General features: G+C 36.9%; 3 protein-coding genes across 4 annotated transcripts in view; 1 reads left to right on the forward strand and 2 right to left on the reverse strand.

The window, feature by feature from the left end:
* The first annotated feature begins 4,954 nt into the window (after nucleotides 1-4,954).
* LOC140159415 (uncharacterized) lies at nucleotides 4,955-6,697 on the forward strand. Its single transcript, XM_072182886.1, has 2 exons — nucleotides 4,955-5,472; nucleotides 5,961-6,697. Exons 1-2 carry the CDS (start codon nucleotides 4,971-4,973, stop codon nucleotides 6,695-6,697), a joined length of 1,239 nt encoding a protein of 412 aa, XP_072038987.1. The 5' UTR covers nucleotides 4,955-4,970.
* An 11,423-nt stretch (nucleotides 6,698-18,120) lies between these two features.
* Nucleotides 18,121-48,779, reverse strand: LOC140158629 (uncharacterized). Of its 2 annotated transcripts, none has more exons than XM_072181791.1 (3): nucleotides 48,626-48,779; nucleotides 27,920-28,187; nucleotides 18,121-18,544 (listed from the first exon to the last, which is right to left on the reverse strand). In XM_072181791.1, exons 1-3 carry the CDS (start codon nucleotides 48,696-48,698, stop codon nucleotides 18,478-18,480), a joined length of 408 nt encoding a protein of 135 aa, XP_072037892.1. In that variant the 5' UTR covers nucleotides 48,699-48,779; the 3' UTR covers nucleotides 18,121-18,477. The 2 variants fall into 2 exon arrangements, with proteins under 2 accessions (XP_072037892.1, XP_072037893.1); XM_072181792.1 differs by lacking the exon at nucleotides 48,626-48,779 and adding an exon at nucleotides 36,502-36,666.
* A 17,182-nt stretch (nucleotides 48,780-65,961) lies between these two features.
* LOC140158357 (fibroblast growth factor receptor 3-like) overlaps nucleotides 65,962-72,089 on the reverse strand; it is a 6,776-nt gene continuing 648 nt past the window's right edge. The window contains exons 2-7 of the mRNA XM_072181449.1: nucleotides 71,866-72,029; nucleotides 70,045-70,217; nucleotides 69,113-69,220; nucleotides 68,272-68,351; nucleotides 67,052-67,092; nucleotides 65,962-66,077 (exon numbers count right to left, since the gene is read on the reverse strand). Of these exons, the coding sequence (XP_072037550.1) occupies nucleotides 65,962-66,077; nucleotides 67,052-67,092; nucleotides 68,272-68,351; nucleotides 69,113-69,220; nucleotides 70,045-70,217; nucleotides 71,866-72,029 (682 nt within the window). The remainder of the gene's footprint in view (nucleotides 66,078-67,051; nucleotides 67,093-68,271; nucleotides 68,352-69,112; nucleotides 69,221-70,044; nucleotides 70,218-71,865; nucleotides 72,030-72,089) is intronic.

Here is a 72,089-nt window from a genome sequence, read left to right on the forward strand (position 1 = left end):
AATTCATGCGCATTTGCTATCTACCGATGATAACTTAACTTTAATGCATGTTGTTATTATTATCACTTGAAAAAAGATGACAACATATGCCTGCCTTTCGTTTCAGCGATATTCAGCAAATAAAAAAATAAAAAGGGTTTGGAATAAGAAGAAAATAATGTTTACATTTGCTGAATAGATATTTGAAGGTTTCTTTGTACAAATCCAAAAATTTGGGTTGATGCTACGTACCTCAATGACAGTTTCGTGCTAAGTCTCAGTACTTTCTCAAATTGACTGACCAATTCCTGGAAATCGTCGGCTGCTTGTCACTGAGGTTGGTAACATCAATCCAAATTTTTGGATTTGTACAAAGAAACCTTCAAATATCTATTTTACCGACAATCCTGATGAACTTATTTGTGGATCATTTGTTGAATAATTTTATAATTTCGAATCTGGCAATAACTGACTGCTCAATGCTCACTATCTTCTTTCGAATGACCTACAACTTATACAGCAAAACCATGAACAATGTTTTAATTGGACTAGTTTTCACCGAGAGTTTTGGTGATAGTCCGCCTAAGACCAAGTGCACAATTACGACAATTATTGTACCAGAAATGACGTTCGAAAGTGAAAAAAAAAATCACATTTTGTTCTATTATTTTAAAATCAAAAATTAGAAAAATAATTATACCACTTTGGAGACTTGAAGAAGTGAATTTGATATCAAAGCCGGACTAGATAAGACTTTTGCAAAATGATATCCTAGTCAATTTTTTGATTTGTTAATAATTATACCCTTAGTGGGGTAGCGCTTGATTCGCTTTTCCCCGATCGAGCATGTGGATACCGGGCCAGAATCTAAGCTATTGAGATATAATAAACAACACGGTAATAAATCACATTATTTCAACTACAAATCTTTTGAGCATGTTTAAGCCTACTTTATACTTTCATCAAATAATTCCTGATTTGGATTAGTAAAAAAATTAATTAATTGATTGATTAAAAAGAAATGGCATAAGTGGACATCAGTAGGTCCACTTCCTTACGTCATGTATATAAAAAAAGAACATATTATAAAAATTGGTGTTTGCTATAACCTCATTTGTTTAGCGACTTGTCATCACTGTTGCAGGATGAAAGAGCAGTGTAATTATTGTTGTTTTTAATTTACTTACTTTAAAGCGTAGTAGCAGCTGTGGGTGAATATATTTATCTATTTATTTCCGAGTACCTATATGACGGTAGCAGCTTGTCGCTTGTTGTGTTCATATAATTGATTGAGTGGGCCAACACAAAATAAAAATACACAATAACACAATTGTTTTTTTCATTTGGATTGTTAAACATAGGTCTTAGGTCTAAATAATTTCGATAATTACATAATTACTCAACCTTGTACGTTATAACTAGCAATCTGTGTTTGAAATTGTAGGTCATTCGGAAACAAATAGTGGACAATGAGCAATCAGTTATTGCCGGATTTGAAATTATAAAATTATCAAGCAAATGTCAACATTTCTTCTTATTAAGAAAGTAGGCCTACTATGTTGTGTCGAAATAAATTACCTAAAATTTGAGTTAGCATTTCCGGTAATGCGAGTTTTGCAGCGAGGTAATCCAGAGACCGTAAAACAACGTCGTGTGATGAGTAGGCTTACGTACGTCCAGGACGCAACTTCTGCAGTGAGGAATTGCGGATCATAGTGAAATGATATCGTCATTATTTTCATCTGTTGGCATATTTAGTAGTTGGTAGAACTAAGTTTCTCATCCACTGCAGGACATCTTTCAACGCATCAAGCTCTATGAGATTTCAACAAAGTACATAGATGACGAGGAAACACACATTTTGATTCTTCTGCGCGAATACAACTATACCCTAGTACGTAGTTCAATGGACAAACTAAGAGTCAGTTTGCCTATTGCGGGAATGCGGGATATTACCAATACATCGACGTTTTACAAAGAGGTAGTGCGAGACCATGAATACTGAAGCACGAGTTTTAGGAATTCTGAACATAATTAATATACTACAGTTCTGCAAAGTTGTAGTGCCAAGAAAAGGAAAGTTGCTAATCAAAGTGTTATAGTTTTGGATTACGCATAATAACACTTTCATACTTAGACATTATGAAAAGATCATCAGAGTTGGTATAATTTACATTACAAGTTATGTGGAAATTCGATAAAATGGTAGTGCAAAAAATTACATTGCTTGTCCGATAGTGTTAGGAAAGAAGAAGAAAACAAACATAGAGACCCAATTTACACTTGCGTCTTAGAGCGTTATTGTGCATCATTTAATAAAAAAGATTAAAAGATCGAACTAACTGACTTGGAAAAAAGAACAGGAAGATGAGCAGAATGTACTGGTCTATAGCCATTCTATTGTATCTTGGATATGGAAGTTGCTTTTCATTGGAAAAGCTAAGCAGGATTCCGTCGAGAGAGTCATCTTTTGCTGAAGCAGTGAACGAGGCCGGCTTCGGAGAGCATAGTTCTATTGAAATGTTTGAAAGATATCGTCGAGGAAGGTTTTGTGAGTATTATGCAACTTTATTACCAACCTATTATTTATTATTTATTATCATCAAGGGCTCGGTATTTTGCACAGTATTTTTGTGGGAGCTGAGAGCACATGGGACACACCAAATTGCATTCTAAATAAGAGTCCTCATAATCAAATAATCTTGATATTTTGAAATTCGCGATATGATACAAATTTGTATGGCAAATTATTAAAATTGACATTTTTGACATTTAACCTTCATCGAAGTAAACTTTATAAATCCAATGATATGTACTTTACGTGTATGTAGCTGGGATGAAAAGCCGACCATCATTTGAAAATGTTGACCTTTCGTATTGAAGATATACATTGTACATAAAGTTTCCCAAAATGTTTATGAAATTTTATGTCTATCTTCAATACGAAATTTCAAAAGTTTCATAATTATGATGGTCGACTTTTCCTCCCAGCTGCGTACACTTTAAGTACATTATCATTAGATTTATAAACATGATAAAGTTTACCTCGAGGACTGTTGAATGTCAAAAATATCAGTTTTTAATAATTTGCCATAAAATTTGTATTATATCGCGAATTACAAAAACAAATCTAAGTTATTTGATATCAGAAGGACATTCCATCAAAATGCAATTTGGTGTGTCTGATGTGCTCTCAGGTCCCACAAAAATACTGTGCAAAGATGGGTGACCGAGCCCTTAAACTAACATCTTCGAATGAATAGATTCTTTGAAATCAGTTGATCTGTTCTCAAATCTCAATCTTCTTCGATCATAACGATCTTTCGGTGTGTTCCCGTGCAACATCTACAATGATGAGTACGGTCGGTGTTACCAGCGTCAAATTGTTGTGAATAGAGAGATTGCGATTTCTAAACGTACGTATCAAACGTACGTGGAATCTATTTAAAATCACTCTCCTGTGACGGGTTTTTGAATAGATTCTACGTACGTTCGATACTACGTTTGGAAATCGCAATCTTTCTATAATCTCGTGATTATCGTAACCATGAAGTACGCAATATCATGATATAGAAAGAACAAACTAGCAAGCAAGCAAAACGAAAGGAAAAGTGCGACACAAAAGAGTATGAATTATTTTCAGACTCGACAACCATAAGCATACCGAATTATGTAAAAATAAGTTATAAATCGGCATATTCATACTGTCTGCCCTGTAGCCTACATTATTAATACATATTCAGATAAGAATTCTTTTTTATATGTTCATGCAGCTACCGAATGTAAGAAAATTATTAAATGCTACAATGGTGGTAAATGTGTAAGACATCGATACGGATTCGCTTATTGCATATGCCAGCCTGGATTTAAAGGAACGTTTTGTAATCAAGGTGAGGTCTTGTCTTTTCTCATTTGCGGGGAAACTCATATAGTCGACAGGATGTAATTCTATCATAAATACAGTTTTTCATCTTTTAGGAGAATAAATGTTGTGTTTTCTCAAAAGCGTGACCAGTCACTATACAGCCTGTCTAAAAAAAAATTGTGCAAGTAAAAAGCGCCCTCTGTGGCAATTAGGGCGTAGTCTTAGCTCTCAAATGCCGTTTGTTCTGTTCAATTTGCTTGTTTTAATCTCGAGATATGCTTACTTAACAACGAAAGGGTGAAATCACAATTGTGCCACTTTTACTAGGGAAGAGGGCTGTACATGTAAATCAATGATAGCATCAAGTTTATCAAGAGTTCCTTCGTGAAATCAAAAGAATGCATCAACTACACAACAATACCCAATTGTTTTTACTGTTTTATCATGATACAGGTATAATGATGCTCTTTTTCCACTTACGACAAATTAAAAGATAAATATTTCACATTCTGCTGTAAAATTAAATACATGTGCATGCCAATGATTTTATTATGGTATATAGTGTTCTCTTTGTCGAGACTGGTTAAAAGACAAACAAATATTGCACACTTATAGGTTAATGAGCTTAGACAAGTTCATGAAATTTAACAAATTAATGGAATTAGACAAAATAATGGACGCGCGCTGATGTTGATGCGTCTAATGCACGAGCCCCGAATTTACATTTACAGCCCTATTCCCTAGTAAAAGTGGCACAATTGTGATTTTATTGTTTCGTTGTTAACTAAACATATCTCGAGATTTAAAAAAGCAAATTGAACAGAACAAACGGTATTTGAGAGCTAAGACTGTGCCCTTGACGTTGATGTTAGCATCATGTCACAACGGTATTTTCTAATTGCCACAGAGGGCCATTTTCACTTGCACAATTTTTTTTGAGTTTTGAGACAGGCTGTATATTGGTGTGGTTTAAATCGTTCGTATTACATAACGATAGTTTTTGTAAAGGACCTTGAAACTCATATTTGACATATTTTACATGTATGATATAATGTGTGAATTTGTAGTGCTCTGACCTAGTCGTTTGTTTTCATACATTACAGAGGTAGAGCCACCAAAACCAACTATGGAAATCATCAAATCTCAAGAAACCAAAAGTGACCAACGACCAGAGCTTGAAAATGGCATCTCAACAACCACATCAAGAGCAGAAACTGAAGAGAAAACAACTACAGCAAGTGTAAAAACTGAAGAGACAAGTAAATCAGACAAATCCACAAGAACGACAACACCAAAAGATATCACAAAATCAACAACCACAGCAAGTGTAAAAACTGAAGAGACAGGCAAGTCAGACAAAGCTGCAAGAACGACAACACCAAAAGAAATCACAAAATCCATAACCACCCAAGAGGCCACAATGAAAACATCTTCAAATCCTGAGAGTGTTAGTATTACCAAAAGTACATCATCAACAACAACAATAACAGAATCTCCAAAATCCTCTGCAGCCTCCGACTGTGCAAGAATTATTACATGCTACAATGGTGGTCAATGTGTAAGACATCGATATGGATTCGCTTACTGCATATGCCAACCTGGATTTAAAGGAACGTTTTGTAATGAAGGTGAGGTTATAATTGAACAAAATACACCAAGAAATAATTTCAATTCCTTTTTGCTATTTTTTATGGCCATTTTTTCACATTTTCAGGAAAATAAAAATTCCAATAGGTTATCTCATAAACCGAAGGAGCCCTGCTGCCCCATGGTGACGGCCCTGCTTCGAAGTGCAGTTTAAGTAGTTCAATTTTGCTGTTGCGTGCAAGACTATTGTGTTTGTATTTCCTGCCCTAAAACGAGCTTTTATTTGTTTCGTTGCAAATAAAACAATACAATAGCCCTAATAGTACAAGCACAAAACAGAATACAAGCACAGAATAAATACAACACCAGCGGGAGAAACATCTTATTTAATTTGTGCATTTTAAATCGAGTGGACCAAAACTATCATTGATAGAATCAATGGGCTATTCCAGGCAGAACCTATACACCCCACTGAGGCCCCTAACCCGAACACCACTGTGACCTAGTCGTTTATTTTCATACATTACAGAGGTAGAGCCACCAAAACCAACTATGGAAATCATCGAATCTCTAGAAACCCAAAGCGACCAACGACCAGAACTTGCAAATGATGATAAAATCCCAACAACCACATCAAGAGCAAAAACAACTGAAGAGACAAGTAAGTCAGACAAACCCACACGAACGACAACACCAAAAGAAATCACAAAATCAACAACCACAGCAAGTGTAACAACTGAAGAGACAAGCAAGTCAGACAAACCTGCAAGAACGACAGTACGAAAAGAAATCACCAAATCCATAACCACTCAACAGGCCACAATTAAAACATCTTCAATTACCAATAGTACATCAACACCAGCAATAACAGAATCTCCAGAAACCTCTGCAACATCAACATCAGCACAATTCATTTCTTCTAGTAATGCCACTACTACTGCTGCTCAGCTATCAGTTACAGATAGTCTCACCTCTGCCACACAACTTGTGGTTTCTCCAATCGTCAATAAGGAACAAACTACTACCGTCACCGCCAATGATGACACCACTTCAGAAGCACAAACGCCAAGTTATTCACCAAATGGCGATACGTCTACTACAGAGTCTTTGACTTCAGATGACACCACTGTGGCAATAAAGCTTTCGAATTCTTCAATTTCAAATGAGGTAGTACATACAATCATCAGTGAGGGTACCACTGCAACAATACAGACGTCAGTTTCGTCACCTCCTTCAAGACGACCAACCACATACGCTTTCAAATAAAGACACATCAGCTACAGAGTCTTTGATTTCAGATGACATCACTGTTTCAACAGAGCCTTCGAATTCTTTAATTTCTAATCAGGTAGTACATACAACCGTCAGTAAGGGTATCACTGAAACAACACAGACATCAGTTTCGTCACCTCCATCAAGACACACAACCACACAGACGCTTTCAACAAAATACAGTACCAACTCTGTGAAGCAAATGCTAGATGAACTATCCCGGCTAACCACTGTCCGTGATTTGGTCACAAATGGCATCACTTCTACAAAGCAGACATCAATTTCTACCTCAACAGAACCAACAATGAAAATGTCAAATGAAGAATTCCTGACCAATTGGAAACAACCAATCTTAAGTTTTTTGTCAAAACAAAACACCGAGGAAATTAGTTCCAAAGTACGTCCTGTGGCTCAAAATGTCAATGATGTGGCACAGATCAGCTCCATGCACATTGGAAAAACTTTAGAACAGAACTCCGCGGAAATTAGTTCCAAAGCAGATTTACTTCCTGTACCTCAAAATGTCAATGATGTGGCAAAAATCAGCTCCCTACATATTGGACAAACGTTAGAACAGAACACAAATGACAACACCTCTGAGGAAAAATTTGATGCCCTAACATATCAAAGACTAGTTTATTTGTTGAGACTCTTGTACGCAGTCAATAAGATGTTTACTGACAAAACAAGACACTTAGAAGAGGTATACACGGCTGTAGATGAGGGAATTGTTTCCAACATGAATACATTTGAATTTAATATTATTTCATCTCTCCGAATACGGCATCTGTTACGATTAATACACACAGTCGCGGGGAACTTCTTGACGACTCCAGAGATTTATTCTTCTCTGAAGATTTGCGTAAATAAGTTTTCTAAAAGTTACGAAGGACAACTTATTAATAACGCGTTTTATTTGAGCGCCAAATCTTAAGATTCTTTATAGCTGAAATTAAATTTTCAAGACGCCGAGTTCCATTTTCTTTCGACACAACTAACAACAAAAACGGATTCAACAGCGGCAAATTAAATGCTAGATAAACTATCTCGACTTAAACCACTGCTCAAGATTTAGTTATAAACGGCATCCGCTTCTGTAAACACACACCTCAAACTCTACCTTGACAGAACCAGAAAGAGGAAATGTTATAGTCCAATAGACTCCCTTAACCATCGTGCAAAGCATGTTGGCAGAGATACAGTACTAGTTATTGTAGCACTGATCATTATATGATATGGAGGCATTTTCAACTTACGTGTACATCTAGTTAAAAGGATTTTTTTAAAGTATGGTTTGACATCTTTAAGACGTACGGGTATGGAGTTATGCCTAAAAGGGTAACATTGTGACGTAATTTAGGTATAATTCTGGTTCCTCAGGGAGCAAAAATGAAAATGTTTTGAAGGTGTGAATGAAGTTATGGGCTATTAATATAATGGGATATTTTGGTGTTTAGTGTATACGAAAATGTACCTGATTTTTGGCAGATATCAGTACAGTGTTGTTGTGGGCTAGACGTGCTTACACTTACAGTCCATATGCCTAAAGAAAGGTAATTGAGAACCAGTCATGAGAACCAGACATATCTTATGTAGTCAAAGTACTACTATCCAGTAATAACGGAGAAGATCTAGAATACGTCAAAGTGCGTACCTCTTTCAAGAATGGAATATATTCTTCTGTCGAATTACTAAAGTCTGGTTTATGAACAACACATCTGTCAATGTAAGTGGAAACAGGAGGACTGCATGAAAGGCAGGCCTGTTTTCCATTAGAAAGTGTGTGAATGGTAAAAAGAGCACTGGAGATTGTCATCCGTGGCAGGATTTCATGCAAATGATTAAGGTTTTCAGTGGACTTCGCTGAACGGTGATCTTCGCAGGACAAGTGAATCAGGATATGCATCAGATCTTTGTAATCAACAACAAGAAGAAGGCTGCTGGTTAAGTAACATTACTCGCAAAAATATTGTTAACCCGTACTTGACTTTTCATTAAAGATTCAGATATTTGTTAACTTAATCAAACAGTGTGTTTTGTTATGCATTATGAAGGCATAATGGGAGGGCGAGTTAGCGCAGCGGTAATTCCCTCGCTTTGCACCACTGAGGTCCCGGTTCAAGCCCGGCGCGGCCCAAGGACTCATGTGTACTTGGTTTATCCCGATTCCCCGCTCGCTCTCGCAGGTTTTCTCCGGGATCTCCGGTTTCCTCCTGTATCGCAAAAATCGGTGATTAGTTGTTTGGTTATCAAAAACTTCCTTCACCCAACGGAATTTGGGGAGCTGCACAGATAATTGGTGGATGTTACAATCTAAATGCGGATAGGTGTGCGCCGTTCGGCAGCAACCTAGTTGATGCGATCTGATTGTGATGATTCACCATTGCAGCGAAATTACAGCGCTTTGAGTCCTCTAAGATCTGGAGAAAGGCGCTTTATAAATCCAAAATTTATTTATTTATTATTTTATGAAGGGAATTTGGGTAAAAGGTGTTTTTGTCCTGGGGCTCCTGGTTAAGTACCATTACTCGCAAAAATATTGTTAACCCGTACTTGACTTTTCATTAAAGATTCAGATATTGTTAACTTAATCAAACAGTGTGTTTTGTTATGCATTATGAAGGGAATTGGGTAAAAGGTGTTTTTGGCCCTGAGTCTTTGATGGTTGGCTATTACAGAAAGTTCTGTCCAAATGTGTCAGAGATAGCAAGTTCTTTGACTGATTTGTTAAGGAAAATGCAAAATTCATTCGGTCAGAGCAGTGTGAAAATGCTTCTCAAGAGTTCAGCAGTACTCACTGCTACGGAAGCTTCTGAGTGCTACAACGTGACAAGATAAGTATATTGTCATGTCGAATTATTATCAGCATTATGTCGACATGACGATATAAATTATCTCGCCAAGACAACTTACTAAAAATGTAAATCAAAATGGCAAGATAAATTATCATGTCAAGTCGACACCAAAAAATGGATGTCGTCTTGGCGAAATAAATTATATGCCAAGTCAATTTAGCAAAATGTGGATGTCGACATGGCAGGATAATTTGTCACATCAAAATGTAAGTCAACATGGTAAGATAAATTATAATACCAAGGAAGAGCAATTTTTGACACAATAGAATTTGGAAAATAATTAAATTAAAGCAACCACAAACCGCGAAAGACCGCCAACAACCGCCGCTCAATAGGGATATGCAACTAGAGGGCTAAAAAGAATCACAAACCGCGAAATTTGGATATCCAAATAGATTGCCCCGCAGGGTTACAAAGAACCACAAACTGCCAAATCAGCCTCCAATAGAGGGTAGGGCTTGAAGAATGAGGGCAATTAAGGAATAAAAATATTGATATTAAAATTAGAATATACATTCTGTAGTGTCAAATTGCATTAAGGTTAGTGTTGGTTAATGTTACCTTAAGGTTACGCATTGCTTTCTTGCCCTGTGGGGCCCTTCTATATTGGAACTCCTTTAGTAAAGAACTCAACTCTAGGGGTCTCTAAACAGTGTAGGTATTTGATTGATACTGACGATTGTATGTATTCATGTTCAGTCGCAAAATAATTGTTAAATCATACATGACTTTTCAATTAAAGATTCAGATATTGTTAACTTTTCATTAAAGATTAATTTTTCATAATGACTTTTCATTAAAGATTCAGATATTGTTAACTTAATCAAACAGTGTGTTTTGTTGTGCATTCTGAAGTGAATTTGGGTAAAAGGTGTTTTTGGTCTGGAGGCATTAATTTGCTCCGACTTTAGCAAAAATGGTGTTCGTTTGTTTCGTTTAGCTACTGCGAAAGAGTATAAATAAGTCAAGGGCATTTGCCGAGCATAAGCCGCTATTGATCTTGATAAGTCGCTATTGATATGTCTGATGTGCTCTTATGTCCCACAATAAATACTGTCCAAACGTTCATACCCCATCCCTTAAAGAGAACACAAAATGCACACAGTATAGACAATTGAATGGAGCCTGGGACGATTTACTTGTGCTAGGATTTCATTTAATATAACTATTTTTTTATTTTAATATATATACCTCGTACCTTATCAAGAACATAAGAAAATTTTGTAAAGGCCATAAATATACGCACTCATGCATAGGGAGACAAACATGATAAAGTTAATCTGTTCTTTTCTTTCTCGATCATTAACCTTTGGAACATTTCACATGCATGCTGTTTGTCTTAATGCCTTTTCTTTAATCTCGGGCCATTATAGTAAATCGTGAAACCGTAGAAAGATCTGTTGGTCAGCATAGATATTAAATAAAATCGAATCCCATCACATCAATTCAAAGCTACGCCCTTTTTTTTGAAATACTGGTTACCAGCGACTTAAAATGTATGTAGTTTAATCATCGAGCTTGACGTTGATCATCATTGTATGCTCAATTGAAAGACGTTAGAAACATATTTACCAACACACGCTTCTATATATTAATATTATGCCATGTTCCATGCTCAACAGGGATTTATTGTAAGCCTAGTTCTGTAACTAAATCGAGGGCTTAATTAAAACCAGAACCATCTATGTCCATAATTACATGTTACTCATTTGGACGGGTCGGGAATAAATGTAAGTGACTTTGGGTAGGCTTTAATAAAATTTAAAATACATTTTGGATTTATAAAGCGCCTTTCTCCAGATCTTAGAGGACTCAAAGCGCTGTAATTTCGCTGCAATGGTGAATCATCACAATCAGATCGCATCAACTAGGTTGCTGCCGAACGGCGCACACCTATCCGCATTTAGATTGTAACATCCACCAATTATCTGTGCAGCTCCCCAAATTCCATTGGGTGAAGGAAGTTTTGATAACCAAACAACTAATCACCGATTTTTGCGATACAGTTTAAATTAAGTGACCATATACCCCAAAGTCACTTGCATTTATTACGGAGGGCATAATTAATCGTCCATTATTTTGTTGCCGAAATGAGTAACATGTAATTGTGGACTACTTGTATTTCAACACACGACACTGAACTAACAGCCCTGTTGTAAAATTACTGATTTTCAAAGTAAAATGCAAATACCTATTTCAATACGTCCAAACGGTCCAGGAAAATAACGAGGTGTCACTGGAGTTGGAATAGATAATAACACCACAGAATATACTGAGCGTAGATTCCCCACCCCCTCCAGTAAATGGACGTGGTACGTGTACGTGTGACGTCCAATCTTAGAAATCGGCCCTCTTGAATCATACTACATTAGGGACGTACCATTAGATATCAGGTGAGGCCAGCATGGTTAGTTATTTGAAGAAAAAATAATTGTCTCATCATCTGAACAAAAAAATAGCTCCGCCTCAGACCAAAAAACAAACAAATTAAAAAAAAACAATTGGTGTCAACGGTGAAAAAAGGAAAAAAAATTGTCACATACAGTTAGTGAAGAAAATGAACCCCATATTTGACTATTTAGCTTTTAAATTTCCAATTTTCTGGCGCTTCACGCGTATTTAATATTTTAGCTTCGATCTGGTATTTTGAAAGATTATTCTATGAGTGAAAATACTTGATTCACTCTACTTCACAGATTTTCACCAAATTCCACCCCAATGTCAAAAAGAAATCTATGCCACACTGATGGGAGCCATATGTCATGTATGTGGAGATTGATGTTTTTTCGTGAGAAATCCTTACACATGAGTCTGTTTTGAAGAAAATAATGCTAAGACATGGATCCCCTTTGACCATTTCAAGTTCCCCGCTACGTGCGAAAAACTAACCATATCATGTGAACTCATAAGGGGTGACAAAACGTTAAAAAGGCAAAAATATGGACTTATGTAAACAAAATTCGTTTCACAAATCCAAAAACAAATTGTTGAAAACAGAGAACTTTATGATTAAAACAAGGAATTAAAAATTGCTTCATCGAGGTGCCAAAAATTTTGCCTCACCGAAGTACTTAATGCTTTTGTCATATACCCTGCAGCCCCCTTGATATCTAATGGTGCGTCCCTTAACGCGGCTGTGTACTCAAGACGTTGTTTCTTTCGCAAAATTGAGCTTTTTTGATATTTGTTTATTTGTTATGTTTTTTATAAATACAAGGAAAGAAAATCCAGATTTATAAACTCCAACTGCGCTATTTTATGGATTTTATTTCACTATTTCATTCGTGTTTGCAATTTTAAAAGAGAGAAAATCTTTGTTGTATCAGCGGGGTACACGCGCGCAACAACGCATCGCGCTGCGTATCGCGCAATTTGTTAACGCACAGATACGCTACGCATACGCGACGCTTATCTGCATGCGTGGCGCATCCTTTGGAAACACTAATTTCAAGTGGTCAAATGGCTCCGTTTTAGCTGATAAAATGTGGGGTTTTTCAAGTTCTTTCCCTCGATTTGAATATCAAGTTATGAATGGATTTCGCTCAAACTTCTCAACGGGCTGTGGATTTACCCGATGTTCACGTAATATAAGGTAGAAAAACGAAAACTGCCGCATTCTCCTGTGAGATTCGATGAAAGGGTAAAATGTGACCACTTTAAACTTCAACGGCCATTATTTCAATGTTCATTTTCTCGGTAAAATGACGATTTAGGTACACGATAACTCAATAAATACAGCATCTATAGTTAAGCAAATATGATCACCGTAAAAAGCATGATCGACTCAAGAAACAGTTTTCTCATTTTTTTATATTTTGGTCTATTTCCGATTTTAGGCATCATTTTGTGCAAATAGGTGTTTGTGAATTTTAAAAGTTCAATTTGATGCCTTGTATGGTCAATATCTCAAAAACTAAGGCCAATATCAAAAAAATAAAAAAACCGTTTTTGGAATGGAGCCTCAAGATTGAGCTAAAAACAAAATAAAATATTTTGGAAAGAGTGTTTTTTTGTTATGATGTACCTCACTTTTTTGTAATTTTCTTCATAATTGTTGTTTTTACCCCAAATCTGTATTTATATTAAGATTTATTGATGTCTTGCCTTTATAAAAATGTATACTTTTATATGTCTTGCGCGAATAATTACAAAGTTATTGCACTTCTACTACATGCATGTCTGAGAGTACACAGCCTCCTTAACGGTCACGCGTCACGTACATTACGTACTGCTGTCAATTCTCGCGTTTCACAATACGATGCGCCGCCAGCGGTTGCTTTTGGCAGTCAACTTTTCGACTCCAGACTCGACATCGCCGCTCTAGCTGCTATTGAATTTTCACACGAGTGTGATAATAAATATGTTGAAAACAGCTCCACGATTCCCTGTGATCAATAGATAGAAAATGGATCTACTATAGTTGTAAATTGTTGTTTTAGTGTGCATTCGCATGTAACATCATTATAATGACATTTCAACCCACAATGATGCATGTTCCTGTATTGTATTCGTATTACGCGGGCTTTGGATGTCGACTCATTTTCCCATGATGCACTGCGTATTTTGGCCTCGACCCAGCGACCGCTGGAGGCGCATCGTATTGTGAAACGCCCAGACAAACAAGAACCTAGACCTATGACTTTGGTTCGCGTAGTGAAGTCAACACTGCTTAGCAACAACTTTGACAAGGACGCAAGCAAGCAGATATATTCGCGTCTACGGAACATGTCGCATTTGACGCGGGCGATAACGGCGCAGCAATTACGCAAACGAGCGCGTCAGACATGTATGCGATATTCTCCTCGCCTAGTAACCCCGTCAATCCGTCAATATCACCTTGGATACGGGGCTTCACCTCCCGCTGTGGTAAGGGATGGGCAGTAATAGGTCTAGGTGGTATGTCTATGGTGAAACGCGAGAATTATCGAATCCTAGTAGTAACAATATTCTGAGATATATCTTAAACGGGCTGTATCAACATTTCAAGAGTATCCGATGTTGCCTTTGGAAAGGGAGGATTTTCAATAAACATCAAAATAGAGGGGTATTAATCATTTTGATTCAGAATGTACATGGAGGATGATGTATATATATAACTATACACGCCCTCTAAGATATACAGTAAGCCAAAAAAATTAAGGTACAAGTTGTGTTCCCCCTGTATATCCTAAATAAAGAAAAATAAATAAATTAAAACAAGCAGCTAATACCTGTACTCTTTAGCTCTGATTTAAGACCTCATTTGTGGCCAAAAATCTAATAAAGAAACGAAATCAGAAGCTGCACTTACGCTAGTTTTAACGTGTTAATCAATGGAAGCACGGCGCTGGTTCTCTTGTTCGTGAACGCATTGTGTACAAATCAATAGGGCACGCAATGGAGCAAATGCACCTTTAAATTGCCATCTTCCTTGGGTTTTTGGATCGTCATATCTTTATTTCTTGAACAATTTCAACAAACGAGGTCTTAAATTCCAATTATGACATATCTGTCTTTGTTTAGGATATACAAGGGGTGAACATAACTGGTACCTTAATTTTTTTGGCTTACTGTAGATAGCTATATTGTTACCAGAAATTGGCTCCTATAGAACAGTATGCAGTGTGGAACACTTTAAAATTAACTTAATTAACTTCTTAAATGTACTAATATATAGCATGAACTGGTGTATCCGTAATCAGTGGACTTCGGGTATATATATATATAAATGCGCTTTTATAAATGCGCACGTGACATCTACAAGTCGCCATACCGTGTTCAACGATGTAAGGTACCCGGATGTACACAAATTCCACACGCAAAAGTATAGGCGAAAATGACAGGTTACAAGGAAAATTGTTTTTGCAAAATAGTGGCATTGATTGCAAAGGGCAAAATAATTTGAGCGAAAGATTCACTCTTTATTTAGATTTTCCATTACGGACAAAAAAAAATAATGACGGAAAAGCTAGATATAGCTCATTTAAAAACTTGTATAAAACGTGCTAAATGGGCGTGGCAATTGGCCATATTGATGACGAAATGTGATTCTTACTGGCATTAAGGTCAGAACTGAGTAGCTGCCGATGATGTTATTTGATAATTTTTGCACGTGATGATAGGGAACTTAGGGGGCTGTCATTTTCTTCGGGAGGAATGGGTCATGGATTTATTTATTTGGGAGTCAAGATAAGTATTTCCACTCCCCCCCCCCTAGTGCCGCCACTGAACATAACCCTGACCCTAATTGTAACTCTAATTTTAACGTAAATTGACGAAACTATAACTTTAGCCCTTTTCGGAATAATGACCCTCTCGAACTTGATAGGCTAGATGCCCCCGCCCGACCTCCTCAACCCCAACTTACTCATTCGCTCGCTCACATTCAATTAAGTATCAAAATGGACAAAAAAACTAATTCAAAATGTGTTTTAAGCACCTTTTTGTGTCCCCCATGCTAAATCGGTAATCTGTACACCCTTTGACGTACAATTTAGAGTATTAATACGTAGATGACTGTACATGATCTAATCATCCCGGCTGGAAGATGTTGAGGAAGACTCGTATACTATACATCACGCTCATACGTTATATGACAATTTGACGTACAATCACGTATGTTATGCATGGTATATTCTTCTAGTATGGTCGTCATACACATTATTGTCATGGTATTATATATTGTAATTGTATACGTCAGTTTTGTTCAGTTTGGTTCAAACGGCTTATAAAGTTTCACTTTACACGGAAGGGGAAAGTTAGCAAAAAAACAATTAATTTATGAGTGTAAAAGGGGGGAGGGTGGGTTTTGCCTAGCCGAAAGGGGGAACAAATAATATTTATAAAATTATAAGTAAGGCTAAGAAAAAAAAGAAACTCTGTTCTGCGGGCGGACGGACCTTTCAAGTAGGGTCGGTCGGTCGGTTTTTTGTTGTTGAAATAACCCAAAAAATCACCAAAATCTGTAAATAATTTGCAATTTGAGAAAATAACAAAACATTTATTTGTACCGAAACTAAATTATTTCGCAATTTGTTCAAAATCTGGGTCGGTCGGGCCCGTAGAACAGGGTTTTCTTTTTTCGTCGCCTAAGTACATAAGTAATAAATAAATAAATAAATAAATAAATAAATAAATAAATAAATAAATAAATAAATAAATAAATAAATAAATAAATAAATAAATAAATAAATAAATAAATAAATAAATAAATAAATAAATAAATAAATAAATAAATAAATAAAAATTAGTTATGTTTGTACATGGGGGGTGCTGTGCAATAATCATGATCCTTCGATATCCATGATTTATCCTTGCAAATTTATAGCATCGAACCTCCAGCCAATGTTCCTTGTCAGTGCTAGCCACGAAACAAGGTCACAACTGTAGCCACTCCCTCAGTGGTCGTCATTTCAGTGATTGACAGTGATGTAATGCAAATATGGCGCTGGGCATCTGGTCACGTGCGCATTTATAAAAGCGCATTTATATATATATAACCGAAGTCTACTGGTAATCGTCAGCAAACACACTGCCAGTATAGCTTCCTTGTTTTGAAGTGTCCGAAAGTGTCAAATAAAGAGATTATTTGTACTCTTTCTGGATTGTCATGATTATTTGTGACTTAAACCAGTCACTGAAAATATTTTAAGCAGCTAATATGCATTTTTGAATAATTAATTAGGTATAATATTAATTTTGAACACCCTGTTTGATTTTGACCTCACCAGATTGTGAAAATGGTCCTGAAAAGAAATAGACAATTTAAACTATACAACATGATCATTAAAAAGTACACCCTGTATGTTTTCTTGCGCACCCTGAATACCGTAAAGATTCGCCTAATGGCGCTATGGGCTGCCTTGACATAACTGGAATTTTAGGCATAATTTCAAAGTGCCCTCCTGCAAAAAATGCCAGCAGCAAATAGAGGCACAGACCCTGAATTCGTGTTGGGATTTTCAGTGGCAGGAGCTGTACATGAAATATACCCCAAGGCAAAGGAGCCCATGTGCGCCATTAGGCGAATCTGGACCGTATAGTTTCAAGTCATTTTTATGTCAGTGTAATCTGTGTTCTTTCTGCTTTCTTGCCACCTGTGTACCTCAGCACCCATCTCATGGGGCTCATGTAATTTTGAAAATATAGGAACCACTGTGCCACATTCCCCCAATCGCATTGAAAATGTTGAATAATTCTATTCGAAAAAGCCCAAAAATGTCAAGTGTCCCCGTCAATCAGGTTCGAGTTCCCACTCCAACTCCATCTGATCCTTAGACTCAATGTGTCCATCAGGCGTACACGGTGGCGTAGGGTCATAGAGGGTGCCCCTCCCTCCAATTGATCCGAAATTTTAGAAATTTCCACAGGAAAATTGCCGAAAAATGGCTTGTGCCCACAACCCCCCCCCCCCCATCAGTCCCGGTGACAACCCCTCCCATCTATGGTTGGTCACCAACCCAAACTCCCCTTGGGTGACTTACGCTACGCCACTGGCCGCCTACTCGTTGATTTAAATGTCTTTATACGAGAAAGCAAATTCGATTACTAAAATAGACGATTTATATAGTCAAGCTCTTCGAGTAATGTTTATCCGAATATTTATTTCCACACTACATTCGAAATAGAATATATTAAAGCAAAGAAAAGGTTTGTCTCAGAAAATCGGGCACATAGATTTCAAAATTGGCATTTTAGCGGATGTTGTTTGTCTGCTTCTTTGACGTATTTAGATGTCTGCACAAGCAATAGTAAAGAAATTGGTCCAAAAATATAATATACAAAAAGAAAAATTCGCGCATATTTGCATTGCCTTTAAAAATTAAAACATTAAAGGAAAAAAATCGCATACCAGTTAGGGTTGTTTAATCATTTTCTTCTGAGACAAACGTTTTACTTAACCTATGTAAAGCACGCCATATGAGTTGATTTCAGTCATTTTTATTCCGTTGACCGTGATATACATGAACAGTATTCCCATAGCTGGTGTTTTGCATTACTATGGTTGCTGAAATAGAAATAAAAGACAAAAATATACAAGTTATAAATATGTGGTAAAATGATGATGCGGTAACGTTAGCAAGATTTTTGAGTAAACAAACAAACAAACAAAAAAACTCGGGCAAAAAACAAAAAACAAAAAACAACAACAACAAAAAACAAAAAAAAACCTGGTATGAATTATAGACTACGCTAATTTCAATCCAACCAAACCATGGACTCACTGGATCTGTATTATAGTCTGCCTTCCACTTCCCATAAATTATACCAAGTTCTATTTTACGGATAGCGAGTTACCGTATATCACGTCCATGCTCAGTTTCTCAAACTGCCTTTCCCTTTGTATTTGCTGATTATGTAGACAAACATGCCGATGTAGACAAAATCGCCAATGTAGACAAGAGTAAAGATGACAATTCTGATGTCACATTGTTTGATTTTCAGAAGCAGTTCAAGTTGACTGTTGATGCCAGTGACATAGGCTGTGGAGGTGTTGTGATGCAAGAGGGAGAAGATCAAATTGATCACCCCATTTGTTACTTTTCAAGGAAATTCAACAAGCACCAGAGAAATTACTCCACAATTGAGAAGGAGTGTCTAGCATTGCTATTAGCATTGCTATATTTTGACGTGTATTTGGGTACCACAGTATACCCTGTGCTTGTTTTCATAGATCACAATCCCCTCACCTTCATCAACAGAATGAAGAACAAAAACCAAAGACTGGTGAGGTGGAGTTTGACCTTGCAAGAGTACAATCTGGACACCAAACATATTAAGGGAAAAGACAATGTAATGGCTGATGCCCTGTCCAGAATAAAAACCTGATCAAACAAAAATTCCTTTAAAAAGGGAACTTGTGTGACAAGTAGTCACTGTGTATGATGAGTTAAATACTCAAAGTTGATAAAATGTTGAAGTTGATGTAAAAGAAGAAAACATTTAAGACAGTTTTCATTACATTCGAACTTTCTTCTTTTAAGGGGGAGGGTGTGATGTGCTCTCAGTAATTTAATTTAATTATTTAACTTTGTTTACAAGCTGAAAGTATGTCATGAGAAATAGGAGACCAGGGGAAGCACCTTGGAAGTGATCATGCAAGAGTTTGTGTGTTACGATGTTTTAGGGGAAAAACCTTAAATGCTGTAAACAAAGTGAATCAGAGTTATTAATATCATAGGGGACTTTCCGTATTGCTCAATGTTCAGAGTATTGCACCATAGAGAAAAAAACCCAGGAAGTGATGTAATGAGAAAGGTTAATGTGTATAATTAATCTTGGGAAATCCCAAGCTTGCATCATCTGTGAAGATGTGAATGAAATGATGGTTTATTAATAGATGATGGGTTTTGCATGAGTGCTGGTATAAAAAGCTGGAGGCTTGAATTTGGACTTTACAGAATGTCATGGGGGATTGTTAACTCCACATGTGTGTGATGGTCTTCGTGCTTCAAAAAAAAGAAGTACATTCTAACCAGTTTACATAGCCAATAATTGAGCTATTTTAATACAGCAACGAAGGAGATTGCGAGCATACAAATGTGCTATTCCTTATCAAAGGATTAAAGTTCTTCTGTTGAATTGCTGGAGTTTGCTGGGTTTGTGAAGGACACGCATCTGTCAAATACAGCGGAGCTGTGTTAAAGAAACCTGTTCCCTGGAAAAAGAGTGATTGGTGAAAGAAACACCATATTTGGAGAAAGCAGCGCAAGGAGATATATTTTGGAGAAAGCAGCGCAAGAAGATAAAAGTGATTGGAGAAAGCAGCAGCATTTTCGTACGAGCATTTCATACGCAAGGGTATTTATAAACGCAAGTGTACACTGGACTTCGCTGATTTTCGCAGGACAAGTGAATAAGGATATATTACATCAATCATCAGAACATTGCAAGAACTTTAGGATCACCAACAAGAAGACCACTGGTTAAGTACTGATAGAATAACACTGTGAATGTGTGATTTTATTGTTTATGCAATTATTGTTGTTATATGTACCAGTCATACTTTGTTTTCAATTAAAGACTTAGATTTTGTTAGCTTAATCAAACAGTGTATTTGTGTTGTGCATTCGTGTGAGTTCGGGTAAAAGGTGATTTTGGCCTTGAGTCCAGTACGACTCGTAACACTTGAAAGTCGCCTCCCCCATATGTCCTCCTAAAAGAAAACCCCTGACAACGCCACGAGGGGGTGGGAGTGCTCAGGAGGGTAGGGGGTATTATAGGAGGTTTCAAGTTTGAGAGATCAATGATAGATGGAGGGAGAGGGAGTGGGAAAATGAAGACGGGAGGGGAAAGAAGGGGAAACAGGAGGGGAGGTGAGAGAGATCGAGGAGGGGAGAGAAAGAAAGAAATAATTGGTGTTTTATTATGCTCTGTGTTGTAAAATTGAAATATGAAATTGACAAAGCTATAACGTTAACTTTAATAATTGGGCCTTTATCAAATAATAGAGACCTATTATATAACTATATAAATATTATCCCTAAGTTTCAAAATAATATGATAAGGAGATCAGAGATGGGTCCCGATATAATCCTTCTTGCGAAGTAAAAGCTGTAAAGCGAGTTCATTCATGTTTATTCAAATGAAGCGCCTAAAGGTCCGTTCATTCTACCACCGCATTTGCGATGCTTGGCTTGCGATGCGGTGCGTTGTCGCACTGCATCGTACTGCAAACTACTGCATTGCGATATCGCAATAAAGTTATATACATTTTAACTTGGAAATGCGACGCGTTGCGTTGAGTCGAGCAAATGCGGTGGTAGTATGAACGGACCTTAAGGTAGAGTATTTTGTCTAGAAGTGTGAAGAATGACCCACTTGACGAAACAAAAGGGAGACTTTTTGATGTAGTCGCTTACAAGCTCTTACATAATGCCCATTGATACACATGTCCCGAGTTTAATCGACTAGACGCTGTTGGTGCAGTAACCAATCAGACGTTCACGTTCAAGTAAATTTGAGCAAGAAATCCAATCGATATTCCTGAAATACCGTTGCAGTTGAAGTGAATTTTCAAACTTCATTTCACACAGTCTCTATTGAGCTCAATAAGACCAGTAACTTGCGTTAACGTTGTCGTTATAATTCGAAAGATGGTGGCAAAATGTTAACACTGCGGATGAATAATACATTTGCCATAATACTGCTGACATCTGCAGTAAATTACTAGAATTTGTTTGCGTAATACTATTGGAACGTTTCCTAAATTGAATGTTTAGCAATAAACTGCACCTGATAATAATAGACTATCAGGAAGGTCAAAATAATTAAGGCAAATATTCAGCAATTTGCTGTCAAACTACGAGGCGGTCATTCAAAACGTTCTACCTCCTCTCTTATAACTAATGTCAGCTTCTTCAAACATAACATGCTTATACATTGAAATGTCAGCTATAAATGAGATTAAATGTATATTGATACCGTTTCTAGATTTTTGAATGTGTCTACAGAAGCAAAATAAGATTTGATGGACCGGCAACGGTAAAAAAACGTAAAACATTTACATGGACATTATATACGAGATTTGCTCGATATGCAATGGTTATATGACTGTTCAAACAAATTGTAACTGAAACAACATCAGATACCGTAAAATTCCGTCTACAAGCATATGCCTCTAAACGAGGTTTTTTTGACATAAGAGACAAGAGGCAGACACTCTCAACAAAAACGTTATTTGGAGTTTGAACAACTATATTACTGATAGAGGCTGCTGTACAAACATGTATATTTGTAAGACCAATCTATTGCAATGTTTTTGAGAAGGGTATTGGCCTTTCATATCTTTCGTTAAAAAAACCCCTCGTTTAGAGGCATATATGCTTCTAGACGGAATTCTACGGTATGTAACCAAGCACCAAGATGGGCATTAATAAAAGCATACGGTAGTAGCATTCAATCTTTACTGTTATGTCTGATTGTCTTTCAGAGCATGAGAATCTGCTTGAAAATCATTTGTATGAGATGACCTTTAAGCTCTGTCTCAGAGCTGAAAGTTAAAAATAAAGACACCCAACCACTTTTTGTTACTTGCTATTTTCAAATTATTTCCTTGATGTTCAATTACCAAGTGTAATTTCCAGAGCAGGTTTAAAATGCTTCCAGTTAGCTATTTTATTCTAACAGATAACTCCTTTATACAATAAGTTAATTAGCGTTTACAAGTGACAGAATTGCCGTGAATATATTTCAATTACACAACCGGTATCGGGCCTAGCCCTTCTTCAGGTGAAAAAAACAATGCAGGATTGTAGAGAAAAAATACGAACGAAACGCGCGATATATACAAAACACGGACGTCTGAGAAATAAGCAAAAAATTAAGCACCAGATAGTGCTTTATATGCGTTTTGGGAATTTTAAGAAAAAACATTCAATTTGATAACAGTTCTTATCCTTTCTTTGCTAAAAAGCAACGGATTTTGTGGTTTTTTGGCATATTCGTAATGTTTACACATGTCGCAACTCAGTGGCGTGGCGTCATAGGGGCACGGGGGCACGTGCCCCCATCGATCTCAAAATCTAGAAAATCCCATAGGAAAATTGCCGAAAATGGCTTGTGCCCCCAATCAGACCCGATGCCCCCCCTCCATCATGGTCCCCCCCAATATGATGACTCACGCTACGCCACTGTCGCAACTTACACCTAACATTAAGTCTTATTAAGTCGTCCGTTGAACGGCCAAAATAGCCAAGGTTTTCTTTCACTTTATCTTTTTATATGAGCCTAAAATGGACAGAAACCGTTCCCGGTATTACTAATTATTTCAGCATTTTGGGTAAATAATAACAAAATCATAATTGGACGGAAAGCGTCCATCATGGCTTAACAAGGATTAAAAAATACATTAGGTTATAAGTATCGCCGCCTCTTTCAGCTTCACAATAACATAACATTATCACATCAAAAGTTCAAGCGTTTATTACCACCATTATGCACCTGGATGCATGCAGACATATTCAATTCCGATTAGTATGTTTCCAGTAGCAGGTCTGAAAAGTGCTGAGCGCAATGCGGTTTTTTATTTATCAATTTTGAATACAAAAAAATTGCAATGCAATGCGTTATTAAGAAAATATAATACAAGAAGAAAAGCAACACATATCTATTTATTACATTTGTATAAAACGGGTTAAAGCCAACGCTGGAGGGTGGGGCTCTGGGGTGGTAGGACTACTTGACTGTCATTTTTTGTCTTGTTAAATATTCTGCATGCACTTAAAGGCTCATTCAGTGATCCCAGCACAAGTGCAAACAAATTAAAATTGTTTATAAATTGCTTAAAAGTGAAGGATAACTCTCTTAAAGGAGTATTTCGTGATCCTAGCATCCTCTATTTATGTCATTTTTCATTAGATATCCACGAAAAAAACCTATTCCCAACATTTCAGTTGATTCCGATTTTGCGTTCGCGAGTTATGCATGATTATGTGTATTACACTGCTCCATAGACAATGCGTTCTGGTACACCAGAACGAAATTCAAATTTCACGATATCTTTGCTAAACGAATTAATCTGCAAGAAATATTTTGTACATAAATATTATGTAGCCAGAGGTTTCCAGTGATATAAAAATCTCAACTTTTTTGAGAAAAGTGGTGGGATGAGGCTGTGGGTCACGAAATGCCCTTTTAAATTGACCGATTAAAATATGATTAAAATAGATTGAAATGTTTCGTTGTTTTCACTCTAACTCACTTTGTAGACTGATTTCACTATCTAATTAAGTGCTACTCCTAATGTACTGCCAAATGACATGTGTTGCATATGTTTGGAATGAGATTTCAAACTGATTTAGAGTGAACATTTTCAATCCTTTTTTTCAACTGGAAAGGACTTGTCCCTAATTTGGGATGGCAAAAGTTTGAAAAACAATAAAAATCAATACTTTCTACTGAAAATTCAATCGAAAATGATTTGCCCTAACTTTAATCGCTAAAATATTGTAAAAGATTGAGAATCAATCCTTTTGATTGAAAAATTCAAATCACCCGACTGAATATACCAGACTTGTATTAAATTCCAAACCCGCACCCGTACACATGGCTGGGGTTATATCAGATGAGAAATCGTTTTTAGGTACCGCACCGCACTCCGCAGCCCGCACCGCAGCCCCGCACCACTTTAGTCCGCGCATACACCCAAGTCAAGGTCATCGTATATAGAGCTATATTTGACACCACATATTAATGTATTAAAATTGTTAAAGTTTATCATTCTGGGTCGGAGTGTGGAAGAGGGGGAGGTTTGAAAAAGAAGGTTTAAAAAAATTATGGCTTTGAATAGCTAAATGGTTTATATGGTGTTATCAAAAAATACTTGAAATGGCAAGCCCTTTATGTAGATTTCCATGTTAGATCCTCATTCTGCATACACTTCAAAGTTGAAGAAGTTAAAGCAATTTCATTTGAGACCAAGGAAAAGTCATATAATAATTTATTAAAGTAAATGATTTCATTTTACTCATGATGATGCGTTTTCCCTTTAATGATCCATTTCTGATGCAATATAATGAAAAGATTATACAATCTTGAACTTCAGCATCGATAGCCAGAAACACCAACATGAAATTAGGAAAAGGTGTCGATATCGTAAAGCGTTTTTATTTTATTCTAATATCACAAAACATTGTGGGCATATATATCCATGACATCTCTTTTGTGATCAACACTGTTAAAACACAGTCTATTAAAATAAAGTCTATTATTGTAAGGGAGAGGAAGCCACATTGTTTGAGGGAACCAGTAAAATATTACGCGTGATTTGATAGGCCTATGCGTTAACATTCACAGGGAAACTGGTCAAGTAAGGTATCAAAGCAATAATATTGTTCAAGTTTCTTCTTTGCACGAATCCATCCATATCATTCACAAGATAATCTGTACAAGAGATACATATCACTTTCAAATGGTAAAGGATTTTTGGGACACCCTGTACTTACAAATATTCATAATAGACATTTACTTTAACCATAACCCTAACCCAATGGGCTTCTGAATTTTAAAAATTTAAAATTTTAAAATTAGCCAATGGACGAGAATTTATAGCCAAGCTTCCGTTGTGCGGGACTGCGGTGCGGTGCCTAAAAACAATTTCTCACCTGATATAACCCCATAGGCTCTGGACCCGTACCCGTACCCGTACTCGCGCTCTACAGTAAGCCAAATAATTAAGGTACCAGTTATGTTCACCCCTTGTATATCCTAAACAAAGACAGATATGTCATAATTGGAACCAGCAGCCAATAGCTACATCTTTTAGCTCGAATTTAAGACCTTATTTGTTGAAATTGTTCAAGAAATAAACACATGACCAGGGACAAGCGATTTGCGAGGAAAAAATAGCAAATTGCGCGGAATTGCGCGGAACAATTTTTTCAGTGCAAATCATGTATCCCTGCCCATAGGAAAAAAAAAGCCAATTGCGCGGAATTGCGCGGAAAAAAAGTTCCGCGCAAATCGCCTGTCCCTGCACATGACTATCCAAAACTCAAGGAAGATGCCAATTTAAAAGTTGCAGTTTGCTCCATATGATGCCCTATTGATTTGTACACAACGCGTTCGCGAACAAGTTAACTAGCGCCGTGCTTCCATTGATTAGCACTTTAAAACTAGCGTCGTGCTTTCATTGATTAGAACATAAAAGTGCAACTTTTGATTTCGTTTCTTCATTAGGTTTTAGATCACTGTTTCTTTAATTCTCAACCAATTTCAACTAATAAGGTCTTAAATCAGAGCTAAAGAATCCAGGTATTGGCTGCTTGTTTTAATCTTACATATGTGTCTTTATTTAGGATATACGGGGGTGAACACAACTGGTACCTTTATTGTTTGGCTTACTGTATTTTGGCTTCGGACCTTGGCTTCGGAGTTGTGAGTTGAAATTTGCAAGTTACCAAGGGCAGAATTGCGAGTTGGTGTTTGTGAGTTGCCAATTTGAAGGTAATGATTGCGAGTTGATTTGGGAGTTGCGAGTTGCCATTTGCTTGTTGAAATTTGCTAGGTGCGAGTTGAAATTTGCGAGTTGCGAGTTGAAATTTGCGAGTTGCGACCCGTGAGTTTACATTTGCGAGTTCTTCCGAGTTTTTTACCAAATTTTTACAGAAATTGTTTTACCCGCTATTGGAACTACACGTACCTGCATTGCCTGTGCTCTAGTTTCATGCACAACGTTGGACATAACGTTGAGAGTTAAAAATACGACCATCATCTATGATTCCCTGTTCAAAGCATACCTCAAGCTCAACCACATTACAGTGTTAGATTATTTTATTATATAATTATATAATAAGATGTAGTGGGGTATCGGTGCTACTGTAAACATTGCTGTAATTGAACTGACTATTAAATGTGATTTCAATTCCAAACAGTTTTCCCTCTCAAAATTAGACAACATATAATTATTGTTCACCATAATAGTGAGCTTTTTAAACAGAGGAGAAACAATATCAACACATTCACAAAAATGTGAACTAAAGATTCATTTGATCATGTTGATACGTGACCTGACTCTATACGAAATTTTTGCAAAACATCGGAGATGGGTTGCATTAACAGTTAGGTCTATCACTTCAAATGATTTTTTATGAATGGATGTCCTATTGAATTCCTCATCTATTTATTACAACACCTCTGAACTCGATCCAGCCAACTGAAATCCAGGTGAAATGTGAACACATATACATATACTCCTGTGCAATCAGGTCCCGATACCTTAGCCAGGTTAAAAGTTAGGGCTCCTATCCGAAACCATCTGTTACACCTCCACCCAATCCAATCCATGTATAATGTACCGTAACCAATTCCTCATTCCAAACCAGTGCGTCACTCACTTTTCCCACTTCTAAATATCGCGGGAGCATCAAGTATGTATGAATTGAAATTCATACTTCTTTCCGGTCATAAACAATCTATTGATCGGTGACGTCTGTATTCGCTATCGTAGACATGACGTCATATTGGTGACCCCGGGGCGTTACCATAGCGACTGGATCACGCTTTCATGAGTACCGCAATGGCGATATCAATGTATGGAATTTATTTATCAAATTTTTAATTACCAGTCATATTTAAGACCTGAAACCTCATGATTCAGTTCAGAAGGAAAACATCTTGCAAAAGCTTACTAGGCAGTGAAACCCATCAGAAATGGCTAAAACTTAATTTTCAAACAGCAGAACATCGACGTGTACAGCGTACATAGCGTTGTTATGCAACCGCTTGATCCATCACTACGGAAGTAGTTGTGACCTCGGCAGGAAGTGACGTCGGACTACGACAGCGAATAGGGAGTTGTGGAAAATAATACGCGCTGGACTATTTCAAATAATGAAGAAATATCATCCTAATATTATACCTAAATTATTTTTTATGTATTCACCTTATTCGGTAATTTCGACCTTTGACACACCTGGAGCCATACATACTGGTACTTAGTTGTCTTTTTTCAACTTTGATCATCTCGTCAGCTTCGACCATGTCGTCTGTCTCATCAGTATCACATTTATACCAGCAGCAGTATTCACCGCTTTTGCACGGTCTACCGATAGAATTAGGAATGTTATCATCATGAGGAATGTTATCGCAGTCATCTATACACAAGATAGATGGAATCACGTTATCCGGGAGGTCCAGAGGAGGACACGAGTCTGTTAAGCAAATATAGAAAACAGCTTGTTATTTGACCTATGGATTTTCCGGAGGAACAAGGAAGTTTACATCGGAGGGAATATTTTCAATTTTGAAGGCCGATTTTGTTGGCCTGTAGCATAATACCGTACATTATTATGTACCTACCACACTGTAAAAAATCCCAATCCCTTTCCCATCATGCAGTTAAACTTATGCAAAATGTCAACACTGCGGCCCGTTGAAGGTCACCTGAATCAATTTGCATTGTGGGATATGCCCGGGGGGATATGGTGCAATTAATCCCACGCTTAGCCTCTAATCTGCCCTCATAAAATAATACCGTACTACTGGATTAAAATGGTTTAAACGTCAAGATATCTGTGCTCCCCTTAAAGCCATATTATAACATTTGCTGAGGAGAACGCCCTGAAAAAAATGTTAAATTCTGGTGTTTACACGATTGTAATGTACTTTAGTTAATAAAGATACTCTGCAAAAATGAAGACTTTAGGTGCTGTAGTTTTGTCAAAATCCGAGATTTTGAATAAAACGTGGAACCGGCGTTTTATTATTACGATGGAAATATTAGTCGAACACGTATACACAGTACGTAGGCATACACGGCGTGCGGGATACACATACACACACACCCCAAGGATCGTACCGTATAACAACCGCGGAGTAACATGCATGGGCGCTAGTAGTAAATTCCAATTTTCTATGCTTTACCTCACTTGTTCAGCTAACACTTTTATGGAAAATAAATACTAATCTATTTTTACAGAAATGTTATAATATGGCTTTAAGGTTAGACAAAGAAACGTATAAAACGTATAAAAGACGTATAAAGTTGTTCTCTAAAACCAAGTTTTCTCAGCAATCAAGTATCGCAGTGAGAGAAATGTTGGTGCGTTGAATATAGCCAAGGGAGCTCAAGGGGGTGACGCTATATTCACGGTTGTTCTATTAGCAACGCAAATCCTATGAAACATGCCGCTGGTTTGCTAGCTAGAAAATGAGGCCAGTTATCGATCCGTTATGAATAATTCATATTCGACCCCTTGATCATGTTAATTCTCGCGTTTCACAATACGATGCGCCTCCAGCGGTCGCTGGGTCGAGGCCAAAATACGCAGTGCATCATGGGAAAATGAGTCGACATCCAAAGCCCGCGTTATACGAATACAATACAGGAACATGCATCATTGTGGGTTTAAATGTCATTATAATGATGTTACATGCGAATGCACAGTAAAACAACAATTTACAACTATAGTAGATCCATTTTCTATCTATTGATCACAGGGAATCCTTCGTGGAGCTGTTTTCAACATACATGTATTTATTATCACACTCGCGTGAAAATTCAATAGCAGCTAGAACGGCGATGTCGACTCTGGAATCGAAAATTTGACTGCCAAAAGCAATCGCTGCGGCGCATCGTATTGTGAAACGCGAGAATTGAGATTGGCAATAACAACGTTGTTAGTTTTGCGAACTTTGCCTGTTCAATGAGAGCATATAGCGCGCCCCCAATACACCTGGGCGCAAACCTACGATCCGGTTTATGAAATGGCGGACAGGTATTTCCCATCAGGCACCAGTGATATGTTTTTTTCAAAAAAAAAGTCTACTAATTTGATATGAAATGACATGTTGCAATAGCAACGTCAAAATTAGGACTTGCTGTCAATAATACGAAGGAAATACGTGACAGAGGCCAGGTATGAAATACAAGTAGTATTTGAAGTTACGAAAACCTTTGACATCCCACTTGACCTTCCATCACAGCGCCATATTCGTCCATGTGTTTGTATTTATGTTCTCAAGTAAAATAAAACACCAATCTGCACTTATCAGACAGAATGTTACTTGGCTCCGAGCATGAATTATTGATTTTATTCGGAGGTAAAGAAATGCACAGTTGACTACGACTGTTCGCCAGCCATGTACTCCAAATATTTATGGTAAATCCACAGTTGGTAAATCTGACTAATATGGTCACATGTTGACATATCACGTGTCGGGAAATCACATGGCAACATTTTAAGATTTCATGCTTGTTTACTAGTTAAATTGCCATTTTATTCTTGATTACTTATCATTGTTAATTAACATATCTTTTAAATGCTGATAAATCGTGGTTGGCTGCCCATATCTGTTAAATTCAATGTTTTATGAATATAATTTCACACCACCCGACTTAGCTAGATTTCGGAGCTCTGCTATTCAAATTCACGTAAATTTCAAAGTCTATACACTTAATATATTTAATATGATACTCATTTTTTTTGTTATAACCAACTGGTACACGACATATACTACTACTAGCTTATTACCTATACAGAAAGGGGTTTATACACATTCACTCAGCAATTTGACATGCCTGGCGCATCGAGCCATTCTCCGTCTTCATAACATGACTACTGCTCTCTATAAGTCAGGGTGCAAATTTGAATAACAATACGCTATTTACATATCAATGCGGCGTATGCTAATGAGCCACTGCCGCTTCCACGAGTTGTTTCATGATATACAAATTCTTAGAATCCGTTTGAAAATCCTTCGTTTATATCCTTTTTACGCACCATGTTCACAAGATAAAAAACGCGTTCTATGTTGGTTGTTGAAGAACAAGTGGATTCGCACTACTAAGTACTGTCATGGCAATTTCTGACCCGAAGATATAGAGATGATAACTCTGGCGGGGAGGGGGGGGGGGTACCATTTAAATGAATATAAGTCTAGGTGTATAGGGCACAGTGTCCTCGCCCCGATAACTTCATGGCAGAAATCGCCATGGTAGGTTGAATCCACAACCACGCATGGTCATTTTGTTCCGACCTTTGAGACGCATAATGAGCCGAGGGACATCGACTACGGCTACTGACAATAGCCTGGTAATTGACTTCTCTGTGTGCATGGTGTGTGAGTGTGCATGTATACGCCATTATGAGGTCAATGGTCATATGCTTGTAGACTGCTTGCACGAGTGAGTGCAGCTAGCCTACGATGCACTATAGTTCGGCGCATATAAAATCAGAATATTTTTGTCAGTTTTTGAGTTCAAGACGCACGCTTCATTCTCAAGACGCTAGCTAACGACTATCATATCCATTGAACACGTATATTCAAATGCAAGGAACCAAATCTGGCTTCTTTAGACTAAATCAATTATCAGTTATTCATCATTTTCTACCCCGGTATCCAAAGATTTATACTCTAATATCAAATCGTGCATAGCACATTCACGTGTATCAATCCCGGGTATTCATTTCAGTGTCTCTGCTGTATAATGTAATTATTAACCGGGCGATGTCGGTGTGTAGGGTTGGCGCCCCGTATAAAACCACGCCGAGTGATTGTTTTCTCCTTTTTTGTATTGTACTATATACATAATTATCGATCAAAGACTGTTGCCATTTTAATACAACCAAATGCAGTACCGATTAATGTTAGAAGCCCGTGTTTAGGGAACATTTTCGAGAATCTTGCACGACAAAAAACTGTTTTGTTACATAAGCGATATCTTGATTGTGGAACGTTAATTTTGACATCTAACTACTTGCTACACCATTTGATTTTCACTCCAAATTGAAGCTACTTTTGCACAAAAAAACGAGGTTTTCTGCCATCGATGCGTCCGACATTGTGCACGTTAGTAACCATTGGCTACTACTCCAAGCCTGGGCTCATACACCTGTTCCGAATTTTGATATGCCATAGGTTTTGTGTTGTGATCATTTCGATCAGTGGTTCGTAACAAAGAAAGCATGATCCAGGTGACCTAGCAACGGTCATATTCTAACGTGCACTACGACAGCGAATAGATGAGTTGACCTCAATGTTTATCAACAAAGGCAAGGGACTGGCATATCGATATGCTTCAGTGAACCCCATGCAACCACTACACTGTTCAATAGCCTTATTGTGATAGCAATGACGTCAGAAGTCAACTCATCTATATGCACTTTTGCTTATAGTCAGTTTCACTCAACAATGTTCCTAAGCACCTCTGTGGCGTAATCGATTAGCGTAATAGCTGTAATAGTTTTGAGCTGGAAAAGTACATGTTCTGAAGTTTGTTCGGATTATATAAGGCGGAAATTATTCGGCTTTTGTTACTGCGCGAGTCAATCAAGTCCCAACTCACGCTCGCGTAAATTCACATGAGCGTGCGATAGTCACGCATTACGCAACGCACAATGAGCGCAAGTACTGCGCCCAATAGCGTGCACGCCATTCTATATCACTACACATTGTTATGAGTCTTATTTTTTCCGCCTTATATAAACCGAACAATGGTCCAAATCCATTATTGTCTTCTTTCTTGTTCGTTTCTTTCTTTCTGACTGCAGTGATTGATTGTTTCAGTAATTTGTAGGCGTACAGGTAACGTGGAAGATGCGAAATTAGCTTGCGCAGACTGTAAAAATGAGTCATTTCAGCTAATGAATGACAGCGCCGCATCTTTTTATCGCATAGGTGGTGTGCTTAGCCTGAGTCGCTCGGCCTATCTCAAACAAAATCGCCACATATTAATTTGTAAGCGCTCTTTAGCAAAATCATAGTTCATTGAATTTACGACCGTATGACAAAACATGCGAAAATAGTAACATTTTGCGCAAGATTTGCAATTTAAAGAGAATTGGCCATTGCTCATTCTAATGAGGCTAGTATATAGACAATATAAGTGTGCTCTTTCATTTAATGACATAAAATTTGAAAAATATTGTAAGGAACACTAGAGGTTTTCACTTTTAAAACCTACATTTTGGTCAAAAATTGTGCTGGGGTAGCTGGTCGTTTCAACAGATTTACCGCATTCGCCTTGCTATAAACATTGAATTGCGTTACCTGTGACCTAATGAGAAAAAGTATTTTTTTAAGGGGGAAGTGTTAGCTTTCGTTTGATATAAGAAAATTTCTGATTGGATGAAGGGAACACTTCAGAATGTATTCAGAATCGTTTTTGTATACAAACCTTTCCATACGTGCGTGGCTGTTGAAAAACTAGTGGATTCGCCCTACTATCATGGCAATTTCTGATGCGAAGATATAGGGACGATGACGCTGTGCAACTATAATTGTGATGCGATCGAGCAAAATCAGTCGGAACTCGGAAATATTAAATTGTCAGTTTCTTATAGAATAGTAAAAAGCATTTACAAAGCTGGATTTTGCAGAAAATCCCATTGAAATTGAACAACCAGTTCCAAAGATATGAGCAATTAAAGAGTTTCCAAAACAACAGGAAACAAAGGGAAATATTTCCTTTGTTTGGCTATACCTCAAAATCAATATTTCCGAGTTCCGACTGATTTTGCTTGATCGCATCACAATTGTGTCATAATATATAATACAAGGTGTCCCAGAATGATTTATACCGTGTTTGAACAAAATATTAAAAATATATAGTCAACAGTATATCTAATCTTAATAAGTGCAATACAATGCCACACATATCTCCTACTTATTCGGTGACTTTCATGGAAATAGCTTGATTCGTATTGGCGTGACATTGCTATTACTGAAAATGGACGAAAACTGCATATGTGTGATTGACAGTGCAAAGACATCATAACACATGGATCCTTTAACACCATCGTCCAGCCGCACTGTGCAATATATTGGAGAAATCCTATATTCTTTTATAGGAAATACACCTAATTTGGCACAGATGTAGAGCTTACAATGCAAACTAATCAGATATTTAGGTTGAAAAACATACTTTTAATGTGATTTCTACCAAATTTTTTACCCATAAATGTCATTATTACAGAGGATATAACTTCCTCAAGGATCCTCCGCAGTAAATTTTAATCTTCTTCATTACGTAGCTGTGGGTTTGCCCATATACTGTGGACATAAATGCATGCTGTGACACTAAGGACGAACCTTCTACTTTGTCTTCAAAACTGCCGCCAAAGAAAGAATAGTTTAAGGTCACTCAAGCGTAGCAAATCCTTTATTCCATACAAGGATTGCTTCGTAACATCATAAATAAACGATAGATATCGACTATTTAGTAGAAGTAAGAACAGCTAGGACACAGCAAATACTGCATAACATTTTCAAATAACTTTGTGCTGAACGGTTAATAATTTTACAGACTTTCAAAATAGGTTGCTTTGTCAAAACTTGGAATTCACCATTTTTACGCAATCCTCTCTAACTTCTACTAGAAACGTCCAATTTTTAAAATCTAAAAAATCTGAGAAAGCTTAATATATGTAGAACTTAAAATGCAAAACAATGTGACCAATAAAAATGCCTTTCATACCTAAATAATCCCATCTTTCCCGGTATAAATCATTCTGGGACACCCTGTAGCTGAAAACCAATCAACTTTCGTTTATTCTGGACAAGACACAATAACTGAAAAAGAATTCAATTTTGACATGGGGATGAGGTTGAAAAAAATCCAGCGACAGAATAGGTTAATGGTACAAATGCTTGCGAAACATTTTGCCATAATTGAAGCTAAAATGGTGAAATATGGTGCAAAAGTGGCACATTTTAGACTAAAATGGCCAAATAAAACACACACATACATTGGCACACATAACAACTTGTGGTCGTGGTTAGTTCCGTAGTTATATGAAGCTATGAAAGTGCTGCTGTTACAAATACAAAGTAGCACATTGTGGAACAGACTGTATTTTGTGTGATAAATAGCTATAAATAAATATATACGATGCAAGAGGCTACGAGCATTGCCCACTATCGTAACAAAATAAATAAAAGCCTACATTTACACCAAATTTGTTCTTGAAACACTTTTACTTTGCTGATACGAGTCAATTTGCTAATTGGGTACAATTCTGGCAAGTTAAGGGCGTACTACACCCATATATTGGTTTGATTGGTCTAAATAAATATTTTTTCATTTATAGCTAGGCGATATATGCACGGATCATGTGAAATTTAAAAAATATGAAAAAAGAAGAAAAAAAGTGCTTTTAAACAATTGTAGTAAGTCATTTTAGCCCTATATATATTTTTGTTTACTGTATCCAAACCATGATTTATTCTATTCAGCATGTTCAAGTAGGGTACATGAATAGAATACATTAAATCCTTTGTTATACTCTCTATAGAAAATGTAGTGGTGCATGCAAAATATATAAACACTTACACAATGGATGTATAGTCATTAGTCAATAATATTATAATGTGTTGTTAGGAGAAGAAAAGGCTATTAGGTCACCGTATGTCAGGTTATAGGTCAATTGGTTCAGGTCAAATTTAAGCATCAATTTTGAATACACATGTGAGAGTTTGTGATATCATAATGAGGAATAATTTTGATATTCTGTCTTTAACTGGATATATATCGAGAAGTGCAAGGTGGATATACTAATATACCTTGGGATGTAAATGGTGAGTACAATTTAGAATGCCTAGTTGCGATGGATTTCACAAATAAATATAAAATAGTTACCAAAATCACAAACGTTAAGCTTACGGAAAACTACCCAATATGGTGGTATAGGTGACAAGAAATACAATTTTTTCAACATTGCTGTAGTATGGTTGTGGTAACCTGTTACCTGTGGCTTAATTAAGTTTCAGTGAAATAATGTCGCAAGTTAAAAATACAAAATATAGCTCAACATTGAAAATAGAAGCATTTTAACCAGTTCCTTTTTGATAGTTGTGGAGCACCAAGTTCATGAAGTCATAAAAGAAATCAGGAACCACTTATTCCCATTTTACATATCAACTTTATTTCCCTAACGTGTTAGCAACACATATCCAAAATTTTAACGAAATCCGTTGATAGTAAGCTTTCCAAAATGAAGTGAATTTAAATCATCAGTGATGTACCACATTTTGGCTTCTACTTTTAAAAGCATGTAAGCTACGTTGATACCGATGCCACCAATAAAACGAGAAGATTTGCCCCTTCATTTTGCATACCACTTTGTCCATTTTTTTTGTAATTTCTTCACAAAATGCAAAAAATGCAAAAAAAAAAATCAATGGGTGTAGTACCCCCTTAAAGCAATGAATAAATTTGTCCAGACCTTCCTTATTTTTTTTTAGTTTTCAGAAGTCTGTTTTCGTTTTCGTTCATTAATACATAATATCCATGGTTTTCAAAGTTTACAATGAGTTTGGGACGAAGGCTTTGGATATAGCCCCGCGTCCTTATTTTTCATGGCGCATACCTTTTGAAATACAAGCACAGAAGTACTTGGCAGGTGATAGTTTTTCTGGGGTACCCGTACAGAAACTGCTTACCCTCCAATGAATTTGGTATAACTGATGTGCTTGGTGAGCCAGGTAAGGACTTTCCTTCTAAGGCCACCCGCTATAATGACTTACCCATATCGAGTCTCTGGCCAACAACGACAACAACTAAAGCCAACACTACAACCAAAGCGAATTTCATGTTGAAAATAGATTTCAGATGTCCAGTATTAACAAAGTGTAAACCACCAATGTGTGCAGTATGAATGTCATGTATACGGCTCACCAAAACGTGAAATGAACTTCCTAACGACAGGCAATGATCAGACTATTAATAGACTGTTCAGAATCTACACTGTAAAAATCTGACAGTAAATTTTTACGGTAGAATACCTGGCAACTAAGTTGCCAGCATTCTACCGTAAAAACGGCGATTTTACAGGTATTTCACCGTATAATTAGCATATCTACGGTATATTGCCGAAAAGGCAAGGTAGAATGCCCATAATCCTGTATAAAATACGGTAGAAAGCATGTACATTTTACTGGCAACTGGTTGGCCAACATTCTATCATTAAAATTACAGTAGTTGCTGTAACTCATGATGCAGTCATGTCTACAGTAGAATTCACCTCGACCTTTGCAGGACTTAAACCCCATTAAAAGCTATTAAACCAAGATAACACTCATTGAAACAGCTCAACTGATTAAATCGGATCTTCTCTGGCTGTGCACATGTGTCTGTTTTATATGTGCGATATAGCAATGAGCTGGTATAATACAGCTTCAGTTGGGTAACCGATTATAAAGGAAACGCAAGGAAACAATGGTATGTAGACCTTTGTTCACGAAATGAGACAATGGCCTGCTTTTTGTTAACCAGCATTCTTGAAAATGAGCAACATAATGATTGTTGACTTAACACGGTTTGGAAATAATTTCTTCATATTTTTGGTGTTATCTGTCGTTTACATATCCTTCCTAAAACACAAAAGTGCGACCCTTTGTCAATCACCTACAGTACCCAATTTCGGCATACTATATAAGAAACTTATCATGATGATTGCCAGAGAATAGTTTAAATTTAGCTTGTACCGTTTTTTTGTGGCATCCTTCAGAAGTGAGCGGTCCGATACCAATATTTTCGGTCAAATCTCCATTCAATTAACACGGGGAGTTGGCTAGCTATGCCTTGCCCTCACTCATATTTTACAAAAGTGCGACTATTTCTGAACATCTAACCTAGCTGTAATTTTAGGTCATGTTAGAGAAATATATTTGCTAGAAGTTTGGAGAATAAGTTAAATATTGGCTGGTTATTTTTCACACAGTGATGTTAACTAGGCAAGTGCCCATTCTTCCAACATACATCATTTGTAGAGGTCACGCGTCAATGGTGAGAGCACTGTGTATTGTGTATAGGAAAACGGACAGTAACATGCAGTATGTTAACTCTGCACATTATACGAAATAGCATTTAAACACAATCTGTCAAGACAATACAGCTAATTACTTGGAAATTGGAAGAGACAACACTTAACACACACAAACAAAATAAACAAATACAGTCTAAGGGTACTAATATGCCTATTTTCAGTGAAATAGTAATTAAATTTTACGGTAAAGTGCCGTAAAATAACGGCTTTTTTACAGTGTACCAAATATACATCACTAAAGGGGCTTTCTCTGCATGGACACGTGTACGGCATCTGTCACGATATAATTTATTTATTTTACGTAATTATTTGTTTTCATGATTCCGTCAGCAGATGAGTGCCCAACTTTAAACCAAATTTGATAAAAACAGACCAAAATTTATACCAATTTATGAAAAAACGCCCTTTATTAAACCAAATTTTCATGAAATTGAGGACTAACAATAAATCAGACTGAAAATGCACCCGAGTCTATTATGAATACCATATATAGCTGATGTGTTAGTCCAATATGATAAGAAAACATTTCTCCCGATGACCCCCCTGTTCACATTGGCTGTATACCATAAGCTGTATTTTTGCTGGAAATGGGCCGGTTCTTGTCCGCCATTTTTACCTCAGATCACTTGACCTTTTGAGGTAATTTGGTAGATTTGCATTTTTTAATTTTTTTTAATAAAATGCTAGAGTAAACAATGTCCCATGAGGAATGACACAAGTCAAGACCTTTAATATAGGCACCTACAACCATGGCCAAAATGTGTTGAGACAAACGTACACTATATTATTATTATGGCCTTACTTCCGTTATTTTTTAACGTGATAAAGTGGGGGTTTCTTTGGTGTCAAGCCTAAACCCTTTCCTAACACCCCAACCCTCCCCTTCCCCACAAATCAATGTTGGGTGCCACCAAGCGCGTGTGACCAAAAAAAGTAGGATTCACCATTGATCGGGGAAAGCGGGGGCTTATTTACATTACCCTATCAAAACCATCCCAACACTTATGGCCAGCATGGTAGGCACTATAAAGACTACTACATGGGCCAATCAGTGGTTCACAGCAGCTTAGGAACAACAAGAGGTAAGGGGTACAGTAACTTAAGCATAAGACACATGAAATGAGATGCTTATGCACTCTGCTCTTGACGGATGGTGCACCGTTGTCAGTTACGTCTCCGACTACTCCATCTGGTAGGCTATTCCAAACGTGAACTGCAGTGTGGATGAAAGTCCTGCCAGTAGATATGGTTCTAGAATCTGGTACTGTGAGGGCATGGCAAGACATGGACAAGCGGGAGCGGGTAGCTCTTCTGACTACAAAAATGGCTTTCAGATCTGGTAGAGGACTGTTGCTGCAGCGACTTGACGTCTTTGATGGATAGATTTGATGTTCAGCTCTGTGATCGCTTCCTCTTCGCTCACACCTATGATTCGAAGGACCTTCCTCTGGATAGAGTCTAATAATCCTAGAGTGGTGGCGCTGGCACTCATCCAAGACAGTGAGGCGTATTCCATCACACTGCGAACTTGGGTCTTGTAAACCGGTTGCACTGCCTCTCACATCAAGTTTGTTTGCAACTCTCCTCAGAGCGCCCAGCTTCTGATCTGCTCTGGATGAGACATGTGCCTTGTCCATGTCAACTTGCTGTCAATTGTGACTCCCAGGATCTGCAGCTCCTCCTTCTCAGCCAGTTTGGTGGTATCAAACAGTAGATCTAGCTTGGTTGGATTCCTCTTTCTGGATATTGTCATTGTCTTCATGACTCGAAGGTCACCTTTCATTTGTCTACCATGATCCTCATTTTCTCAAGGTCTCTGTTTAGGCTAGCAGTAACAGCTTCAGAGTTGTCTCTAGATGTAATCTCGCAAAATAAGGTGGAATCATCTGCGTAGAGGTATAGCTGGTTTTCACACTCATCACCCAGGTCATTAATGAAGACAGAGAATAAAGGTGGGCCCAATATTGACCCCTGGGGAGCTGATGCATTGATGGAGGAAGTACTTGATGACTGGCCAGATAGGACAACTTTGATGGAACGATCTGTCAGTTTTTTTTTATTTGATTGTTTGATATTATTTTATTGCAAATTCGTGGCCCGTGGGCCAAATTACATACAATAAATTACAATAATTATACAAAATACACATAAGAACAATCAGAATTAAATATTTAAGCAAAAATTGTACATGATTAAGAAACACACAAAAATATATATACAATTTGAATTAACATTTAGAAAATTGAGTATAAAAGTCAGAGTAAAATCAATGTTTTGAAACATTGCACTTTTTTTAACAAGAAAGAGCTGGTCTCCACTATACTGAGAGCAGGTCTCTTATTTTATCCCTTGAGAAAGAAAAGTTTTGTCTTTTCGAAACGTCGGGTTTTTAACTTAGTTTATTTCTCTTGTGTTACTCCCCCATTGGATGTTGTGTCATATTTTCCCTGTTTTTAACAATAGAGAAGTGTAATAATTATGATGAAGGTAAACAGAAGGTTAAAAAAAGAAAAGAAAAGGAAATCCGACCGTCCGACCCAACTTTCCTATTTTCCCACTTGAGGGCAACACAACAATTTTTTGGGCCTAAAGTGAGGGAAAAATAAGATAAACATGCCGTCCTTAAGTCATACGAGCTGGTGCCTTGTGCTTACAGACAAACGTTTAAAGATTCAAGAAAGCAAGCACCCGTGTAGAATTTTGCTGGAGTAAAAGAACAAATGTTTGACAGGTGGCTTGGTTCCAAAGAAGTCAAGGATAATTTAGTACAACTTGGGCAATAATTGGTTCTTACAGTATAGAAGAATTCAAAAATTGTGTTCACGCAGACATTAAAACCCACTTGGATGAAAGCGCTAGCAAAATTAAAACCTTGCAAGGAAGTAGTAACAATGGCAGATGACTATGGCTTAAAGGGCACACATATTGCTCGGACAACGTCATATCATTCGCAAGCTAATATTATGGGGACAATGGAAATGACTCCTTTTTTTGAGAAAATAAGTCGTTTAAAATTGATATTCCTTCTAACGAGATAGATTTGACCTAGAAATTACAATGGTGTCATGATATGAATATTGCCAGCTTTGAGAGAATGGAATGTCAACACTGCCAATGCACAGAACGTATACTGTTGTTTTTATCCAAAAAAACTCTGAATCAAGTATTACAAATTTAATGGTGTTTTACACATATGGATAAAATCAGACCGCTTCTTTGCTATATAGGCCTATTAGTAAATTGTGATATTACAATTCATATATATCAACTTGATGAGAAATACTTGAACTAAAAAACTAACCTTTTGATGTGCCTTCCCAATTTTTCGTGTAAAAGGTCACGCTTTACATACATCAATGGATATCAAAAGAGTTCTCCGAGAGATCATGTGTATTGTAATGCTCTTTAACATATACCGTAGTCTCCTACACAACCAGTTTGGTTACGCGTAACCAAACTGGCTGCGGAGGAGACTACTCTACATATAATGTACGTCATCAGTCTGCTGCATTGGAAATCAATTTCACTTCGAACGCTGAAAAGGGCCGTACGAGCCAGCATTTTACCCACACAATTTGTCCTTTTTCAGGAGAAATACGAATAAAAAAATTGCAACGAGTGTCAACTTGTAATGTAACCATTATTCTCTTCGAATAGAGTTAAACTTGTTTTTGCAATAGATATGCCCTTTAACTCACAAGCTGAATACAAATAAATTGAAGTTATTCAAACAAGCATATCCGATTTCAGGGTGGTGCACAAGAAGGGAAAACTCATGGTCTAATTCACCGCATAGTGCTGGTATTAGAGGGACTAACCCAACAGGTAGGACTGAATTAACTGAAAGAAATCAGGACATCTGAAATTAATAATAATAATAATAAACCGCGCTTATATAGCGCATAAACATTATAAAAAACATCTCAATGCGCATTTGAAAAGAGAAAATTGCAAAAAGGAAGATAAACACAGCATAGCAATGCGCCTTAGATTAAAATCCAAACAAGAATTACAAAGACAGCAGCCATATACTAGTAATACTGTACGATGTGCAGTGTCACCTGGTTTAAAGGAACCAATAGTCAGTGAAATCAAGAAACAAAGATTACCACTGAAGGAAGTGACCCAGACAAAGTGTGTGAGGAATTTGAACCATTTTGTTAGAGAGATCTGGATCTGGATCTGGACGTTATACTCTGAATAAACGGGTACCCGTATCACATCAGAGTACAAACCAACTAAGACTGGATTTAAGGTTGGTCTGAACCCTGGAATTATGGAAACTTTCGGGCCTCATAACTGCTAAATTGTTGGTGTAAAGTATATAAAAGTATACATATTTAGAATGGCAAAGACTTGGTAAGTTCATCTGTGAGGTCAAATTTGGGCCAAAATGCTAGTCCTTAATGGCGGTCTTGAAGTTTCCTTAGTCTGGTATGTCTAATATGTCGTGGGTAGTCCGTTCCAGGGTGGTATTATCCATGGAAAAAGCTATTTGCGTAGGTTGCTGAGTTGACTCTGATTTGCATGTATGAAGAGGGGTGGTGTCGTCTGGTCATTCGTGTTGGTCGGGTGAGGTGGTCCTGCTAGTTTATGTCGACGAGATTGTGTGTGATTCTGTACATCAGGCTAAGTCTGGTAATAAGGCGATAGGTATCTAAACTTGCCCATTCAAGTTGGTTGAGCATTTGCGTAACACTTGCTTCTCTGGAGTAGTTGTTGTAGCACAACCTAACAGCTGACCTCTGTATCATGTCTAGCTGGTGTCTCCCCTTATTTGTAGAAGGCATCCACGCTGCCGACCCATAAGTCAATTTGCGTTGAATGGGCAACAAATAGAGGCGAGACATGATGTATGTAGGACAAGCTTTGAAGTTCCTTCTGATAACACCCAGGATCTTCTAAACAGCTATTGTGACTTCACAGATATGCTCTTTCCAACGTAGGTTGTCACAAAACTTCAGAACAAGGTACGGATGAGAATGCGTTGCCACAAGAGTTTTTTTGCATAAGTGTATGGGGAGGTTTTGATGATTTTCTTGGTTGTGAGGTTAATTTTGAAACATTTATCTGTATTAAAAGTCATCTGCCAGTCTTGAAACCAACGAGATATATGTTTGAAGGATTTTCTGGTCTTCTACAGAGTTGATCTCACGATAAATGAATACATCAACGGCAAAGAGTCTGGTCTTCGTAATAGCACTCACACAGCTATACACTCTTATCACTGATATTAAGAAAACGCTGTTTAGGAGAGAATTTTTTAACAGTTTTGCCCTGATTACGATTTTTGCTTTAAGCAGTATATATTAATCGTATTTTCTTAGGGTTAATCAGGGGGAATATATTGTTTAAACATTAGCGAAGTAAATGCTTTAATCAGCATGTTTGATTAAAGAAATAACATGCGTTTAAGCAACATCTGTGTTATTTCGGCAATACAGTTCGCCCAATCCTTATTTTAATCGAAGATTGAATAAAGAGTACAATAAAATAGAGGACATCACATCGGTTTGCCGGAATATATACTTCAATTTCCATCTACATTATTCAGATGTAGCCAGGAAGCCCAGGATAATACTGAATTACCATGAGAGGCGATATACAGGGTGTCCCAGAAAAAATTACCGGGCGAACAAATTTGAATGTAAGTCGAGAAATAGACATCAGAATCCAAAAATCTAAACATCAGCGTGTAGCCCATCTTATTCTGCATCTTATACGCCAATTACGCTGGAATCGGTTGACTGATCGCGAAGAAATGAGCGATTACATAACGCATATATCAATTCACTTCATTCCAAGTTTGAAAGAAAGATCATTCAGCATAATCCACACTAGTTAACTGTCAATGGACTCCATATTTTCTTCTGTGAAATCCTCTGTTTTTTAAACAATCTGTTTCTTGCAAAACATTTAATTAGGTTTTGTTCAAATTTGAAAACCTGCATGATATTGAAAATGAAAGCTTGCATATAAGATGATGCTCGGTACTTGTAAATATATATTTTTCGTTAATGTTGCATAAAGAATTATTGCATAAAGAATTCCAGCTGGCTTAAACATTTCTCACACACATTAAGGGATCTAAAATGAGCGTTTATTGAGTTTCGACAGTATTTTTTGTGGGACATGAGAGCACCTCAGACCTATCGAATTGCATTCTGAATACGAAGCATGTCTTTCTGATATCAAATAATTTTCATTTTTTGAAAATCAAAATATAATACAAATTTTATGACAAATTATAAAAATTTGATATTTTTCAAATTTTGATATATAACAGTCCTCGAAGTAAATTATATAAATCTAATGATATATTCTTAAAGTGTATGTAGTAGGAGGAAAAGCCGATGGTCAATTGAAAATTTTGACCTTTCATATTGAAGATATGGATTTTTTCCCAAAAGACCTTATTTTTTGTTTGGTGTTTTGGGAAAAAAATCCATATCTTCAATACAAAAGGTCAAAATTTTCAATTGATCGTCGGCTTTTATCCCACCTACATACACTTTAAGTATAAATCATCAGATTTATAAAGTTTACTTCAAGTACTGTTAAATATCAAAATATCAATTTTAATGATTTGCCATAAAATGTGTATTAAATTGCGAATTTCAAAAATAAAATTATTTGATATCAGAATGACATTCTTCGTATTCAGAATGCAATTCGATATGTCTGATGTGCTCTAATGTCCCAAAATAAATACTGTCCAAACGTTCATACCCCCCAGCCCTTAATGTTTTGATATATTTCCAAGAAATTGTAATGCAAAGTTTAAATCTTTTAAAACTTAAACAGTAATGATGTTGCATGGTATCAAAAATCACACGTAAAGCTGTAAGCACTTGATCATTGTTATTCTTGTCTCAAATGTTGGTTGGAAAGTTAAAATATAACATATTTGCACAACAAAATTGAAGTTGGAAGGCTTCCAATTGCAGAAATCAAAGTTTTACGGACAAACTGTTATTCATCTTCAGTGAAAGCATGAATGACATAACACCGTCCGATTATAAAATAGATAATATGGACTAAATTTAATGAGATACACACACTTTAGGCAGCGGTGAGCGAGTATGAAAAAAGTGTCTGTTGATCAAACATGGAATGAACTGAATTGATGCACACATTATGTAATCGTTCATTTCTTCGCATCAAACCGAATCAAATAAAATTTTTGTATGTGATGCACAACAAAATAAGCTATGTGCTTCATTTTAAATTGTTTGATTCTGATGCCTATTTCTCGACTTACATTCAATTTTATTTGCTCGGTAATTTTTTCTGGGACACCCTGTAGAGTGGTTTTGGAAGTTTTACAGATCGAACTTGGTTCGAATCTGTCAGCTTCGTAGCTCTCCGTGCAGTGTAAATTCATACACACGGCATTCGATGCGGGATCGATGCACTGCGAATGCATGCATGCATGTGTGTTGTGAAAGCATAGCCTATAGACGAATCCAACGAGCCAAGACATGGTCAGGATTTGGTCGGCCATTATTGGGTCCCCGCAACACCAAACTGGTGTTGTGACTGCCCAATTGGGTGGATTATTTTGTGTTGTAAACTGTCATCATTCTTTTGTCTACGTGTAACACGGGTGATAGAATGCAGTTTAAAATACCCTCCAAGGCTGCCATTGAGGTGTAGGAATGCGTGAAATTGGATTCGTCTATATGTGCAACGAATACAGAGAAATTTCTATACATGGATACTCGTGGATATACCATGATACGGGACGGTATCTGTCTGTTTTTGTATGCAGACTGCATACCATCGAGGACGACACACTGTTTCCTTTTGGTTATGAAGATCTCAATCCACTTGAGTATATTCTCGGTGACTCCATAATAATGGATTGTTTTTAAGAGGCGCTTGTGTGGAACTCGGTCGAATGCCTTGTAGAAATGATATAATATGGCATTCATCTGGGAAGTGAGAGTATTATTTTCTCACTTTCCTGCATTTGTGTAGCCATTTACTGCCCCGGACCCTGCGTACGGGTACGAGGGGAGTGCCTCAGGCCACTAAATTTGGTCCAATTATTTTTTTCCGCCATGGTCAATGATACTGCGTCCGAAGCCCCTAAGATGGAAATATGTTGATGACCTGACGTTTGGCGAAGTTGTAAATACTGAGACAGGTGGTTGTTCACAACTGCAAAAAGATTACTTTGGTCTTCAAAAATCAATATTTCATCCACAATGTCTTTGTTATCTATTGAATGTTGTCATGATTAATGGACTATATCTTCTATAATAGTGCCCGGCGACTTTATGCTCATTTTGTGGGAGCAGGTGATTATGAGTTGAGGCTTTCTGGCTTTCAACCCTCGAATGTACACCACGCTTTCAAAAGTAGATTGACTTGTAGGCCTATAATTTATCTGCTCGTGAATATTGCACTGCGAAATTTAAACACTAATTTTGTATACTTTGACTGCGGTCGCACGATTATGTAACAAACTGAAATGAAAACCGAAACTGCTTTCTACAAGTTTTAACAAAGGGTACAGATAAGTATTGGTAATGATGTCATGTGAGTTAATAGCTTAGGCAGAATAATAGAAAACCACGTGACTAAAACCAAAACCAATTCTGAACTCCACGGGGCACTTCATACTTGAAACAATAAATAAAATGACTTGCGTATGCACGATGCAGGTGGTGTATGACGTGCAGTCCCTAAATTCAGTAAATTTTCATCGTCGACCGTGTAATTGAATGGGATTATTTTGAAATTTTAAAACGCTTGAAATATCACAAACAAATAGGCCTATGTTGATAAATAATAAAAATACAAGCTAAAACCGTTGGGGTTCGATAATGAACCCCACAAAACTAACCGAGTATATGGAAAATGCCATACGGCCGGGCGGTTTCACGAGTTGCCGGCTCGATCATGTCATCCGCCGCCTGGCACGATGGGCAAATTGACCCAGTGCTAGAGCAGTCAAAGGGGGCCAAATTTGAGAAAAAATACAAAAAAAAGTACAAAATGGCCGCGAAGCGGACATCACGTCCTGCTTGTGCGCGACGCAAGGGGATAAGAAACCTTTGCAAAATGAAGACCCAATTGAAGACATTTGGTGCATTTGGACCATTTTGGCACTATTATTGTGTACAACTTTAGTTTGAAAAGGCCGAAAATTTGCGAGATGACGGCCATTCGTAGACAAGATTCAGTTCACTGTTATTGTATAAATATTGTTGTTTGAAACATATAGTTACGCGAAGCAGGGGGTGTCTGAGGGGGGATGTGTCCCCCTGAGAGGTGAGAAACTTCTGCAAAAAGAACAGCTAATTGAAGCCATTTGGTAGTCCATTTTGGCACTGTATTGTGTAAAAGTTTAGTTTGAAAAAGCCAAAAATTTGTGAAATGACAGGCCAATTGAAGTCACTTTTTTCACTGTTATTGTATAAATTATTGCATTAAACATAAAGTGTCGGGTGTCCAATACGGAAGCGAAAACGGCACTTGTTTATCCATACGCAGGAGGTGTCTGAGGGGGAAGGAGTTCCCCCCTGAGAAGTTTAAAAAATTTTGCAAAATGAAGCCATCGGGATCTAGGAGACAGGTCCATTGACACTTTATAAGACTCGCAATTAAAGCATTCATGGATCGATGTTGAGGTCAGCATGGAGTCCGTCTACTACTGATACACGATTGCCTCTCCTAGCTCTTCGGATGGTATATACAAATGCGCGCGAAGCGAGCGATAACATTTTCCATATTGAAGTTAAAAATGGTCAAATAATGGTTGAAGCTTGCGTACATTGACATTATTAAAGCTGAAATGGTCTTGGTCAATATGAGATTGATTTAGTCAAATCGTAAATGTGCCCCTGAGCCCGGGCCCACTTAGCCTTGTGGTAAATCCGGCCCTGGGTTCAATGCAGTTTTGATTAAGATCGCCCACTGCATTGTGTACTATAACCATGTGATGACTTACCATTCGTAGAAGTGAGTCTACCATTTGCGTTGCCGAAAACATGCAAAGCCAACACCACAGTCAATAGCCTGCCTGTCAAGTCAGTTACAGATTTAATGGCGGAACCAGTTTGTCTTGAACAAAAGGTATATCTCGATGAATAGCTTGTCGGCAAATTAAATCGGCGCAATTAATCTGCGATTTCTAACAAGAATAGATTCTTATATGTTTTCTGTAATATGCTAGTTTTCACTGATCAAATTGTCACCGGGAAAACATTTCTATTTCATTCCAGCGCCTATAATTATCGTCAATACGTGTATTTGCTCGCCGATCGTTATTGAGAGGAGCTTCAAGCAGCTGGGACATATAAGACGTATAACTAAATACGAATAGTGAAATACACACAGTTTATTATACGTCACTGATTCAATGATAAACATGCACGAGACCAGTAAGACTTAATTCACTTGATCGATGAACTGGAGATCCTGTGGTCTATAAAAACTTAAATTTTACTGTAATTAAAACACTTCAGGCTTAGTTTTTCAAATGATATTTAGTGCACCATTATGGCATTAGAATCATGCAAAAGTAGTAATTAGAGAAAAACTTTCATGAATAGCCTGTTGGCAAATCAAATCGGTATCAATGAAGCTAAAAATGGTCAAATAATGATTGGAACAAAATCGCACAAAGCTTGCAAAAATTGATATGTTGAAAGCTGAAATGGTCAATATGAGATCGATTTAGTAAAAATCACACACACCATCGGAAATTTTAGCCGTTCTAGATCGTGGCGCTGGGCCCGGGCCTACTTAGCCTTGTGGTAAATCCGGCCCTGGCCGTTAAAATCATTGTGTACTATGACCATGTGATGACTTACCATCCGTAAATAGATCACCATTTGTGATGCCGAAAACAAGCAAAGCCAACACCACGACTACCACGAATTTCATATTGAAACAACGTTTCTGATATCGAGGAACAGATCAGGTAAGTGGTGTACGGCTTACAGCTCACCCCAACGTGCAATAATCTTTTGAAGTCACAGCAGGCAATGATCAGATTAAGGAGGTGACACTGAATTCGCGGATTTCTATTAGCAACGCTAATCTATGACAATTCCGCTGGTTTGCGAATTAGAAAGTGAGGCAAGCTATTATCGATCGGTTATGAATAAGTAATACTCGACTACGTTTGCTAAATAAAGCCGGCGTTATTGAGCGAATTTTGCCGTTTAATACGAATGCAAAGCGCCCCCCCCCCCAATTGGTCAGCGCAGACAGGAAACGGGTAACAGTCATGTTCTATCAGGCATCTGTGGAATTTGTTTTTCGAAGAAATTCTACTAATTTGACGTGGGAATGACTATTTGTAATAGTAGTGTCAAAATTAGAATTAACTTTTATTTTATAACGAAATAGTAAACCCTGTATAAAGACTACTGTGAACTGCGCATTCACCTCAATAATACTGGCATACGTCAATTTGCGGGAGATGTTTCATTTAAAAGGGCATTTCGTGATCCACAGCCTCATCCCCCTACTTTTCTCCAAAAAATTTGAGATTTTTATACTACTGGATACCTCTGGCTACATAATGTTTATGTACCAAATATTTCTTTCAGATTAATTTGTTTAGCAAAAATATCGCCAAATTTGATTTTCGTTCTGGTATACCAGAACGAAATTACAACAGTGGCCTATGGAGCAGTGTAATATACATAATCATGCATAACTCGCAAACGCAAAATCGGAATCAACTGAACTTTTGGGAATAAGCTTTCTTCGTGGATAGCTGCTGAAATATGTCATAAAAAGAGGATGATAGGATTACGAAATACACCTTTAATACAGACCATCACGTTATGTTAATTAGGGTCGTTGATTACGGTTATTAAGGTTAGGGGTAAGGTTAGGGTAAGGATTAAGGTTAGTAACCCATAACCCTAATTAACATATCGTGACGGTATGTCTTAAATGAGACATTTACCCAATTTGTAGTTGTTTTGCTGTTGGTGTTGGTGATAGTGATGGTAGTGTCATTTCAATGATGGGAGGGCAATAGTGGTTGTGTTGGTGGTGGAGAGTGGATTTACTATTATAATGAGGTTAAAGTTTTAAAACTTCTCTATATTGAAGCTTATATTTAATCATTATAATCATGAATAATCAAAATAAAACTAAAATAATAATAACAATAATGATTATAATAAAAAAAGTGAACAATATGCGCCATATGTGCAAGCAATTGTAATATTTAAATTAAAACTTATTGTGCGTAAATTGGTACTGATGAAAACGATTAGCAATCTTAACGAGGAGCCTGGCAAAGAATTTGCCTAACGCAGATGGCTGTTTTTATAATAATCACATTCTCTACAGCAGTATTCATGGTAAAGACATATTAAAACTCTAAGTGCATCCACCTTTGTGGCAATTCTGTGTTTTTTCTTGAAAGTGAGTAAAATAAACAAATACTTGGTGATTTTATTGCCTAGTACCACTCTGTCTAGAGTGGAGTCAAAACCCATGTTTTACTTACATGTCCTACTCCAGACATAACGAGTCACATGGGAGATTACTTGTCCAACCCTCTAGTATAAACTTCAAAAAGTAAACAGACCCACCCAAAGAGTGGTCCTACTCCAGACATATAAACATGTGACATGGTAGACTACTTGTAACATCCTCATAACAGGTGTGCCCAGGGAGTGGTCCTTTTTTCAATTAAAATTTTCCAGACAACATTATGTAACCTCACAACAAGGGTTCCACATGTGTGTATACTTTTAGGACACAACCATGACCTCAGCATGTTTGTGGCATAACATAGATTGTCAACATACAGCCTTTAGTGTAACGAGTGGAATGTTGGCCAAGTGGTCTCTTGTACCAAGGCAGAGTGATACATGGAAAAAGAGACCACTGTCTGGCCAACACCTGTTATTTATTACACTAAATGCTGTCTGTTGACAATCTATGTTTACAAACATACTGAGGTCATGGTTGTGTCCTAAAAGTACTAGTATACACCCACATGGAACCCTTGTAAAAAGACCATTCTCTGGGCACACCTGGAATATGAGGATGGTACATTAGTAGTCTACCATGTCACATGTTATGTCTGGAGTAGGACCACTCTTTGGGTGGGTCTGTTTATTTTTGAAGTTTATACTAGAGGGTGGAACAAGTAATCTCCCATGTGACTCGTTATGTCTGGAGTGGTACATGGGAGTGGTACATGGGTTTTGACTCCACTCTAAACAGAGTGGTACTAGGCAGTAAAATCACCAGGTATGGTACAAGTAACTTATTCCACTATATTCCAACTATTACTAGTTGATATAATATTTGTGTTGGGGTACTTGTGCGTATGTGTGGTTAATATATTTAATGGGAGGATTCTAGTTGAAGGTGTACAGGGACGTGCCACAACATTTGGCAAATGTGGGTACTTTTTGGGTGATTTTTGTGTGCTCTTTGTGACAAATTGGTATACTGATGGGTTGCAAAACAAGTAAAATATAAGTAAAGAGAAAGTCTGCGTGACACATCCCTTACAAACTTTTTAGGAACTCCTCCCCAGGATAATTATGTGACAACCATAGTAAAATGTACAAGAAATTAGTCATTGTGAGACCATTTAAGGTCAAAATTTACCTTGATTTGGACCAAATTAGAAATGTAAATTTTTACGCACTCTGCGCGCAAGTTATACAGGAAGGATCATCCGGATATCCGGGAGCAAGTCGCTTGTATCCAAGGCAGTTCAGTGCCGCTATTCCTCCGGTTTTCAGGCACCGCTCAACCACACGATTATAAAAAAAAACCACGGAATTAAACCGCCGCAAAATCGATGGCAGCTGGTGGCAAGAATTTTGGCACCGCAATCGTCGAAGTTTACTTTTAAAGGGCGAACTGTAGATAACAAAAACGACCGGTAAGAAATGATGATCAATAAGGAAAAATAAATTATGTATAAAGAAAAGATGTTGTATAAAAGGTCTAAAGTGAGTAAATCTCCTGTTGAATTTCAATTTTAGGACTGTAGTAATAAATTGAAAGCTGCAATTAGAATGGGTCATAGAAATTATACATAATAAATCATTATACATGACATTTCTGAAAATGTTAAGAGTAATCCTAAACAAATTTGGTCATATGTTGCTTCTTCCAAAACGTGTTCTGAAAATACTTGTTTTACTGTTGATAATGATGTAATTGCTGATCCAAAGTATATTGCTGATGTTTACAATATTAATTTGCTAGCAAATTTGATGCCATATATGAACCTGTTGATCTTGATTCTTTGCCTGATTCTATTCCTTCACATAGTGCAGTCCTTTTCATTGGAGCATATTACAGTAAGTGAAGGGGTGGACAGTGGATGTTCTTAAGGGCTCGGAAAGAAATGTATAACGTATAACATCAATCTCATAATTTGCATATAGCCGCCATTCCCCCAGCTAGCTTGTCCAAATCCAAGGGGTGCCGGTCATCTAGTGTATATCTATATTTACGGTTGTATCCCCCGTTCATGAACGGGCTACACCCATGTCTCTAAAGCCAAGATGGGGTGCCAGAAATACAGGTTGTAACAAACAAATATACAATTTAAAAATAGCATTAGGAAAAAATATCACTTATCCATTGTATTGAATTTGACTTGGTCGTCAAGGTAATTTCTCTAACTACAAGACTGTTAACGGACGCCCGCATCTCGAAATTTCCCGTAATTCTACAGGAACTAGCCGTTAGCAAAACAGCTTTTTGCGATTAGAACCACCTACCTACCTCCACACCCACCCACATATCTACATGTAATAAACGCAACCCAGAAAGTATCGAAATGATTATAGATGGTCAGATATATCGGGAACTGAAATATATAGCAAAAACTTATTGAATGTATATAAAGCGCAGCTTGCTCCTGCGCATTTTGATACCTCTTTCGTTGCTCTATGATATCATTTGGTCGAGTTATGGGCGCTTGAGTGGCTTCAAGTCGGATTTTGAAAGTTGCACTTATCCCAGCAAACACAAAAACGTTTTAAAAACGTTGTTAATAAGTTATATTTTGGCTTTTGGTTTACATAAAAACGTTTTAATAACATTAAAATGTCGGGTTTTCAAAAATGTTATTGTAAACTATTTTTGCAAACATTTTTTGCAAAATATTTTGTCAACACTTAAATAACATTATGTTAAAATATTTGCACTCAGCAAACACAGAAATGTTCTTAAAATGTTTTATAAAACGTTATTGCAAATATTTTGGGCAAACATTTTTCGCAAAATATTTTTTCAACCCCAAAATAACATTCTGTTTAGAATGTTTTGTATCAAGTTTTCAAGAATGCTTTTGGAATGTTATTAAAACGATTTTATACCCTTTATATAACCCGACATTTAAACGTTTTCTGTAAAACATTTTTGTTTGCTGAGCAGTAGATTATCAAAAAAAGTTTTTTAAGGTTATGAAAATGTTTTATACTCTTAATATACCCTTTATATAACCCGACATTTAAACGTTTTCTGACAACCTTTTATAACCTTTTGCGAATCATGTCGAAAACGTTTTGTGTTTGCTGGGTAGCTATGATTTCAGACATACAATGGTGATGAGTGTAACCTGCTTGTAGTGCATGGCGATATTCAAAATTGTATTCATCTATTGCTATGGTAGCTGATCCGATTTATTACATCACTTCTACAGGGAATTGAAGCATTTGCTTTCGTGGCAAGTTGCTCATAAAGACAACTGTAAAGTTATTAAATGTATATTCGCTCTGAAAAGTGGAACAGGTTTAATCAATTATGGCCATGATCAGAGATATCTCACACTGATGAGTAAACATGTGATGTGATCCAATGAATCATTAGGCAAGAAAAATCAATTATCGTATTTCTGTTTAATATTTTCACATTTAATAGGTTTTCTAATATACATTTACTTTATTTGTTTTTATTTCAATTTTAGCGCTGAACGACTAGTTTTGCTTTACATCGTTACCAGAGAAAAGTAAACACATCCTACACCAACGGACAAAGTTTGGAAGCCCGTGTCTAACAAATTATGGAAATCAACAAATTAAATTAAAGCACGGCGATACATTTAAATGCGACAGATACCAAGATTGAGCTTTGTAAAATTCACCGTACACAAAGCTAACAGACACTGAGTGGGCGAAGCATTTTGGTCACTCAGACTCATGATGCTGGGCTTACACATTTACTCTATAATCGGCGCATTTAACATTACACAGATATGGATTGCAATGGGATGAACCTGCCAAAACAATTATTATATTTTTGCTTCGTTTTGCTGCGTGATTTGCAATTAACTCCAATTACCACCAAATGTTTTCATTTCATAACACAATATTATTAACCATTATGAATTTAAAGGCCCATTAAAGGCCTGCGAGTGGTTCAGCCGAAAGCCGTGTATAAAACAAGACATTTTACACGAATCTGTAATTAGCTACATGTATTTGGGACTTCAACTTCGTTAGTACTGTTGTTTTCTTTGTTTTTTGCCAAATTTGTCATCTAAAAAATACCATATGACAATTTGAATGACCTATCCTTCACTTTTAAGCAATTTATGTACAATTTTAATTTTTCTACATTTGCGCTGGGATCACTGAATGGGTCTTTAACCATGTTAACTAGTGTGACTTTGAAATTAACCCGCTCCTGTACTACACTGTATGCTGCCAACCAAGTGCTTTCATTCCCAACAGAGTGACAATTAAGTCGATTAGCAAGCTTTAATAATCTTTTCACTTGCTGATAACTACTAATTGGCTTGCAAAAATGTCAACATTTATAAAATGTATATAGGCCTACGAGCGTCTTAAAGAATATGAACTATTATTGCACCGCCTTTTTTAGGAGAATCGATGGTAAAGTACCTCATAATAACGGTAATTGACATTCATAGCTCCACCCATTTCAACCTGAATGTTTTATGTATTTCTGCACTTAAAGGGGCATCGGGAGAGTGCGCCCTCAATTTTGGTCGAAGTCCATAATTGTCCACATAAGTTAAGCTTTAACGTCTGGTGTGTAAAAATTCATGAATTTGTAATCAAGTTCGGGGGCCAAAACAAATCTTTCACAACCTTTCATGATGTTTTCACCCTGGAACATGTATTAAACATTACAAAACCCTAAGAAACTATACGTAACTTTAGTTTATACATGTTGAGGGGCCAAGTGGACTTACGATCTTCTTGCGCTCAGGTCTTCAATTGTAAGAGCACCGGGATTGATGGATTAACATCAGATTTTGTTTAAATGTCACTGGAGAATGGTAGGGCAATTCTCGCGTTTCACAATACGATGCGCCGCCAGCGGTTGCTTTTGGCAGTCAAATTTTCGACTCCAGAGTCGACATCGCCGTTCTAGCTGCTATTGAATTTTCACGCAAGTGTGATAATAAATATGTTGAAAACAGCTCCACAAAGGATTCCCTGATAGAAAATGGATCTACTGCAGCCTGTTTCAAAAAATATTGTGCACGTGAAAAGCGCCCTCTTTGGCAATAAGAAAATATCATTGTGACATGATGCTTACATCAACGTCAAGGGCGTAGTCTTAGCTCTCAAATACCGTTTGTTCTGTTGTAAATTGTTGTTTTAGTGTGCATTCGCATGTAACATCATTATAATGACATTTAAACCCACAATGATGCATGTTTCTGTATTGTATTTCGTATTACGCGGGCTTTGGATATTGACTCATTTTCCCATGATGCACTGCGTATTTTGGCCTCGACCCAGCGACCGCTGGAGGCGCATCGTATTGTGAAACGCGAGAATTGATTGATCACGGTATTGTCAACAAAAAGTACTCGGGACAAAGATCAAGTGTATGGGGCGCAGCGTTCGAAGTAAGACTCGTCCTTGCGTCAAATACCCGTGAAAGTAGGCGCGGACCCGCAAAATTCCTACGGTACGGGTCCGCATGACCCGTAAAAATTGAACCAAGCAAAGAGCAGAAAAGGCTAGTATTGTTGTTCCACAGTCCACGGGAAAATCTGGTTCACATAATACGTCCAGCTCCCTGAGTACAATTTCATTTTAGTTTCCCATTAAGTTTTCAACATGTGTTTTCAATTTTCTACTGCTATAATGTTAGTGCACACGCATTAGGTATTGCTAGTTATTGTTTCTATAGTCTACACCAACATATAATACTTCATAATAGTTGAACCCTTGAAAATTAGTAAGGACCCTAGAAATTTCAAAGGCAATTTAGGGTATGTGGTCGGACCCTTGAAAATTGGTGAGGAGTGAGGACCCTTGAAATTTCAAAGGCAAGGGATTTTTTTTCTTATTTCGAGGCCTGCTGAGGAGATGAAGTTTATTTGGAACAATATTTGTATCATTAGCAGGGGTAAGACATTTTATTACAAAGAGTGGGCTAAAAGAGGTACATGGTAAGTCAAAAAAAGTGCAATAGAGCAAAGAATCAATATTTATGTAAGAACCAAGTTGAACTTTCCCATTATTGAAAGTTTTTATAAATGCCACACTCAATAGTCACCTTCTGTGAAACAATGAAGTGATCTGCTACTACCGTTTAATTTTTTGCTGTGATACCCAATTTCAATATTTGTCCACAAGGTACCATGTATTTTGAATGAGAGCACACAATGCACGATAAAGGCACCAGTTTTGAAACTGACTATAACTTAAATAAGGTTGATTTTTGTGTTACTTTAATTTCTTTTTTTTCCTGTTCATACCTCACTCGAGTCTAACTCCAGTTTCTTAACCACAATATGTCCAACTTACTGGATATTTTGTAATTCACTCCACTTCAATTTGCGCGCATTTCATTTCGACACTTGAAAAACCCGCCTACAAATTTATGTTTTTGATAGAGAATAAACATAAAGGGAAAATGAAAATAACAACAAATAATGTTTCTTCTCCTTAAACAAGACCGAGGACAATTAACACTTTGGGTGCTCCATTTTATTTCAATGCCAATGAGGTTAAGTTGTTCCAAATCTACCTTACACAGAGTGGGCTGACATTCAAATTTTAGATATCTCTTGGACAAACATTAAAATTGGGTATCGCTATAAAATGTGTCATAAAAACAAAACGGTAAATGCTAATTCCTTGATTTTTTCACACAAGATCACTAATGGATATGTTATTTATAAAATGTTTTAAAACCTAAAAGGTTCAACTCGGTTCTTAAAGAAAAATGGATTCTTTTCTCTATTGTGTTTTTTGACTCACCCTGTATTATATATATTTCAGACTTGTATGACCAAAACGGTGTCTTTCATTCATTAGATTAAATTAAAAGTAGGTTTTCACAGCCAGCCATGGTCTGTGTATATACAATATACAAAAGAATCTAAGTTAATGACATTTAATTGGGAAATAACCAGTAATATCTTTGCAACAAAAGTCTTTCTTAACAAAATAGGGAAAGAAAAAAGTAATGTGAACACTTCTTTTTTGGGTGCAAAAGAATAATTAAAAATATATGGAGCGAAGTTGAGCAAACAAATAATTTTGCAACATTACGAGTGTGGGTCAGTGTTCATTGAATTTACAACCGTATGACAAAACAGGCGAAAACTTTTTGCACAAGATTTGCAACTTAACGAGAATTGACCATTGCTCATTCTAGTGACTTTATGGACAATATAAGTGTGCTTTTTCATTTAATGACATAAAATTATTGTAAGGAACACTTGAGGTTTTGACTTTTAAAACCTACATTTTGGTCAAAAAATGCTTGGATAGGTAGTTTTCAACAGATTTTCCACATTCGCCTTGCTATAACATTGAATTGTGTTATCTATTGACCTAGTGACTAAAAGTGTTTTTAGGGGGAAGTGTTAGCTTTCGTTTGATATAAAATAAAATTCTGATTAGATGAAGGGAACACTTGAGGTTTCGACAAAAACCAATCAAAGAGGCCCATTTTTAGCTAGAAGCTTCACAGCTCCTACATTGCTATGCACTCAACCGTGTAGTGTAATCAAAGGCCGTGGTGGAGAGATTCGCTGCTTGTTGTTCTCTGCTTGGAAGCTCTTGGGACGAAAATGTGTAATCAGGTGTATCGAGGTGGAAACTGTGCGCATGATGGTTTATTACAGAATCGTGTTTGTATAGAAACCTTTCCATATGGAGCTGACCTTTGACCCCATATATTGAATATTTGGATGGAATTTCTTTATGATCCCATAAAGACTGTACCTTTGTCTTTCAATCCACATAATATGTGCAAATGATATAATATGCTTGATTACGTAACATCATTAGCATAAAATCTATAGACTAGGGACACTGCCAAATCACGCAAAAAGGCGGGCCTTTTAAATTACAGCAAAGGCATGTGTTTAAAACGTCCAAGCACAGCAAAAGTACATGGTGTATATGGCTAATTTTGAACAGTAATAAACAACAGGTCTTGGGCCTGCTTTTGGTAAAATCTGAGACTTGCTGTGTGCTTTAAACTTGGATGGAAATGGGACGTCTTTGAACTTTAACAACTTTAGGACTTGAAGTGAAGCAAATTTTTTCCGCAAAAATTGTGAAAATAAAAAAGCAGTTATTACAAATGACATTAATTATCTCCAAAATGAAACAAATTAAAATATAATGACCGGACACATGTGAGAGCTAGTACGATAATAACTAATGCAAATCCAACAATAATCTGCCCATGCGTAGGTGGGATGACTGATACAACATGCTGGAAATGTATAAAAATTGCGCAAATTCAATTTAATGGGCCTTTCTGTAAATAGAAATTTAATAATTCATGTGTTTTTTATGGATAATCTCATCCTCAAATGAACAGAAAAAGTTAAACAATTAATTTGTCATTCAAACGATGATCTCTCTCTATCTCTCTCTCTGTACCACTATTTGTGTATTATACAGCCTGTCTCAACGTCACGGTCTTACCTAGCAAACACAAAAACGTTTTAAAAACGTTTTAAATAAGTTATATTTTGGCTTTTGGTTTAGGTAAAAAATATTGTGTCAATACTTAAATAACATTATGTTGAAATATTTGAACCCAGCAAACACAGAAATGTTCTTAAAATGTTTTTTCAAAACCTTTTAATAACATTTAAATGTCAGGTTATATAAAGGTCATGAAAACGTTTTTAAAACGTTATTGAAAATATTTTGGGCAAACATTTTTCGCAAAATATTTTTTCAACCCAAAAATAACATTCTGTTTAGAAAGTTTTGTATCAAGTTTTCAAGAATGTTTTTGGAATGTTATTAAAACGTTTTTATACCATTTATATAACCCGACATTTAAACGTTTTCTGTAAAACATTTTTGTTTGCTGAGCAGTAGAGTATCAAAAAATGTTTTTCAGGTTATGAAAACGTTTTATACTCTTAATATACCCTTTATATAACCCGACGTTTAAACGTTTTCTGACAACCTTTTATAACCTTTTGCGAATGATGTCGAAAACGTTTTGTGTTTGCTGGGTAGCTCTTAGCTCCGTTTGTTCTGTTCAATTTGCTTGTTTTAATCTCAAGATATGTTTAGTTAACAACGAAAGGATAAAATCACAATTGTGCCACTTTTACTAGGGAATTAGAAAGAGGGCATATTACTTGTTGGCAAACTAATGCATCACTGATGTTGATGCGTCTAATGCAGGAGCCCCGAAGGGAGGAATACATTAGATGCATCAACATCAGCTATCATTGATTTACATTTACAGCCCTTAGCATTTGAGAGCTAAGACTGCGCCCCTGACCTTGATGTAAGCATCATGTCACAACGGTATACTCTAATTGCCACAAATACAGGCTGTATAATATCAAATCGTTCACAAATGGTAAACTTTCTTATTTTCAGTTGAAAGGAGAGGTAAAGTTTCAATAACCCAATAACGCCCACACAGAGCAACATACAATTTTACACGTCAGCGAGTTAGTTTTCGATTTATAATAGTACTTAGTCTCCGCCATATGGAGACAAAAATTTCAATTATATTTTGGTTTTAATTTATTTATGAAAATCGGCGTTCCACTGAAACTGCAATAATGTACATATATGACGTACACATTCCAAACACCTGTTGTTTCTCTAAATACAATTAATTTTTCATCACAATAAAACAACATTTTAAAGTTGTGATTATGAGGCAACAAACACTCTTCTCTCCTTTAATGGTCATTCATCTGTGTAATGTTCACTCTTCTTTGAGCACGCAAAATTTGGAAGGACATGGTTGCAGAACATAAAATTATTGTTCATAACAAATCAACGAAAGAAGATCATCACATCACCTCAATGTCCCATGATTTTGCAAAATATCATACTCCTGATGCAGTTCCCATTGAAGAATATAAACACAAAGGAGGGCTTTACATTAGCAATATTACTGTGGCTCTTAGGGTTTGGATGTATTCAAGAGTAAAGGGTCTCATGTACTCATTACTAGTGTTCAAAAATAAAGAGCTCGTGCAAGTAAGACAAAATAGGGTTATGAATTCGGAAATGAATGATGTGAACCAGTAATTTTTTGACACGGACATCAGCCTCGCCTGATGTATGTAGGCCGCAACCTTCAGCATGTAGATTTCGGAAGGCTATCATAACAGAAGGGTAGTTCCTGATAGATGTCAAAATCTATGAAAGGGTAAAATTGGTTATTTGCATATAAAAGAACAAATCCTTTCCTGGCGCATAGGTGTATGGTAAAAGATATGTCATGATTTGGTATGGCTGAAAAAAATGTCACATAAGGAGCATGTACACCACATGGTGCATTCTGGAATGCTGTGAAAATCTTCTTTGGTATTTATAGTGACATATGACATTTTTGAAATTTGCTTCAAAGGTTTTAAGCATCAAGCTTTACAGATACACCGAGCAAGAAATCTCAGACACTTATAGGTTAATGAACGCGTATTACTTCTTGGGAGTGAAATTAGACAAAATAATGCACGCGCGCTGATGTTGATGCGTCTAATGCACGAGCCCCGAAAATCTCTCGAGCAACAAGTAATACGCGTTCATTAACCTATTTCATACATGAGAAGAAAAAAACACGTGATTTTTGCTGTTTTTATAACAAAATTATCACTAAATATATTGGAAAAAAGAACCAAATATAAATGCATCAACCCGCCCAAAAATGAACGCGTGTGCAAGCACTGCGCGTAGTACGCGGAGTGCACAATATACACAATCAATGCATGATTTTTCTAACGATTGCTCTGATTGGTTCGCGCTATCTAAGAGTGTATGAAATGTCTATAAAGTTAGACAAAATCGACATATCCATCAGTATGTTAGAATAAATATGCTTTGATCAAATAAAAATGCCATCATATACTGGCGTGTCCTCGCACAAGCGATCTGAAATTGCGCATGACATACTGACATAATCTGCGACATATGTGACAATAATGGTGAAACGTCATTTTCTGTGAATAATCAATTTGCAAATTATATAATTAATATTAATAAGTTATCCCGTCATAGTATAATATAACATAAGAAACTTTCAATTCTTAACTTCTTCGATATTGCTATTTTCTTTAAACGCAATTTTCTCAGAATTCAGAATTTATGTTTTCCAAACATGCCAAATACTCATGTCGTTTCCAAAGTAGTTGCTTTCGGGCTCTTCTAGCAAAAATGCAGTGTTTAATTTCCAGGCAAAATGATTGAATTTTGCCTTACTAGTTACGCATAATAATTGCATGTATTACCATTACAGAGTCCCATTCAATTCATCAGCAAGTAAGCATACAGCTGAGCATAGATGATAGAATGCAACAAGTTCCTAAATGAACCTTTTCTTGAGCACAATGGGCTTTTTCAGTTTAAATCCATACTCCCCCTGTGGAAGATATAACATGAATGACTCCATTTGAAATCTACACTAGCTGTGTTGGAGATTAAGGCCATATCCTCCATAAAGGATGTGTGGAATTTAACTAGAATATCATAATATCATCTCAATCCTCCTCGTGCTCTGGGTCTATGATAGCGTGAAGAAATCCCTCATCCTGTTTGTAAGTCACAAACATCTGTAAGACACAAAGCAAAATAACATTTATAGCGGCACAATTTAAATTCGGAGTAAATACCAACATTATTTCTTGAGATATTTTGATATGGGTAGAAAATTTAAAAGAAAATACTCATTAGAAATCTTTTGAATAATGACTAGCGACCACTGGATTGTGTGCGCTTTTTATAACGACTGGCATCCAAATTACCACGGAGCTCATGAGTAGTTTTAACATCTTTCCAGGTCGAACAAATGCATCATATTGCGATGTCTCTGCAAACGAATAACAGTAAATGATAACATGATGATATTTCGCCGTAGAAGTGATGATGTATAAGGATTAACTACTATAGCAATGGGCTAAAACAATTTTTGAATATATCGCACTGCACTAGTACGTTCACTCGCACTTGTAAGATTAGTATCTTTGAAAAGAGCGGTATTGTATTCAAGCTATGATTGCAGACATACACAGGTGATGAGTGCAACTTGCTTGTAGTGAATGGCGATATATGAAGAGCTTATTTCCAAACCGTGTTAAGTCCACACACACACACACACACCCCCACACACACATGTGTCTGATTTACCTGTGCGATATTGCTATGGGTTGTGATGCTATACGCTGGCGAAGTTGCGTAATAAATCGGATTAACTACCATAGCAATAGGTGAAAACAATTTTGAACATATCGCGCTGCACTACAAACAGGTTGAACTAATCACTTGTGTATGTCTGTAATCATAAGCTATCATAGATTGAACACAATGCTGGTCTTTTCAAAGATATTACTCTTACAGGTGCAAGTGATCAGCATGATATGGTTCAATGCAGAGGTACCGCGTGAAAGTTTCAGTGCAGCGCGGTATATTCAAAAATTGTTTTCACCTATTGCTATGGTAGTTAATCCGATTATTACGTAACTTCGCCAGCGTATAGGTATTAATTATGATTTCAGTTGGATGCACCATTACAAAGCAAACAGTGGATGGACGCCTAGTAACAATCCTGTGTGAGGTCTTTGATTCCCAAATGACAACAATAGTATGCATATTCTTAACCAGCTTTGTTGTGGTAAATGATATCTTGTTGATGGTACAATTAATTTTTGCTAATGTCAAACTTGTCAAAGTATAAACGATGATTGTATTACACATGTAAACGAGAAACTTGTGGTTGTGGACTTAACAGGTTTATAAATAAGCTCTTCATATTCAAAAATTGTTTTAACCTATTGCTATGGTAGTTAATCCTGTTACATCATTACTTCTACGACGAATTATGTGCTACTTTTATACCTGGTATGGTGTATTTTTAGCTTCTGTCATCCGGGACAAATCATGCAGCAAATCACTGAAGGTTGGTCTGTCTTCGGGACTGTCTTGCCAACAAAACAGCATCAAGTTATAGCTAAAGTTCAAATGATTGTAATGACATATAAATGATTAAATAACAAATTTGTAAAGTGGTTATGACAGGTCAACATTCAGGGAAATACATCGTTGAACAGGTACGTGTACAAATGATAACATAAGATTTTTTTTATTTAATACCTGAAATGTAATCTTTATTTTGCTTCAAATTTGATAAAAATCGGACGTTCCTTAGAAAAGCTACAATAAATTTTGTGTGAAAATTTAGCGACAAAGTGGTCAATTGCCTATATTTACTTTATATATATTAAATTCTTTTATATTCTTTCTTATATATTGTAATTATTTTTGTAATACATTTGACCCATTTTGAATATACGACGTAGAACAAAATAAATACTTTTTCAATTTGCAATGAATTGAAATCTATAATGTACAACATTACTATGTACTATAAATTAATGTTCATTATTACTCATATCTCAAAAATAACTTCTTGAAAATGGGCCAGAGGGTGTGTTATAACTAGTAGCTGTGCCAAGTTATGTCGGGGAGTTAATGTAGGTTTATTTACATTTACTATCGCAAAAAATCAGTTGGAAAAAAATTGAGGGCGTCCTCATCAGTAAATGTTACAATTTATTCTAAACTCCTCAACAAAATCTATATCTCAGATTATTTGTGGCATGTTTATATCGTGTTTCATATCAATGGATAGCTAAGTTATTTCCCGTTTCAATGACATCCCATTTGAAACAATCGCCTTTTTCACGGCCGAGTACACATCTTGTGAATATGAGGTCTCAAACAGAAGATGCCAAATTGACCGTTATTCTGTGCTCAAACAACACCTGTCACTATCCTCAATAGTGGGTGGAAAAACCATATGCAGCCACAACAGTCTGGTACCTTCTCCTCATGCTGCTCACCTACCTGGTCACACGTTGCTGTGGGATGGCATTTCAATCTTCATCCAGGCAGGATTCGTCACAGGTCATTTGATGTGGTTGTATTGGCTACTCTGGCACGCATAGCCCCGGGGGGGCACTCACATGTTAAGGTGGTACGGGTATGTGCGGCGGTCAAGGGTCCCTTTTTCAGGCTCTCCGGCAGTTCCTTAAGCCCCACATTTGAATCTGCTCCAGTTCTTTGAGCCTCAAACTCTGACAATTGTAGCTCTTTAAGCTCAAATTTGGCAAAATTTTAGAAATTTTTAGCTCAACAGCCTATAATTTGGCCCAAATTTCAGTTCTTCAAGCCCCTATTTTGCCCGAAAATCAGTTCTTAGCTCCGCGCCGCACACCCCTACCAAAATTTCAGTTGAGTGCCCCCCCCCCCCGGGCGCATAGCACGACCAAGCTGATCACTTGGCGTATACAGCCCTTTTAAAACGGGCGCGCGTCTTCCGGTATCAAAAGAAAAAGAGAGGAGAAATGCCTGTGTGCATGTGATTTTGATGAGATTAATCTCATATTTGACCATTACAGCTTTCAAAAAGTTAAAATTTAGGCTCGCTTCGCGCGATTTATGTTCCAATTCAAACCATATTTGACCATTTAAGGGCTGGGGTATGAACGTTTGGACAGTATTTATTTGGGGACATTAGAGCACATCAGACATATCGAATTGCATTCCGAATACGAAGAATGTCATTCTGATATCAAATAATTTTGATTTTTTGAAATTCGCAATTTAATACACATTTTATGGCAAATCATTAAAAATTGATATTTTTGTTATTTAACAGTACTTGAAGTAAACTTTATAAATCTGATGATTTATACTTAAAGTGTATGTAGGTGGGATGAAAAGCCGACGATCAATTAAAAATTTGACCTTTCGTATTGAAGATATGGATTTTTTTCCCCAAAACACCAAAAAAATATTAGGTCTTTTTGGGAAAAAAATCCATATCTTCAATATGAAAGGTCAAAATTTTCAATTTACTGTCGGCTTTTCCTTCCTGCTACATACACTTTAAGAATATATCATTAGATTTATATAATTTACTTCGAGGACTGTTATATATCAAAATTTGAAAAATATCAAATTTTTATAATTTGTCATAAAATTTAAATTATATTGTAATTTTCAAAAAATGAAAATAATTTGATATCAGAAAGACATGCTTCGTATTCAGAATGCAATTCGATAGGTCTGAGGTGCTCTCATGTCCCACAAAAAATACTGTCGAAACGCAATAAACTCATTTTAGATCCCTTAAGCTTCAATCTATATAATAATACACAACGTCTGTCCATCCATCTGTTTGTCCGCCTATTTTCTCGGATAGTAGGGGTCGCACGTTCCTCAAACTTGGTGGGTGGGTGCATCTTGACGCGATACAGTTTGTTTTGTTTTGGTAAGTGGTTAGTAAAAAGTATCATGGGTATGAAACTTAGTGGGTACAATCAACTTTTTTGGAATGTTATTTCGGGGTCACCAGGGGTCATCTGAGGTCAAATTAAGAAAAACTGTCGGATGGGCATGAAACTTGGTGGGTACAGTCAACATTTAGAGCCAAATTTTAGGAAGGGGTCATCTGAGGTCAAATATTCAGTAGGTAGTCGTTGATTACCCTAGCTGTGTGGGGGCGAGCGTTGTCATCTTGGAAATCCCAGATTGCGAAGATACGGAAGATCCGTGAAAAATGTGATTGTTTAAAAAGTGGTGTCATTGTTCATTGTAAAGGGTAATAAATTTGCTGTCATGCAACAAGATAATTATGAACATGTCACAAATAAGCTGAGATAAAGATGCTTGAAAAAACATTCAAAACTTTCGTTGAGGAGTTTGCTTGCTAGTTATTAGATGAATACTTGCATTTCCTCAGTACAATTTCGTGGTTTGTTTAGCCTGTGTCCATCCATTAATCGCTGTTGTAGTACATTGATATTACTAACAGCGTGATATGGAGTCCCACCTGTAAAAGAACCACGATGGAGTCTCTAAAAAATTTAATTTCAATCAGTTGCTAAACGATAAAAATTACAAAAATCAATCGTCATCGGTCCGCTCTCCACGGTTGTTTGATGGGATCATTTATTAGTTTATCATGTACAACCAAATTTCAGGCTTAAACAGCTAAAAGTGATATCATGCTAATATATACAGATGCTTTTGAGTCATTCTCAACTATTATTTACCCTCTTTTACAAATTTATTCACTTTTATAGTATTTTTCAAGTTTTTTGGATATAAAATGTATCTGTTAATGACAAATTTGGTGGCGCTATTTAGTTACTGGAAACTACTCTTTCAAGCTTTTAATACAAATAATTCCTTTTATTGTTTGATAAAATGTGTTCATAAAATTTCCTTGTTGCTTGTTTCACCTATTCCAGCTGTTTTAATGGCACTATTAATCACCTAACCCTTGCAAATAAAGAAATATGATTTAGGATAAATAGCGTCATCTATAGTTTGTATTTACTTAATAATGAAGCCAATTCTATATACATCAAACAACATCTCGACAAATGAGTGGGAATGCAGCCTTTAAATACATGTAGGCTCATTAGTCTCCTTTTTGTACCCATTTTCTTGACTTTTGTACGATCAATAAACTTAAGTTCAATTATTTTGAAGGAACTGATTGCCACTGTTTATGACATTGTTTGCAAACATTTTCGATAATTATATGCATAATTAGTTAAAAAGTTAAAGACTGTACAGTTGAAGAAAGGTGTATTGATGTTTTTACAAATCACTAACATACATGTTTCAAACATAGATGTAGACTTAAACAAAATAATTGTTAACCAACCCAAGTTTCTTGTTCGGCAAAATATAACTTCAAAATACAAAATTTGCTATACAAATTTAATTTGTGTACTTGGGTACCTCTTCCAATGCAGTTGCCAATTGAATTTTAATGTATTAAAACCGCATTCTTACCTAATGTAGCTATTTCCCACAGTACCACTCCAAACGACCATCTGCAAGCAAGCGGTTATATATATAAAATAACATTATTGAAAATCATCTTTAATAAATATACACGTATGAAGAATCTTAGGCCATGCAGGGGTTAACATTTTGCAATTTGTTTTGAGTAGTATTCCCGATAACTGTACTTCTTTGGCTTGTAACCTGTTACATCTGTACATACTTTCTTTTGGAAGTCTTTGAAATGTTTTTATAATATATTGCCAATAACCCTGGCATTTTGGCGGAGGAAAGGGAAAGAAGGAAGGAAGAAAGAAGATGAGGAGAACCTTTTGGGTTCCAGACTCACAAACGGCAATATAGCACGCCACATGGAGTACCTTGGCCGGGCATGCTTTCCGTACCCATGTGCTTTCCATGATGACGCACTCGCATCACGTGGGATAATTGCGCTCGCAGTTCCTTGGTGCAGTAGCTTTATATGGCCTTTTGCGAGGCCGGTTCCCCCCGCCCATCATGACCGTCGGTTCATCTTAGGTCGTCGGTAAACAGCGGACCTTGGCAAAAAATGTTGATCAACAATAGACAATAATTTTGTGTGAACTGTATCTGCATGCACTGTGAAGAAACAATTACATATTTCATGTTTTCCCCACTATAATCTGTTTAAGTCCTTAGATTAGTAGATAAACATGCTTCTACTTTTTATATTCTTGAGTGCACCGGACAACAAAATATGTGGGTCAACAATTCACAACACAAAAATTTCCGTTGGAACATTAACAAGTTTGTGCCTCCTCCCCCGGTTCCGAAAACCTGGCTACGCCACTGGCCTTTTGTAGGGTATGGTTAATCAATTGGCTCTGTTTGCATGTACCAAAGTATATAATAGAAGCTACTTTAATTAGCAAATCATAATGATACCCGTAGGCTTAGAAACCGGGGGCCAGGGGGGCTCAGCCTCCTTAATAATTTTGGTGCGGGGGTTTTCAGCCCCAGCCCCCCCATAACCCTAGATGAAGTTAAAAAATTGTGATAACATATGGGGAAAGTGAGTGTTTGTGACCTATAATTTGCAAGATTTTCTGACTCCGAGGTGGTTGCGTTGCCCCCAAAGGTTTCAGCCCCATGTTGAAAATCTTCCTAAGCCAATGATACTATTTTATACCTCACCATACCATACAGTGTAGCCCACTATAAAACTTAATTCATAATGGTGTTAAACTTACACATCGCTTTTACTTGAATATACGTTTTGAGACCAAGATTCAATCGCTGCCCATCTGAATGAAATCTGTTTGCTGTAGTGCTGAAATACAAGGAATGCAGATAATTTGAAACGCTTTCGTCTTACTGCATATATTAATTGGATCTATAAGCAATGATAAGGTTTGGCTTTAACATGTTTTAATTAAATACAAAAAAGCTAGGAATGAGACAAGATTGTACGTGCTGTGGCCAAGACTACCCAAAAAATTCCCCATTTTTATCACAGGTCAAAGAGGGCAAAAATCATTTAAAAAGTACCGACGATCATAATTTAAACGCGAACGCAAGTTCAAATCCACTTGATCGATAGCTATCAAGAGTCCCCAGATCAAGAATTCACAAGACTGGTGTCAGCCTCGACTCCATTATTACACAGCAAACTCTCAACACCAGATACAAGCTATCCATAATCTGACCACTCCGGACGAGCATAGGTGACTACGAGGTATAGCGTTTCAATGCCAGTCTGTGAATGTGGAGCATGCAGCAAACAGGCAACAACGTCATATCTGACTTTTCAGTGCCTGCTCTATCACCCAGGAAGCTCCACCAAATGGAACCCGGCGCCTTGCAACCATTGACACAGATACTAAATACTGACTGCTCTTTAGTTTTTATATATCAATCGCAAAAATTAAAAAGAAATCTACTCATACTGTGAATTAATATTGTCAATAGAAATCGAGTTGAAGTTAGCGTTCGCAAAATCGCAATCTCGAAAATAATGCGAACATAACGCATTAAGATTGACAATATATTACCGGTATTCAAGTATTATTATATGAGTGTACTACTTCTTACCATCCAGGACTTGGTATGTTCTTGTTTAGTGAGTCCTATTCCTGCAACCTTTGCAATTAATCCATTGCAAACTATGACATTCTTAGCTCTTAAATTTTTGTGAACTGTCTGAAACACCAAACACACATATATTGAAAGTTAATTTCTTTACCTATGACAAATGAACCACAGGTCAAGAAAATTTAATGCACCCTTTTCATCTATAAGCTTTAACATGGTATTAGTTGGATATTCATCCAATACCTTGTAGAATTCACATTACGAAGTAGATGGCAATGTTATTTGCATAAAATAAGTAAGACCCGGTGATCGGTTTGAATAAAGAGACGAAGAAACTGTAGTCTACAAAATATCCATATAAACTTTACGATGTTCACCAAATGGTTTATTGGTTTGTGCAAGGTATCATGTGAATGGTTCGTGGATCTTTCGGGTGGAAACTGGGACTGAGAGAATGAAATGCCCTATTGTCTATTGTAATCATTGCGTTGTTTTTAAACACGGAGTTGCCACTTATTGCAGTTGAAATTCCAGAGTCCACCAATCCTTGCAAGACGTCTCGAATCCTTGACTATTATTTTCACTTATAAGCGAAAAGTAGAAACCAAACTGTTTGGCATTTTGAACATTTTGTGGACTACCGTTTCTTCGTCTCTGCGTTCAAACGGATTTCCATTTTCTGCCATTATTAGCACTGGAATACAGCGCACGATGTCACCACAGGAAATAACTCCACCCCATTGATTAGTCTCATCGTGTTTATTCCATGCAAAAAACATTCCGATGAAATCGACAGGATATTGGATAAATGTCAATACAATTTACATAAAACAAATTCTTAACTTGTTTTTTTTTTTTTTTTTAGATTTTGCAATACTTTTGGCCAGTGTATGAGTTCACTAGCTCCTGTAAAGTGGTTAAAACATGCTGACCTTTATAGAAGACAGATAATCCAGTCCCTTGGCTACATCCATAGCCAAATGAAGTAGCCTTGCCGGAGAAAGACTGCTTATGTTGGTTCTTTCCGACGGTAATCTGTGCCTCCGAAGGAAGGAACGCAAGTCTCCGTTGCTTCCAAAGTCAAATGCCACGTACAAGGATTCGTCTGGCAAGGTTCATACGTGTTTAAACAGAAAATAGAATTAAATATCAATATCTAGATATGATTTTTACAATTTTATTTTATTTAAAATGAAGGCTGTAATAAATATCCTTTATAATGCCAGTTGCGCACTAATGCCAGGAGCACACTTAAGTATAATTCATTGATGCTTTATAATGCCAGCAACACACTTTAGTAAAGTATAATTCATTGATGCTTTATAATGCCAGTAGTACTTTAAAAGTGTAATTCAATGATTAAGAAATAAAGGGTAATGCATGATCCTTTACACGAAAATAATGTGTCCGAGGCAGTAAAAACGTAAATAATGGGTGAGGCGCAGCCGAACCCATTATTTAAACGTTTTTACTGCCGAGGACACATTATTTGCGTGTAAAGGATAATGCTGCACCCTTTATTTCTATTCTATTACCACAAAATAGTGCGATTTAAAGAGAAAATATCAAATTTTTTGCCCAAATATTTCAAGTTGTTTACCTCAAGGTGGAGCGCATACGCGTAGCCAAAGCGCATGGACATTCCAATAACACAACCTAACATTCCATTATCCCCTATAAGCAGGTATGCACATACAATAACACACCCCTGACATTCCATTCTCCCCTACATAAGCAGGTGTGTTGTGCGCTCTGCTGTGCGCTGTGATGATAGAAGAACATAAAGTTCGTTGCCCTTGACACTTTATCGCTAATTAATGGTCTGTCACGTGACGCGTTTCAACAAATCACAGTGCGCGATTTTGAATAATGGGTCGTGGGGTAATAGAATTCTTTATAAAGCCAGCAGCACAGTAAAGTGTAATTCGAGACGAGAAACCGCATGTGAACAACGCTTTAGCGAAATGTGGGTATCCAAACTGGGCACTCGATAAAGCCGCTCAACCAAAGACTCCAAAACGAGCGATGTGGGTGATAAACGCCCAAATAAAGGTCACTCGTAGTGCTCCCTTACATCAAAAGTACCTCTGAAGCTAATTAGAAGGACATTTAGCAACTATGGCGTTAGCATATTCTTCAAACCCACTCGCACGCTAGACAAATTCTTGTGTCCCCCAAGGATAAGACAGATAAGAAGGACATTACAGGTCCGGTATACTACATCCCGTGCCAGGGCAAAACTACTACCGGTACCGGACAGTGCAAAGAAGCCTATATTGGCGAAACTGAACGCTCTCTGAAAACACGTTTTAATGAACACAGTAGTACAGCATCAGAGGTCTCAAACCACATTCACATCGAGTCTTCGGGACATTTTGTGAACTCGGGTAAAGTCCGCATACTCGACAGAGACAGCAGGTGGTTCAAACGTGGAGTCAAAGAAACAGTTCACATCAAATCCAGCCAACCACCTCTCAACAAAAACGGGGCCGGTTCAAACTTTCAGGATTCTACGAGTCTGTTATCAGGTCAAAGGTCTAGAAAATCGCGACCAGATACAGTCACTCACTCGCTGATGAAAGATGGAGTACCATCTGAAAATTCCGAGGTAGGAATTATTTCTTTGTGTTTGGATCAAAAGTTTAAATCAAAATCATACATGTAATTGTTTTCTTCATAATATAACTGCTTAATAGAACTACCGAATTGTACAACGTATGCAAAATACATATAAACTAAAATGAGTAAGTTACTTTTGTTGTAGCTAGTTGCTATAAGGCTACAAATGTTTCGATGCCGTCCGATTGTCTTCATCAGGTCTAGTTCAGTATGAAACGAGTCTCTAGATGACATAGACGCCTCTCCTGTCAACGACAATAATTTACACAACAGTGAAAATATGACGATGTATTTAGTCCTATATTAGAGATATATAAATACAAAAACAGAGGCTTTTACAGCTATAAGATAGTCACAT

The sequence above is a fragment of the Amphiura filiformis genome, chromosome 8, assembly GCF_039555335.1.
Source record: "Amphiura filiformis chromosome 8, Afil_fr2py, whole genome shotgun sequence".
Taxonomy (NCBI): Eukaryota; Metazoa; Echinodermata; class Ophiuroidea; order Amphilepidida; family Amphiuridae; genus Amphiura; species Amphiura filiformis.

Bases quoted from the DNA above. Each gene is read 5' to 3' on its own strand.
- LOC140159415 (XM_072182886.1), top strand. From the start codon at position 4,971: ATGGAAATCATCAAATCTCAAGAAACCAAAAGTGACCAACGACCAGAG. The intron at 5,473-5,960 runs GTGAGGTTATAA...CATACATTACAG, and splicing joins AGGAACGTTTTGTAATGAAG to AGGTAGAGCCACCAAAACCA.
- LOC140158629 (XM_072181791.1), bottom strand. From the start codon at position 48,698: ATGAAATTCGTGGTAGTCGTGGTGTTGGCTTTGCTTGTTTTCGGCATC. The intron at 28,188-48,625 runs GTAAGTCATCAC...TTTGCTTAACAG, and splicing joins TGGTGATCTATTTACGGATG to ACTCGTGTCCTCCTCTGGAC. The intron at 18,545-27,919 runs GTGAATACATAA...TTTCTATTTCAG, and splicing joins GGTCGAAATTACCGAATAAG to CAACCATAGTAATGCAAAAC.